General features: G+C 40.0%; 4 protein-coding genes across 12 annotated transcripts in view; 1 reads left to right on the top strand and 3 right to left on the bottom strand.

Moving 5' to 3' along the window:
- Nucleotides 1-29,867: 29,867 nt before the first annotated feature.
- Nucleotides 29,868-45,518, bottom strand: LY96 (lymphocyte antigen 96). Of its 6 annotated transcripts, XM_017812440.1 has the most exons (7): nt 45,409-45,518; nt 34,883-34,967; nt 34,484-34,616; nt 33,364-33,453; nt 32,296-32,424; nt 31,449-31,501; nt 29,868-30,435 (listed from the first exon to the last, which is right to left on the bottom strand). In XM_017812440.1, the coding sequence occupies exons 3-7, from the start codon at nt 34,575-34,577 to the stop codon at nt 30,334-30,336; spliced, it is 468 nt and encodes a 155-aa protein (XP_017667929.1). In that variant the 5' UTR covers nt 34,578-34,616; nt 34,883-34,967; nt 45,409-45,518; the 3' UTR covers nt 29,868-30,333. The 6 variants fall into 6 exon arrangements, with proteins under 6 accessions (XP_017667929.1, XP_017667928.1, XP_017667931.1 ...); XM_017812439.1 differs by lacking the exon at nt 45,409-45,518 and having other exon boundaries at nt 34,883-35,623; XM_017812442.1 differs by lacking the exons at nt 34,484-34,616; nt 45,409-45,518 and having other exon boundaries at nt 33,364-33,410; nt 34,883-35,623.
- Nucleotides 41,931-45,847, bottom strand: TMEM70 (transmembrane protein 70). The gene is made up of 4 exons (XM_017812395.1): nt 45,722-45,847; nt 45,547-45,618; nt 44,404-44,515; nt 41,931-44,016 (listed from the first exon to the last, which is right to left on the bottom strand). The coding sequence occupies exons 1-4, from the start codon at nt 45,845-45,847 to the stop codon at nt 43,568-43,570; spliced, it is 759 nt and encodes a 252-aa protein (XP_017667884.1). The 3' UTR covers nt 41,931-43,567.
- On the top strand, nt 45,768-59,707 carry TCEB1 (transcription elongation factor B subunit 1). Of its 4 annotated transcripts, none has more exons than XM_017812444.1 (5): nt 46,590-46,680; nt 47,000-47,069; nt 53,995-54,056; nt 55,622-55,765; nt 59,481-59,707. In XM_017812444.1, the coding sequence occupies exons 3-5, from the start codon at nt 54,053-54,055 to the stop codon at nt 59,669-59,671; spliced, it is 339 nt and encodes a 112-aa protein (XP_017667933.1). In that variant the 5' UTR covers nt 46,590-46,680; nt 47,000-47,069; nt 53,995-54,052; the 3' UTR covers nt 59,672-59,707. The 4 variants fall into 4 exon arrangements, with proteins under 4 accessions (XP_017667935.1, XP_017667934.1, XP_017667933.1 ...); XM_017812443.1 differs by having other exon boundaries at nt 46,605-46,680; nt 46,883-47,069; XM_017812446.1 differs by lacking the exons at nt 46,590-46,680; nt 47,000-47,069 and adding an exon at nt 45,768-45,871.
- Nucleotides 59,708-68,799: 9,092 nt separating this feature from the next.
- The window catches only part of LOC108496040 (myb-related transcription factor, partner of profilin-like), a 2,605-nt gene continuing 172 nt past the window's right edge, over nt 68,800-71,232 (bottom strand). Inside the window, exons 1-2 of the mRNA XM_017812394.1 lie at nt 71,002-71,232; nt 68,800-70,615 (exon numbers count right to left, since the gene is read on the bottom strand). The exon at nt 71,002-71,232 is cut by the window's right edge and continues 172 nt beyond it. Coding sequence (XP_017667883.1) covers nt 70,446-70,615; nt 71,002-71,232 — 401 coding nt within the window. The 3' untranslated portion in view covers nt 68,800-70,445. The remainder of the gene's footprint in view (nt 70,616-71,001) is intronic.

The raw sequence follows: 71,232 nt of genomic DNA, 5'->3' as shown, positions 1-71,232 counted from the left end.
TGGATGTTAAGAGGTTGCTCAAGCCAAACAAGTGGTCTCATGTTTCCTTCACTTCTACACAGTGATTCTCTTTGACTTGACCAAGCTCTCCTGCTTTGGTTGTGTTATATGAACCTAGGATTTTTTGGAGTGACATCATAAAATCTATCACCACATATTCCTGTATAAAATACACTCCTGTCAAAAGTGTCTATATATGATAGTTAACCACAACTAAAGGCATTTTTCCTTTTCCTGTTTGCTAAACATAATAGTAGAAAGGATCTGTTCAGTCCCAGGATATAACAGGCAACCACATCACATAATCCCTTTCATCAGCTGAGGGAACACCCTGCTAGCATTCATATTTCAGTCCTTAAACTGTTTGGATAACTATTACAGAATCCCATTTCTCCAGCATATAGGGGTGTGGGGAAAATGCTGAAAAAAAAGTTCCGCAAGAAAGAGTGCAGACACTGGTTATAGTTCACCAGAAACAAACTGTCTGCACACCTTGGGAGAAGGAACATTGAGGGAGCTGGGTGTACTGCCCTGAGACAGACATGGAAAAAAGGACGGAGTGGCACAGAGGTGTTGCAGTCATGCCCTGTTTGAACAATGCAGCCAACAGGAACTAAGCCAAAGGAACAACCCAAATGGTGACTGAAAGTTGACCTTCGTTTCATTAACTCAAAAATGCATATTTCTTCTCATGCCCCGGCATATACTAATGAAGTAAAACCCATACATGCTTTACATGTATGACTAAAGTCACTCAAACTCCACCTAAACATAAAATAACATCAACTGTAATTTTACATTTTCCCCTCCCTCAAAGAAAACAATATAAATATAGCTTAAGTGGGGGGGGAGGTCAGAGGAGATTACACCTTCGTATCCTGGGATGGTCAGCTGTGGCTGTACCCATCTCCTCCCCCATAAGAACATCCATTGGTAATACTCAAACATTTAGCTATACCAAATGCTTCCTTGGGAAATTCAGAAAGCAGGCTTGGTGATCATACTTTTAGCACTATATAGTCATCTCTCAATTTAGTGTATTTGTTGGTGGATTATTACTCATATTTCGTATATTCACATGTGTTTCTGCAGACAGTGTATTTATGACCTGTATTTCTGTTGCTTAATAGATTACACTATTTTGCACCTGGCCATGAGAGTTATTGAACATGACCAGACTTCTAATCCAGGTGTGAGAGTTCATTTGGCATGACCAGACTCACACTGTATTGCACGATTTGTGAATCAGTAATCATGGTAGTTCTTAGTGAATGCAACAGGACTTATAGCACCATTTGGCTCTGCATTTCTGTTGCCTAGTGCTCAGAATCTAAGCCCAGCCACCCCCGGCCCCTCTGATATCTGAGGACCAGCTGGAATGCAAGGAGGTTTATTTTCTGCCAAATCTCCTTCCTCTTAATGCAACAGAAAAATTTGCCTTACTCTTAACATGACAAGAATTCATCTAGTTTCAAGCCTACAGTCTCAGAATACTGTTTTTTAAAATTTATTATTTATAAAAGAAAGATGAAGGGAGCTATCTTTAAATCTTTGAACAATGCCAAAACAACATAACATAAAAACGTATCCAAATATGTGCCAAACACAACATAAAAACATAGCCCTTGTACCAGTAGCTGGTACAAGGCATCCCCTAGACCCAGGCCTGCATTAACAAACAAGCCTGAATATATGTCTGGTACTGTGGGAACTGTTTGTGTGTAGGAAGACAGACCTGTCATTGAGGAACTTTACTGAACTGTGTCACTTTGTAGCAAAGGTGTTTGTCATTCATGAATTAAGGATGATAAAAGAATGCTAGGAAATTTTGGTCCTATATAAAGACTATGGGGAAGTCGGTCACTTACGTGACACATTTTCATTGCTGTGAAGTTCCCCAGTTAGTTCCTTTATAACAGCAAATGTGAAGGTACCAAAGGGCTGAAAAAGTCCAATACACATCAGATGTTTCATACATGAATTGTTGGAGATCCGCAGTGTTTCAGTACTAAGCACCATTTGCTGTGGAGGACATGGACAGACAGAAAAGTTCGTCAGTCTATGGTTGGTGCAATGTTTTTCATTGGGTACTCAGCATAAGTGAGGTGAATGCCACTGCCCTTTGAGTCCCAGGGAGGAAGAAAATCCAGATAACCTGGAAACAGAGGATGTGCTAATGTTCTGGCTCCCTCAAATACCTCAGAGGCATGGGGTGTTCGGCCTGGGTGTCTGGGTACTCAGAGTACCCATCAGCCTACCTCACTACCAGAGCGTGAGTGACATGGAGATACAGAAAACATACACATAAATACTTGAATTTAGTTTTGGCATCAGACTTTAGCAACATAAAATCAAGACTGACAAAGGGAGAGTAAGGGGACGGGAAAAGATAAAATACATTCCCTATCTCATAAGCATCACTGTCTTTCATTAATTATTGCAAATATATTTGAAGACACGTGTGAGTGACCAAGACAGGTGAACAGTGGCCAGACAGGGAGTAAATACAGTGGCAACTAGTGATCCCGCTGGAGGAGAAAGAGGAAGGAAGGAAGAAAAGCAGCAGAATGTTGCCTCTGACCCACGGACTGGGGTAACAGGTCTGGTTTTCTTAATAAATCCTGTATTGAAAGATGTAGGTTTAAATGAGAGGAAGTGTAATTATAAGTTTCCCTTTGATGGTGATTCAGGTCTGAGCCACTCCCAGCACCTTCAAAAGTCCACAGAGAAAGAAGATTTTCAAGTGTGAAGCTGCATTCTGCCTGTTACAATACCATGATTAGAAAATCACGATGGAGCCAACCAGTAAGTCACTCTTACTGGATAGAATATGAACTTCACCAGAGAGGTGGAACAGAGGAGCAGAGGTGTCATCTGAGAGATGACCAAAACAGCTATAAAATGTAGTTCTCCTTGTAACAGCAAGAGTGTCTCTTACTTCCAACGACTGAATCAGCATGTGCAGCCCAGATGGTGCAATGTGGAGGGCTGCAATGCCTGAGAACAAATGAGAAAGGGAAGGAGATATTTATCAGGAAGGAGGAAACCACAGCCTAGGAGATCCAAGGCTTATTCTTGGTAAAAGAGCCGTTCAACTCTCTGGCTAATGAGAACAGTCTTTTCCACTTCCTGGGAAGATGCAGTTATTCTGGATTCTTAACAGAGCAAATAAAACAACATAGCCACAAAATATTGCAAAGAGAAATGTCTCTTCTGCATCAGGGCTTACTGATTTTTTTGCATTCTGACTAACTCAATAAATTCCTCAGGACAAAAGAAAGATGGAATCAATCAAAGCAAAGCAAACTCTTTCTTTCCCAATATAGAGATCTCTCTGGTGATGTAATAGCTCATCTGCACATGGTATTACTGCTAACAGCAAAATTAGTGAGCAGATATGATGAATGAGAGACAAGCTGCAACAGCAGGATTCTTACTAAGAGCAAGAACGTTCATTCTGTTTTATCCTGGTGCTGAGGAATGCGGGTGATCCCTAGCAGAACAAAAATGTCAGAGAAGGAATAGAAGAAAAGTGTTATTAAAGGCTTTTTGGGTCCTGCACATTTTTTCAAGTTTGCCTGGGGTGAAAAGCATATTTTTCAAAGCTTCATCACACACACAGAAGTGTGCCTGCTTTGCACTCTGTCTACATGGCACTGTCTTAGCCTCCAATGCTCTCACAGCAGGCTGTGGTAAACCAGAGCCTCAGCCACTCGGGCATTTGAAATAATACTCAGGTTATCATAAAGCACATTTCCCTGTAGAGCTTTACAATCACTTAAAGGTCTTAGGAAAAAATTAAATAATAGCATAAATCAGCTGGCCTATTCCTGGGTCAGCACATAATCCTTGCTCCACCTTTCACCTGAACATCCCGTGCCCTTTCTAGGCGTTCCTTAATTAACCCTTACTTTATCTTACAACTATCAAATGTAAATTAATAGTCATGTAGGGTCATCTTTCCAAGGTTATGCTGGATGGCCTTCACCTGCTCCTGCCTGTCAGAATTAAATGTGGACAGTGCTGAGTTGCTCCATAATCTGCGTCATTTGAAGATACAGCTTTTCACCTATACACCAAAGTGCAATCTTAATTTGGGCTTTGTGATGTGAGCAACAAAGTCCCAGGAAGAAAATACCCTCTTTACAAAACTTTTTTTTACTTTAGGGAGGAAAAAATAATAAATACCTATTTTGAGATTTTATAGCCTTGCTTAACTCTCTTTTTTTTTCTGCATGGTGGGTTTATTTTAAAACAGCTTTCATTAATAAGGAAAAGAATTCCCTTAGCTGACCTTAAACATATGCAGCCTCACAGATGGGAAGAAAGGGTGCTTTAGGCTACATAAGCAAGTGATGTATAGAGTATAAGCCGAGGAGAATTCTGCTCCCATTCTCAGGCAGCACAGTGGTAGCAGACAGTGAGTTACCAGCACGCAGCATCACAACTCTTGTGAAAGAGGTTTTATTCCCCTTGACTCACTGAAAATGGCAAACACAGCCATTCACATGTAAAACATTTTCAAATGAGTTCATATTAAGTTGATCATTCCATTAGAATAGATGTGCCTTGTGTTTGCTTGGAAAAACTCTGAGGGATAAATTTTCTATTTGGAAATATTGAAATTTGAGGCAGCTGCAGGTTTTTATTAACTGGCTTCTTAGCTAAGCACTGTGAAACATATTGAGTGTTATTACACAGTGGTAGATGGAGTAAACTGTATTTACACAGTCACCCTGCCACTAATCACGGTTGACAACTGAGGAAAATAAATACTTTAGAGTGAATAATTTTAGCAAATATGACATTTCCCAGTACAAAATTTTACCCTTTGGTCCTGCAAAAAAAGTATAATAATTGAACTGAAATTGAATATATATCTTCTCTTTCACTCTATTCAAGTTTTTAAACTTTTTTTTAACTCTAAAATATAAAAGAAGAAACAAGTAAAAGAAAAGAAAAAAAAAAAAAGCAATGGAACAAGCCTTAAAAGAAATCCTGTAATTTCAAAGAGCTTACAATTGTATTTTGCTTTCCACTTCTAGAACAACTTCTCTGTTAAAAAAAATGTACACAATGCCTTGTAAACTCTGTCTTGCAGTGTCCATATGCAGTGTCCATAAGACATCTCCCTACATATAAAAGCTTCATAAGCTGCAACACTAACACAGAGTTCTTAAGACTTCAAGACTCATCCAGTAAATCTTTGCCAATGGGCTACATAAATGAATCTTTCCCAAAGTCTTTGATCTAGTAATTAATAATGCCATCTGTCTTACAATACTAGAATGGTTTGGGTTGGGAGGCACTTTAAAGGTCATCTAGTTCCAACCCCTCTGCCATAAGCAGGGACAATTTCCGCTAGACCAGGTTGCTCAAAGCCCCGTCTAACCTGGCTTTATCTTGTACAAGTTCTCTTTAATATCAATAATTATCTGAATAATAATTATTCATCCTAAACTGTTAAATTATCTATGTACCTGTTAGTTACTTATAATATCCAAAATTAAAAGTATTTTCATTACTTCTCGCAGGCGACATTCTTCATGAAGGTAAAGTTGCTTAAACTTTTTCTATCAGAATAAAAAAATAATAAGAATATATTGACAAGACTACTTGTAAGAAGTACGTCAAGTCACGCCAATCAAACCTCAAAACAATCCAAAATAGAGCAATTTCTACACCACAATAGCTTCCCTTTTCCTTCCACACATGACCACATAGTGTGCATGTACTCTTTCAGCCACACTGATAACATTACATCTGACCTCAGGAAAACTGAGCAGTATTGGAACAGGTATTTGTCTGTACTGTTCCTTAATAGCCCCTGTTTGGAAGCGAAGTCTGTGTCTTTAACAGGTAGATTAATATGCTTGTTAGGCAGAAATGGGGCATTCAGTGAAGCCTTTGAGCCAAAAGACATCTGAGTGTATGGCCTTCTTACTTTTCCATTGATGTCTTAAGCCTGCTTGTTTGGCTGAATTCATCTACTGACATAGTATTCATGTAATTAATTACTAGTAAATACTTTTTAAATCAAACAAAATTGTTGAAAAGGTCAGTACACACACACACTCTCACACTCAGGTGCATACACAAAAATAAAGAATAAGACATGTTTGTGCTTCGGGTTACACCAGCACCATGTGCAACAGGATCTGGAGAAGATAAACTTCCTCAATCAGGGTACAACAAGAGTTATTTTAAGAAAGACAGGATGTCTGGAGGGGTCAGGCCTTGGACATTGTGAAGAGACCCTTTCTGCTTCTTTTCTTAGTGAAGAGGAGACGAGTTGGCTAGATTAAAAAAAAACTATGTCCTGTTGCAACCTTGAAGATGGCTAATGGCTAATAGCTCATGCCTCAGTTTTCAGTGGGATGCTACTGACAACACTTGTGGGGCTAGGTGTGCTGTGTATTTCCACCATTGCCCTTTACTGGGCAGAATCACACCCAGTATGATCCATGTCCTGGACATTATACTGTTAGGAGCTAACAGAAGTTACTAGATGGTTTAAGTAGATATAGCCTCATCAGCTCATTGGAGATGTGTTCCTTTACATCACTTGTTGATGTAACTGAGCACTACAATCAAGTTATTGGCCCATTAATGTCATTCCTGTCCCTGTTCTCACCATGAAATTCCAGTAGATCACAGTATTGAGAGGAGCACTCTTCTTAGACCTCTCTGAGACTTCCCATCTGGGTGGTATTTCATTGACAAAACCATCCATGAACCATCAGGGCAGCCACTGCAATAGAACCATAATGAGATAATGTTTGGCATTTCATTGCTAAATCTTTATTCTATGCATCTTTCAATCATTCCAGCTCTTTGCCCACATCTGTCAAACACTGCTATTGAGGGGGAAGGAGCAGGAATTGGGGCCCTACTACTCTGACTAGAAGATCCAAATCCTCATTTCTCTGTTAGGAACTTCTTTCTGTTCTACATATACATTTGTTGCAATGACAACATTGCTTTTTAGTTTAAGTAGTTCCTTCCCTCCTTGGCCTTTGTACCCTTGAGGCGTTCCTAGAGAGCATTTCATTTTGCTGGGCAAAGTAACATATTCTTAGTATGTTCTAATGCATCACCTATGTCATGGTAATACTGTTTTCTGCAAGTATTATAATGTGAGTTCATAGTACTTGATTATATGTGACCATGACAACACCTAGTCCGCAGGAGACATCTCACCAGTGCCTAGAAGAGGGGTGTATATAGTGGAATGCACCCCTGTGAAGCTAATCCCTATGTAAATCTCTGATGGGAGTTAAATATTTCATGTATTTCGGTGTCCTAAGTGATCTTTTTTTCTCTATTATTACTATAGATTTTTCTGACTTTTTTTTCTCTGTAATTTTCAACAGATGAACTTCTGTCCTATTGCAAGAAACTGCTGTTATTCTTCTCTAAATACATGAACTTGTACTTTGTAGTGCTAAATCTAATCCTACTTCTATTATTTATTTATCATGGTCATCCTTCTTTTTTTCTTGTAGGAATCTCTCTGTCCTAAAACCACATTGTCAGCAAATTCCATTAGCAAACAAGTACTCTCTGTGACAAGGTCATTAACGAACACATAAAACAGGACTGGAGCCAGAGCTACAATCAAGACCTCTTACCAGTCTGACAGGGACCCTTCCAGCACAACCCACAGTTATCTCCCTGTAGCTGGTCCTTCAGCCCTTTTCTCCAGCTCAAACAAATTCTCCTGTGGTCCTGTACCAAAGGTGTCAGTGCAGGCAATAGGGGCTGCTTACTGCCCTATCTAGCCAAAGTTATCAAAGGCAGATAGGTGGCTAAGTTGCTCCATCTCTCTCACACTGAATTTCAACCTTCTAGAATTTGCTTTCCTCCCTTTATTTAAAGAATTCCTTAAAAATGTCTTTTAAATCCTTTCATACCCTGAAGTCCATACTTCAGTATGCATACTCATAGTAAGAGTAGCATACTCACAGTAATCTAGGAGAGATTTAGGAAAGACAAAGTGAGGAGTTCCTGCTGGAGCAGGGTTGCAGCCCCTTTGCAGCCCATATTCAAAGAGATCTCTTACCAAAAGTGAAACCTTTAGCTGTTTTCCAGTGACTTGATAGAAAAACTGCCTGGACAGACTTATCAAACCAGCCTCATGGCTGCAACTACCATCTCAAGTGCACTGTGACTGGAAAAGACACTTCTTTCTGCCTGCCCTGCAGAAGAGCTACCACGACACAAGTCCTCTCGAAGCTCTTTCTCAAGACCATTGCTGTTGTAATGGAATTCCAAGTCTCCTCCATGCTTAAGTCTTCGAGTTCCTTTCCCAAGCTGACATCAAGGTTTGTTAGTTCAGCAAAAATTGTTTCTCTGTCATGTCCTTGTTGCTCACTGAAAATAAACACAGAAATGGCATTCCCTTTTGTTAGATCAAAGTCATATTGGTGAATAACGTTGATATTTCATAAAAACGAAGCCGTGTCATTGCTGGTAATGTGTACTCTGGTTCATAGGTTGGAAGTTAAAGCTTTTAATCATAATTCCCAAAAGCCTCTATCTGCTGTCATTTTACACAGCTCCTAATATACACTACAGTCAGAGTAGCAGCTCTGAGGTTACCCAGACTTTTTCTGTGTGCCTCAACTGCTCCCAGGACTATAACAACTACTTCTCACATCCCTTCTCTAGTCTTTCATCTCCCCTCACTTAGATTGGTATGTTAGTCCCAAAATTAAAGTGCTGAGCCTTATCAAATTGTGGTTAATGCATGTGTGACGACTGCCATAGTATATCAAGCTGCAAGCACTGCCTAAAGAGCTGAATGCCTCCTCTGGTGTATCATCAAGGAAAACACTGGAGTTGTTGCTATTGTCACCATCACTACTCCCAACAGCAGTAACCCAAAGTAAGTTTAAGAGCAGCCATGCTTGGGGTGCTACATAAATGCAAACTCAAGGATTCTAAAGGGAAGAAACATGAAATATGTACAGAAAGATGGAGAATGCAAGGTGCTGTAAACTGCCTGCATTAACACCCTCTTACATTAGTAATAATGGAACCTCTTTAAAGGCTAAGCTGGTTTTCATCATTCATGTAATTTGCTTCCTTTTTATGTTTCACTCAACTTGAATAGTGACAGTTTCATTTGTACTTCAATCAGTTCTGTTGTCAGGCAGCAAACCTATGCTGCAGTTCTTGTGTTGTAAATACTTAGAGGGAACAATCTGAAATAAACTACTTAAACAAAATTTGAAGGAAAATCTTGAAATCTTCTTATCTTGAGGATTTTACAGGCTAAATATCTAAACTTTGTCTCAAAAACCGACATGATACAACTTCCCATACAATTTTGCTTTTGCAGAAAATACAAGCATATGACTAAATTACTCTTAATTTTTATTCATATTGCACCATAAACACAACTTTGAAAGGTTATTTGTCTGGAGAACAGCTAAATTTGATTTTCTTCTCAAAACTGGAAGACTTAATGCACAGAGAGCAGCACAAGCTGTTAACCTCCACATTTTCTGCTGTGTTGCAGCTCCACAATGAAAACAGCCAGGAAATAAGCCCCATTGTTTCCCAAAGCTTAGTGTAATTACAAGTTGACTTCAGCGATTTGATTTTTCTGCCTCTCCAAGCATTAACACCCCCAAAACCATCTTTGAAGAGAACAAGTATTCTTATCAAATTGCAAATCATCTTATTCATGATCCAAAATATAATATGGAGATGAAATATCTCTGGACCCTAGAACTAATGACTTGAAATAGCTCAGGATTCAGAATTTTAGGTGTAATAATCCATAATTTCTGCTCTTAAAAGGACAAAGAGGAAAGCAGAAGGCTAATACACAGCTCTGCTCTCTGTCCATTGTGACAGCAGAGCTAGTAGATTGTTTTGGAAAAGGGCGAAATATTCTGATTTCTAAAAAAAGCCACTCAGACTATTTCTTCTAGTGCAATAGAAGAACTGCAGGAGAGCTTTGCCTCAGCTAAATATCTCATGTTATTTCCCCTGAATAAAGTTATCCCCTGAATAAAGACAAGGAAGTACTCAGAGCTCCTGTACTCTTTGCTCAGGAAAACTCTACAGCTGCAGGGGAGCTGATTCAGAATATCTGAACAAGTAATGTTACCAAAAGCCCATCTGCCAGGGAAGGGCACTCAGAACAGTTGCCTCTCAGTGACCTCTTCGTACACACCCTGCTCTGAGATTGTGGAAATGGTAATACAAGAACCTGTTACACTGGCATTGTGCTCCCTGGGAATTACTCATGGAGCAGAAACCGGTCCAAAGCATATAATTCAGATACAAAATTTAAGTCTCTCACAGTTCAGAGAAATTTAAATTAATGAATCTGAACTTCTCCATCTCTGTAGAATTACAGAAATAATTGCTGTCTAATATCACCAAGGAAGTTAAAAAAGGTATGAGTGGTGGATCAAAATATATGTAGCTTAAATTTAATGCAAATCTTCTTTTTGCCTTGCCGTATAATCAGACTGTACAAATGGTAACGGAGCACATTCATCCCTGAATCTGTCCTCACCTTCAGCCAAGTTTCAGTACAATGTCTTCCTAAAGCTGCAGCTTTGGAGAGAAGACATCTGAAGCAGCTTTATACGGCCCAAGAATTAAGTTTCTAACCCAGGTTCCTGTGATTATCGAATCCAGTCTCCATACTGTAGAGTAGTCAGTTTGTGCTGTAGTTTGAGGATTTTTTTATTGACAATTCAAGAATTCCTGCCTGAGTGAATATTTCTGCTTTCAAATACAAAAAATGTACCAGAATATTACAACAATATTCAAGATGAGGGAGCACAAAAGGGAACACAAACTAGAAAACAGAAATGCTTTTAAAAAATACAAAAAAGTCTCCATGAAGATTACTTGAGCTACTCCCTTTAATCTTCATTTAAATTTGAGTTTAAAAAATGGCAATAAAATTTTTGCAGTAATAAAACAGACTTTGTCCTTGCAATAAAACCAGGAGGATTTTTTCCAAAGTTAGCTGTGATCTATCCTAAAAAGAGATTTTCACCATCAACTCCAGAATGACATTTGACTCCTGAGGAAGCATAATCAGAGCAGCTTTGCTAGTCATAGGTGCAGGATGCCACACATCAGATGTTTATTCTGTTAATCTGCAGTGTGAAACTAGAAAGAGAAGGAGGAAGAGAGAGGAGCTGTGACACAGTATTGTCAGCTCTTGTCTCTACAATCCATTCCCTCTTACCTTTTCTCAGAGCCTTAGGCCGTGTCTACATGCAGAAGTCACATTAGCTTTACTGAAACTGATATACTTAAGCCAACAACTTGCATGTCTGCAATCATGTTCCAAATTAATTACTGACTCGACCTGAAGTGATGTAAGTCACTCTTAAAACCCACAGACAACTCTTCCTATTTTAATTGGTGCAAGATTACATCATTATTTAAACAGCAAAAATATTTCAAGACCTCAATCCTGCTGTCTCTGAGAGACAGGACAGGTAAGTTTTGCTCTGGGTGGACTCTCTGCTCGGGTTGGGCAGTGCAAATCCAAAGGCAAAAAGCATAGGTGGGAGGGTTAGGAGAAGTTGGATGTACTTAGCCAGTGGACCTGGTACAGCAGACATTTATTTATAGCAGAGTAGTAGTACGCATGCATTCCCTGAAACAGAAATCCAGCTTGCATGAAGCAGGCATGTTTCCAAAGGTCTTTGGAAGGAAAGCAGGACAAGAATGACAGACATGCTACAGTTGGAGTTTAGCTGCTGTTCAGCTATTTGGCCTTTTCCATAACATATTTCCTAGGTTCATACTGATTTTTTTTTTAATAACTAGCTCAACAATAACTTGTTTGAGCTTGGAGAAGGAGGGGGCCTGGGGAAACAGGGGTTTTCCTGGTGACTGAAGGTTCATGCAGACGAACACAACCATTTTCCCTGGATGATGAAAATAACTGTATGGTGTGAACTGACACAGAGGTACTAGTGTGGAAGCTGTTTTCCTTAATTAAGCATGTAGCAAAGTAGATAAAATTTAGATTGGCGTAGGTGCCCTCAGACAGGCTGGCTCTGGGATTGCTGGCAGCAGCTGCCATCCCTGGGCTGGGATCAGCCTGCATAATACCAGTGGCAGGAGGCCACAGACCCTGCTGCATCCATGGCTGCTTTACTGTTTGTCTCTCTTCTTCTCAGGTCTCTTATATTCAGACATTTTTATACTCAGTGGTACTGACTATGCCAGAGATCAGACTAGTAGAAACAGTGTGAATGCCTCGCAAAACTGCAGCAGATCACTCCATCCACTCCAGGTGAGTGCTAGCCAAGGAGAGATGGGAAGGGTACAAATTCCCAATGATTAGCTGTGTCATTTGGATGCCCAGGGAACTGGCTGCTAGTCCCACAGACAAAAGTTCATGTCCTAATTTGCCACCTGCCTTTCATCCTTCATATGGACCAGTTACGCACTTGAGGCGACAGACGCTGTTTCCCTGCATCCCCAGCTCTCCCACACTGTCCCACAAACAAAGCTCTCAGAAAGATATGTGGGATCTTGCCAAAAGCCTTTAAGCAGAGAACTGTGTGGGTCAGCCCTGGAGATTTATACAGATCAGCAGGTGCCTAAAGCGAGCACAGTGCCGGCTGCAATCAATGGTGGGGAGGGTAGCATGCATCTCCCTGCCACTGTGTCCTGACGACCACAGACAAGAGCTAACCAGTAACTGATCTAAAATCTGTGCAACATTTCCTTCCCTCACCTTTTAGGAGGCAGACAGTGGTTTCATACAACATCATCTCATTAAATAATTTTCCGGTTAATGCTTAGGCACCCTTTAGATGCAAAATAATGAATGTAAAAGATCAATGGTGAATTATTGATCCTGTCAAAACTCTTTATAGCTAATTATAGCACTGAATGCTAACTGAAGTGGCTATTGGATACCTAACAGTCAAAATAAGGTCACTAGCATGTTTACAAAAAAATCCCTAACAGCTTTAAATCTTGCACTGTTACAGTATTTCACCAAAGGCAATTCACAGCATCTGGATTGCTTGGGGAAATACAATGCTTACATACAAGGTCCTGCACCTGGATCGGGGCAATCCCAAGCACAAGCCTGGGTGGGGAATGGATTGAGAGCAGCCCAGAGAAGAAGGACTTGGGGGTGTTGGTTGATAAGTTCAGCATGACCCAGCAATGTGCAAGTGCACTTGTGGCACCCAGAAAGCCAACTGTGTTCTGGGCTGCATCAAAAAAATCACGGCCAGCAGGTTGAGGGAGGTGATTCTGCCCCTCTACTCTGCCCTCATAAGATCACACCTGGAGTACTGCATCCAGCTCTGGGGTTGTCAACATAACAAGGATGTGGATCTGTTGGAGCAAGTCCAGAGGAGGGCCACAAAGATGATCAGAGGGGTGGAGCACCCCTGCTGCGAAGAGAGGCTACGGTGAAAAGGAGGAATTTGAATAGAAAACTAAGAATCTGTCAGAGACAATGTAAAGAGAAAAGCTGAGGAGGCAGGATTTGGATGCCTTGGGGCTGTTCAGACAACCTGAGCTAACCTTTTTAAAATCATGCATACTTTCATGCTGAGATTCATTTCCCCTAACTTTATAGTAGACATCTAAAGACAGCTCTACTGTCAGGAAAAAGAAGGAGGCGCTCTTCAGGCACAAATCACCTTCTATTACATTAATATCCACAACCCTTCAGAAGTAGCGGTTTCACATAGCTGCTTATTTCTCTCCATTGATTATTGTAGGTTGGGTTGACAGGCAGTTCAGATGAAGATATTGCAGATGTCTGCAGTTTGACAAGAGGAATCTCATTCTGCTGGTTGCTGAATCACACACCATGTACCCATGAAAGAGTCTTTCAAATACAGGACAATCCAGAAAGCTCTGTTTCAGAGGTGATTTTTGCTTCTCTCCACTGCATTGGTCAGCAGTTTGAAAGAGGACAAGAAAGTACTTCTTCTGAAAAATCAGACCCTTGATATGAAAAGAGAACATTCTGGCAGGACACAGAGTGCCTAATATTCATGAACAACTTTTTTTTTCCTTTTCATTTAAATAGAGATTTCCTTGTAACTTGCTCAGATGGCATACTCAGTGCCTCAAGCAAGCCTGTGCAGCTGCCTCTACAGCTTGCAAAGGACTTGGCTACATTACAAGTGTCATATTTTCTCACAGATAAATTGTTCTTGAATAACATTGCCTAAGTAACAGGGTTTCCATCCGTATCAGCTTTGCATACCTCCTTCCCCTTTTTCAACCTCCTTTTATCGTACGGACACATTAACTGTGACCAGTTAAACTGCAAAGAAGCTCTATTTATGCTTTAGTTCCCCTGAGTCCCTCTTGCCATCTCCAAGGCATACAGGATCATATTTCATCCTACTGTCTTTTTTTAGCACCTCCTTTAAAAATTCACGGCCACAGTGCAATGGACAAAGTTTAGTTAGCGTCCACAGCAGTTGTTCTACAGTAGGCTAGTGACTGAAAGGAACTGTCCTCACCCAGTGTTCCCACTTCCAGGACTCGTTCTTGCAAGTCTCGGGGCTTGTGAGGACTCACTGAAAGCAAGGGGGTGGGTTTTGTGCATGTGTGAGTTAGAGACGTGTGGATTTGCAAATTCTAGGAAAGGAACTGACTTCAATGTACCAACAGAAATGTATCTATTTTTGTTTATCTAAATAATATCTCTTATTTCACATTAAATATTTAATCCACATCCTCTTCTTTGTAGTTTTGAGAAGGGACAATATATAGCCATTTATATCCTGAAGGAATTCTATTCTCCCAATTAAAATCTCTTTCTCTGTCCAAATGATTCCCCTGATGACACAAATTACACATGGTATGAATGGCAGGACATCAGACTGTAACCTCCCAAAGACCGTAGGGACAGCATAGAGCACACACGCAAGGTTGTTATTACATTTACAGACAGTGAACCCAACTTCCTGTCCCTAAAACTGGCTAAACAAAAGATTTCAAACTTGCATTATGAAAACAAGGCTTAAAATCCACCACATCCTTATCTGCAGGTTGGCAGCCCCTCTCTGTCTCTATAGCTGTTCCTCACCCCACATGCCCTCAGGCTGAGCTACCCTGCTCAGAGCTGTGCCAGCAAAAGCTGCAGCTACTATTAAACCAGAAACATGACAATCTCCCTTATTGGCTTTCAAAGCCAAGCCCTGAAAACCCTGAGGAATCTAGACACAGTGTTTGATCTCTTTTTTAAGATTAATTTTGAATAAAAGGCTGCTGGTCTGCTGCTGGATGGGAGTAGAAGGGTTTGTTGTCCTACCCACCATTACAAGAAAAATGAACCCAAACTTTGCCAGGAGAACCAACAGGGATAGCAACACAAGCACAGGCTTACAATATTTGCAGCCCCATGTCATCCAGCTGAAGACAGCAAGATGACACAGTGGATAAAATGCCAACATATTCTGCAGATTTGTCTGTGTTACTGCTCCTAACATTGATCCCACTGATGCAGGATAAAGTGAGGGCAACAGCCAGGGGAAATTTTAGCCACTGTTCGGTAACATGGCTGCAGCCCAAGCCACCATCCAGAATGTAATTCCACTCCTCTGAAGACTCAGCAGAGCTCATTGCAGCAGATAAACAAGCCGCTCTGTTACCCTGAGGCGTGACAAATACCACTGTGAAGCTGCCTGGATGGAGAAGAAGGGATTGAGTGCAAGATCCAAGCTCACATTCCTACCTGAGAAGGCTGAAGAAAAAAAACTATTTCAGCTTTCTACTAGGTGCTCCCTTACCACGAGCAGAGCAGTATCCCGTTTCTGACCCCAGGGCCCCAACACAGGACTTGAAACTGAATGCACTGTCATCACCCATGTTTTTCTTCTTGCCTAGGCAGAAAATGTTGAGGGTGCAAGTGGGGTACTTTGGGGTCACTCCACTGCAGTGCCATGGAAATTTTAGACAAATCACTTTGGGTATGTCTGTATTAAGAGGGTAGAGACACACAAACCCTTACCACTTTCTCTGGGGCCCCTCTAGGCCTGGAAAGAAAAGCAATGGAGAAGCAAACCAAGTACTCTCTGCCCTGCTGAAGTCCAGAAGGAGATACCCTTTTGACGTAACAGATCTGCACAGTTCTGCATCAGTACTTTTGTATTTTTCTAGCCCTAGACTGTCATATTCCTGTAAGACCATTCAAATTTGCCTATTTGGGGGAAAAAAATAATCCAAATCAACCAACAAACAAACAAAACCAAAAGCAACAACAAACCCAAGCAAGCAAAACAAATAAACCCTTTGAGGTGCTTTGGTAGGAATGACGTGGAAGACATGAAAAAATACTCAATAACTTTCCTAGGATTTCTGTGTGTAAAACAGCCCAGGTGCAGTTATTCTTACAGGGGCTCTGGACAGACCAAGGAAATTGAATCTTCTCCTGAGCCCTGGGAAGGTGCCTCAAAATGATCCTGTCTCTCCTGAGGATAATGAATTGCACTTTTGTACTTCCTACTTGCTCACTGATGACCATTATGTAAACTATTTGTGACACTAGCAACAGGACAAAACACAAAACCTCAAAGAACTGTCACTTAAAGCTGTGAAAAAACACAGCCACAGCTCTGAACACCCTCAGGTCACCACAGCCCAGAGGGAAGGTTGTGCAGGGATGGCTTGCAGCAACACAAATCAGATGTCAGAACAGATCTTCCCCACACCTTGCTGGGACCACAAGGAGTACTTCCCTATTTCTTTTTTTGCAAGCAGCTGAGAACTGCTGTATCCATGGATCACTTTTCTGTGTTCAGGCTGCTAATTGAAACTTAAAGACCTTCATTAGCCACTTCCCATGGACCTGCATGGTGGATTCATGCAATAGAAATGCAAGGACATTGGCTAATGAAACCTGACAAGTCTCCCTGAGCCATTCCAGGATTTCTGACCTCAGTGGCTTGCTCTGTCAGAGATAACCGTCCCATGGCAGAGTCAGCAAAAGAGATGTGCTTCAGCTTCTGCAGGGCTATCAGGTCTCGAATAGACAGACCTTTAAGAGCACCCCACAGCAAGTTTTGTTTCTATACCTTTGCCACCTCCCTGCGGAATTGCTTTCCCTTCATTATCTACTTGTTTGCTATTAAAATTGTCATTTTCTTACTGGACTATGTATTGCTGTTTGTTTTATATGCTGTTTACTCGTGCAAAAAACCCATATATAGTAGCCAGCCTTTCACTATATAGTCTGGTTTTGCTACCAGGCTCTCTGCCAAACAATTACTGAATTTCTAAAGGAACATGCAATAAAATGTAACAGGGAAATGCAGGTGAATTCCACATTCACATGCCCTCACCAGTGATGCTATTAAGATCAAGATAAGGGTGTCAGACATGAAAGAAGTGTAGGCTCAACATGCCTTCGAATTAAACCTCCAGTCTGGAGTAATAAGGTTACTAATCCCTTTTGCAGTTTTGGCTCCCTGAATTCCCCTTCACATCACACTTTAACCCGTTGCTGCGGCAGTCCTGATGGAAACACAGTTGCAACACTAGAACGCAAATGCCTGTACATCCCGACATAGCAAAGTGAACTGCCCTTTTTCTCAGTGTCACTTGGCCTCACACACGGAAGACAAGAGACACAGCAAGATGTAATGTTTCGGTAATTGCTGGTTTTATCAGCCGCATCAGGTGAAGGGAAACATTTGTCACTTCTTTGAGAAATCCCCAGCAATCAAAGCCGCTGACTGACAGTGTTTGATGGACTGCGGTGGAGTCATTGCTAGTCAGTGACTCCTACTAATGCCCAAACACTGGATGTAAGATTGCTGGGAAGCAGCTTTTGCAGAATACTTTCAGACAGTCTGCCTTCCTACCAAACACCGAATTATTGTGGAATTTCCTTTTAAGAAAAGAAAGGAAGTTTTCCACTGAAACTCACTGAATGGCTTTAGAATTAGCATATTAGCCTTTTTCTTTGAAAACCCAGCCCCTTCCATCTTCCCTTTTGCTCATATAAAGCAAGAAAATTCTGGCAAGGCAGCCAGGACTCATGCTGTGACTCGTAATTGTAGGACTGAGAATCTATTTTCATTGACTGGACAACAGACAGAAATGGTGACTCTGCAGCTGACTCCCGGGACAGCATGTAAGATATGTGTGGCATGCTGTAAGCTTTGTAGTCTCCTTTGCAGACAAAAATTCCCTAGATAAGGACAACGGTAGGAAAGGGAAGGAGGAATGGACTGAAAAATCTTACAGCAGCAGAAGTCCTCATAAAAAGCTAAAAGCTTTGAATTAGAGTCTTTTACGGATAGGAATAATTTTCATAAGCTAAAACAAGAGAAAGAGTAAATGTTTAAACCCTCTTAAGCACAGATGCAAACAACCTTATTTCACCTCCAGTCTTTCTGGATCAAGGCATGTCTCAAGGCAGATCTCCTAACACCTACAGAAATAGTGACAGACAAACTTTAATACTTTTCTGGCTTAGGTAATGGCAAAGATTTTTCTCATCCTCAAAGGCCAGAACTGAGCTCTCTTGCTATAAAAATAAATAGAATTGTTCACTAAGAAATGTCTAAATCCCCAGTGATTTACAGGTATCGAATACTATGCATGGCGTATTGATCTCACATCTAAACTGAATAGTCTTTAGTAATCAGAGAGAGTCATCACTTGAAGGAAAGAAAAGGTTGATTTTCTCTTCCTCTGACAGTTTTTTGCTTGCACCCCACACCAAAATGTCACGGACTGTTTAGGTATCTCATTTACGTGATGATATACTCAACAATTAAACTTTATATCAGGACTTCATAAAGGTTAAAAAAAAAATCAAATGGGACTCAATGCTCTTTGTTCAGACTAGTGTAACACATGAATTCTCTAATTCATCACTTCATTAATTCATAAATTCTCCAGCTCACAAACTCTCTAGCTCACACACCTATGGACAAAGCAGCTGCTGGCCAGTGAGGAGTGTGCTCACCCTTCTGCCTCCCTTGCATTGCAGGCATCCCTGTGCCACTCTGGCTGCTGACAGAGCCACTCAGGAGGCTTTTTGGGTAAGCTGGAGTATTTTTACCATCCACCTTGGAAGGTTAGTCTATACATTTTCATGGGTTAGTAGATTCTGAAGAAACCAACAGTCAGTTCCTCTGCTGGAGATGGGAGCTGCAGGGAGACAGCAGGCTGCAGAGTCACCCTTATCTCTTCCTCTCCCTGTCCCCTGCCTGCACATTGCTCTCCTTGTGCCCCCATGGCTGCTCCAGCACACATCAGGATGTGGCACCAGCTGTGTGCTGGGCAAAACCAGAGCTGAGTGAACAGTCACTCTTGCCCCTTGCCATAGACCAAACTCTGAGCAAAGCTGCTGCCTAGGCAAGGCATGGTACTGTTAGTCCTCTTGCCTCACCAGACATGAGGGCAGCAGGAAGATTTGAGCACTCACTTAAGCCCAAATCAGATAACAACTGGTGACACATGCTTTAACACAGCAAGATCTGTAATAAACATAGGCATAAAAAGATATTATTATGTTAATAATAAAATAATAAAAATAAAATAATAAAATAATAAAAACAAAATAGTCCAACAATCGTAGAATGTAACATAATATGCAATACGGTATTTGCAGATGGCGCATATCTCATAAAAACCCCATACCAATGATGTTCAGCAGTTTGTTCTATTTCTGTTGCAATTCTGACAATCTAGCCAGTATCGTGTTTGATAGCAGTGGTCATCTGTTTTTGACAAATAATAGCCATTTCATATTTGGTGATTTAAGCTTACAGTTCCTCAATCTGAGAGTACACTGTGTCCCATGTTGGCCCTAAGGGACCCATTCAGTCCAAATTGTAGGCCAGTATCCCACCAGCACTGGTATGAAGTTCACTCTGTTAAGCTGTCCATGGGGTTTTAGTGACATTAGGCGTTTTAGGAGGCATTTTTAGTTTTTACTTCTTATTACCTTAGTCCAATTTGATTGGCAGTAAATTAAATTAATTTACCCCAAATTATCTGTTTTGCCCTTGACTGTAATTGCTGAGTGATCTCTTCCTCAAAGGCTTATCTCAACGCATAAGCCTTTCATTATAATTTTTATCTCCTGTCCAGCTGAGGAGGGGAGTGATAGAGTTGTTTTGGTGGGCATCTGGTGTCCAGCCGGGGTCAACCCACCACAGCTGCATAGCAAAGAATTTGTTTCATTCTGCCACAGGATTAAAGCAACTTCTGATGCTGTATGTGTAGGGCAAGCATTACTCAAATTGCTCACTATTTCAACCCCAATCACAATGAATTTCCACCCTTCAGAGGCACGTGCCATGGATTTGATATAGTATAGTTGCTGAGTACCCAAAAGAACTTTTCCTTCCCTAAGATCTGTTTGCAGTTTAACATGGACAATATAGTCCTTTATTTTACTAAAAGATCTACAGGTGACCACTATCTGTACTACTCCAGGACAAATAAAGTCCTTATAGTACCCATGATCCTTCCTGCAGAAGTAGCTTAGTGTCTCCTGAGTGAGCAGCAAAGCTACTCTAGCAGGTAACAGCTGGGCAGGGAAATCTGGATTTGAGTTCACCCTAAGGCTGTACATTTCACTACATTCTCCTTATTTCCTTAAGCTTTTATCAGTCATCAAATAGTCTATTCAAGTGAAAACCCTTCTTTCATCTGTGTATAAACCTAAACAAGTCTTTTTATCCATAAGTCATGACAGAATATTATTGTGTGGAACCTCATTCTTCAGGGCAGGGTTAAATTCACATTTCACTGAGTAGCCAGAAAAAGGCAGAACATTTCAGTAAGATATAAAATCAGGAGTCTCATCACTGCCTGCTATTAAATAGACAGGGCAATGTTCTGTAAATGAAGTGCTAACCTGGTAAGTCAAATAAGCCACTGTCTCTCTTCGTTATATTTTGCTAGCATCAACACCTTCATCATTAAACACTTAAATTTTTGTCACTAACACTGCTGTACAGTATTTCCAGTGAAAGGCTGCTTTACATTTTGCAGGCTACAGGTTTCCTATTTGTTGAACTGTCTCCAAATTTGAAACCACATGCAACCCACAAGCCTAGAATTCTTCATTTCTTGGCACACAGGTTAGAATAAATATTGCATTCAGTTTTAACACTGACCTATGGAGAAGTAAAACTTGTTAAAAGAAAGCTTTTCGGAGATTACTTTAGAGAAGACACATGTACAAAAGCTGGGAAGGACTACAGGTTACTGAAGTCTCTACATTTAAATAAACGTCCAGTCCAGCTGGGTTATGTGTTAGTCTGTTGTTACGAGGAGGCTCAATCACACATGCTTTTATCTAACTAGTCAGGGTCAGAGCTGTGCCTGGTGTAGTGTGGTCAGGATAGTCTCCCAGCTTTCTGGTCTGCCAAATGTGCTTGAAATTGGTGTCTCCTCAGTTCAGCCACCCAGGAAATGAAATTGGGATCTCCAGACTCTGCAGCTCTCTCTACAATGTATCCCGGTTTCCAGTGAAACCCCTCTCAGAACAACATTATTCAAGACTCAGCAGGAGAATTAATGGACAATTCAGCTCTAGCAAGAGCATCACCTTTCAGTTCTCCTGTCACATCCTAAAGCAGAGTCACACTTGGCAGCCCAGTTCCCCCAGTTGCACAGGCTGCCTTCACCAGCGAATCTGAAGGACCACTCACAGTCACAACTGACAGCAGTGGCAGCAGAAAGTTATCATCCCAAGACTAAAGTTATCACCTTTAGAAAATTACTGGTTCGAGTTTTATGGATCTTCTTTTTTTCAGGGTCTTTGAATAAACATTTAGCTATTCTTGGAACTTCAATAAAAAATATGGGAATGTTTTCTTCTCATCATGTGGGGCATACAGACACCCTATAACTCTAACAGGAATGTCTTTGTGGTCCCATACTGGCTCATTAGCAATTACACAGCCTATTAGCAAGCAGGGGAGTGTCACATTTCAAAGCTAGGAATTGAGAATTCCTAATGCCGTGGAACAGCTATTTGAATAATTTCTGCAGAAACGTAAATTTAGATTAATTTTCAAGACTTAAAAAACCTTGTCCAAACTGCATCATGTCACATGGCCTCACTGTAACTGTTGCAAAGACTTCTTGGCTCTGAATAAAGTCAATGTGTTTGTATCAACTTTCACGATGTGGAATTTGTCCAATAGTTGTAAAACAATAGAAAAAAGTGTGCTTTCTTCAGTTTCAAACAGGCCATGACCAATAAAACCAGAGACAGGACCAGTTCTGAGAACCTCTGGCATGTGCGTTCAAATAAACTATCTCATTTTATCACTGGATTTTTCAGTACTCTGAATGTTGTAATCCTCTAAGCTGTGGCTGCTTAACACATCTTAGCACGAGGTACATCTTGCAAAGAGAAATAACTTGTGTATATTTTTCCCAGGTCAGCAGTGTTTGGGTGGTTTTTTGGTTTTTTGTTAGTTTGTTTGGCTGTTTGGGGTTTCTGATTTTTTATTAGTTTGTGAGGGTTTTTTGTTTCTGCTCTTTATGAAGTTCAGAAAATATTCAAGTGGCCTTTTATCTTTATGGATGAGATGTATATCTGTACAAAAAGTAAATGGCAAGACCTAAAGAGGGTCTTTAGCACAAAAATGGTTTCCATACCAATAAACTCAATGTATTCATGTAAAGGTAGGTGCAGCCCTGACCCAAATGAGGAGATTGAAGGGAAAAACTGCATCAAGGTGACTGCATCAGGCTGACTAGGAGCTTGATCTGCATCAGCTAGTGCTAAAACAAAGCTCCAGCCCCTTTGCTATGTCTGCTGCTAAAGCTTTTATGTACACATGTATATACTCATACACTCACATATATTATTTCTTTAATCAGCTAATATCTTTATTTCTATTTTTCATTATGAATGAACATTTTTAGCATCTGTGATGAAAAGAACTATCATTTTGTGGCCATATGTATTATATACAAAAGCTGTACGCAGAATAAATTTAGCCTAGTAGTCAAATAAAATACAAAGAAGATATTCATATGGAATAGCTGGAACTTGTCTTGAAAAGAAAAATTGAAATAATGCATAAGGGCATGTGGCTGATATGAACATGGTAACTGGGGATAGCAGTAGAAGCAAGAAAAAATGTTTTAAGTTAATACTAAGCCCATAAAAATAATGGCAAAGCTGCATCTAAAAATAATATTCATGGACATGTCATTGCAGGGTATATTTACAGTAGTATTCTCGGTATTAACCTCAGCAACAACAAAAAACCCCCACAACACACACACACACATACACACAAAAGTGCTTCCTGTTAAATTACATTAAAGAAGACATATTTCCTGATTTCACCAGAACAACAGCTTTCATCTGAATACCAACACAGAAGTCACTTTGCTCTATAAAATACCTTTATTGCAGCAGCCACCATACAACTTAATGAACTTGTTCACTTTTGGAGACAGGCTTTGAATAATTTTCTGTTCTCTTGCTTTCTCGCAGCATAAGCACACTAGGCTGGTACATAACTGTTAGACACAGTTTTTAATTTGGATCACTATTGGTTTCTTTAGTATTTAAAGCAGCCCTGCTTGAGATAAAAACAGTTGCTCCAAGGCAACAAATTCTGTTCACTTTGCTTTCTCTGGATAATAATATTTCCCAGCCTTACTTTCACAGGCAGAGGTGCTTGCAGTTGTTGCTAGATCCTGATGACTCTCTGTTTCCATACCTACAGAAGAGATAGCCTCTTCTTCCTCCTTCAGTGTGAACAGGGACTAGGGGAGAAGGAGGGAGGTGTTATCGAGCCCAAACCCAAGCTGGTGACTGCAGGAGCAGCCCAGGGGCACCTCCAGTGTGCCAGTGGGACATGCAGCATAGGAGGTCTCTGACCTTGGTGACAGGACAAATCACTGCAGCCAAGTCAGTCCTCTCCCCAAAAGGCTTGGCACCAAGCTGAGGGGGTGCTCAAGCAATAAGGGGCAGGTTTTGTCACAATTAGCATACAAACCAAGCACCCTCCTGTGGACAAGGGATCCTTGCCCACACTCTGCTACGTGCTTCCTCCGTGGCTCAGCATCAACCTAATATTAGTGATTGACTCATGCATATTCCAACATTTTTTTATAAATATTTCAAATAGCTTGGATTTTATTGTATATTTTTGGTACTGTTTACACCACTTATACTTTCTTCCTTGTTTACTTCCACATTTTCAAAACTGAAATCATATTTATCATTTTATCCCACATTTTCTCCCCAGATGTGATTTTTAGGTGAAGAAGTGGACTATCACAATGATTAGTGGTACCCATCAAAGAAGAAACAGTAAAACAGGGAGCAGCCGTGTTTCCACTCCCATGATGGCAGTGACAATGACTGTAGACTTTTCAGAGTGTTTCCCCTCCACTGAAGCCAGAAAAAGACATTTCCTCCTGTGTTGCTCCTATTCCAGACATCCAGGCTCAGCATCTTGAACAAATAAAAGATTTGCTGTAGAACCAACACTAGCCTGGAAGGAAATACCTTTTCTTTATTTTATCACAGACTCACCTACACGTAACATGATGAGTTAAAATCACTTAGCATCTATACTGTTCTCATCTACATTCATATAAAATAGCGTGCATTACGACTGTGATAAGATTGGGATATATAAAATTATATACTGCTGAGCATGTCCAGCTCTCAGCTTCAATGAGATGCAGAGATGCTCAACACCCCTAGTAGAGTTTATCGGAAGTTGGCACAGCAGGTCCAGGATGCCATTAAATTATGCTTTAATTTTTGGTCAACCCTGAAGTGGTCAGGCAGTTGGATGAGATCACTGAGGTTCCTTTCAGCTGAACTATTCTATTCTTATTGTCCTCCATTCTAAATGTTGGTTACCCTATCCATATATTCCTAAAGTTGCATAGGGAGGAGGCATATCAGTCTGTTTATTTGTTCTGTTTGCTATAGCATTTACCTTTTATAAAACCAGAAGTACCAAAAGAAAATTATCATTTACAAAGTTACAACATGTGGTTTGATCTGCTCCTCCCAACAACTTGCTTCCTGTTGTACTGTTTGCAAAGTTGTAATGTTGCCCTTTACATATCAATTCCAGAAAAGGCATTTAAGTCATTTAGAACTGGCCTGTGCATCTCTATCCAAAAGGACAATTCAGATAGTAAAGTAGATACTAATATGAGTACAACTACCAGAGCTTGACTCCTGGCTTATCAGCAAAATCACAGTGATTTTGTGACACAATGGTCTTTGCTTGTAAAATGCCTATTTGTCAAAAACAGAAAAGCAGAAAAATATTTCTTATTTGCTGAAGTGTCTCAAATTTAAATGAATTCAAGCCTACTATTTTTAAGTTATTTAGTCAAAACAAATACACAACACTCTGCAGCTATCAAAATTATTTATTTCCCACAACCACTTTTTTTGTCCTTATTACTCATCTGACAATACTGTTTCTTCATTTTAATATTTTGGATTTTTCTAGATAAGCTATTACTTTAGATTTTCTTTAGGATACCCTTTCCTCCTTTATTAGAATATTAAAATCATCAAAACTTTTACAGGTTGGAGAATCTGTATAACTAGCAGTCAGAGTCACTGGAAGGTAGCTTACGGAATCAGAAAGGAATACTGCTGCTGACGGTTTATTTGCTGGCAGTCATCTGTGAAACTTTCATTAATGATGTTCCTTATTCTATCTACGTTATGTCTGTGCTTTTAAGCATCTTTACTACTTTAAAGATATAAGGAAAATTCCACTCCATGCAATATGCACCGACATAGAGCAGATTGCTTCAATGTGATATATGATTAGAAAAGATAACTGAACAGTCTGTTCAGCTGATTTTCAGATGTGAAATAAAGCCACATCATTCTAAAATAGGGTCAAATTAATTCAAAGTCAAAGTGAACAACATATGCACTGTGTTTTGTTCTATTATTTTTCCCTTTATGCATCTCATAAATGAAGGGTAGAATTTTAATTCTATTGCTTTCAAAGGACTAATGCTAAAATTTTGCTTTTCTGTATTTATCTTTACTTATTGTAGGGCTTGTGTGATTGTTGGTTTTTATCTTAATTTGCATTACTGAAATTGTTAAACTACATTGCTATATTAAAAATACAAAAATTATGGGTAATACAGTGAAAAATCTAAATGAAATTGGCTGAACAGAATGTATATAAGAACTAAACCAGCTTCATAATCAGTATGGAGGTACTTCTTCAGGAGAGATGCCAAACCTCTCAGAGAACAAAACACACAGTGGATGTGCTTAGTTAGCAGAAGTCAAAAGTTAAGAAAAAAATGTCATCTACTCTGTAGTACTCAAAGGTTTTGTGCAGCACAGGAAAATGGGGGGACAGGAACCTTAATACATAGAATTGAGTGACCGTTCCCTACTGTGAGCAAAGAGTCAAACTTGCTATTAAAAGTTTTGCTTCCTTAGTTATGGCCATAAGAACTTATGTTAGCAAGAAATTTAAATTTAAAAACACAACACTTGTAGCTAAGGTAGCTGTTTAGGCTAAAGCCCAAAGAAAAAAAATTGTGGGTTTGTTGTTTTGTTTTTTTTTCCAGACAGAAAGTTTGGGAAGCTGTATAAACTACCTGGCCAAATACATGTATGCACGTATATATATATGTATATATATTAAATATATATATTTTATATACATATATAAAAGTTCTCTCTTTGCCAGTAGTTAAATACATCTTGAAGAAAAGAGGTTATGAACATACACGTCTACAGCAACCATGCACCAAGGAATCTACAAGGATGCCTGGGATCCACAAGACAAGTACATGTGCACACTGACTATTATCCGGGATTTCCAAAGTCCAGTAATTTCTATTGCCAGCAATAAGACTTTCCAAATTTCCTTTTTCCTCTCCTCTCTCCCCTAAGCTCTGCAGGCAGGAATCCCCCTCCCTTCCCTCCCTCCATCTCTATCTCTTTCATTAGAAATGTCACTACCCCATCTGCTGCCCCTGAACTCACTTGTGCTGGCAAGGACACGCAGGCAGAATGAAGCAGCTGAAGTCATTCAGCATAATATGTTACATAGACCCTTCCAAGGCAATTGCTAGCATTTTTGCCCAAGAACAAAATCATGCAAAAGGGATTAATGCTGCTATGTTTCTCTTTTGATGCCTGTAATGCAGATCAGGACACATGTCCTGCATCATCAAGTCCAACTTCTTCTTGCTGCAGGCACCGCATAGTTTATTTGTATGAGTATGTGTGCTTTTTGCTAGCCAAGCTGACTGGTGACTGAAGGATTGCTTATGCCTTCCAGTACATCCCGGAACACAAGATATGCTGTAGCAATACCTGAATTACATGGAATTTTCTTTCTGTGTCAATCTCAAATGATGTTACAATTTCAACCATCAAATGTACACATTATTGTGGTCAGCAGGACTTCTCTGATCTGAAATTATGTATGCTTTACTGCTTTTATCAAATGAAACTGTAATAACAGCTCAAAAAGTGTGCATTCTTATTGGAAACCACGTTGTACAGGAACTGCTTCTTCTGATAATTACATATTTGGCGACAGAGGGTGAGGGGGTGAAGAAAAGCTATTTTCCCATCTGCAGCAAATCCTGACAGCTGCTTAAAAACAACAGTAATGAGGAAGACAAAAAAGAGATATTTGTGAAAGCTTTAGATATTATTTTCAGACAAGTATGTCAAATATAAGGCCTTCTTTGATTTGCTTCAGTTTGCACGGGAGGGTCTTTGCACTGCTCCCTGGAACTCCTGGCAAAACACAGAAATCTCAAGCCACGTAGGTCTCACTGAATATTTCAAGAAAGAAATACTCACTTAATGTTTCACTTCACAGCATTCACATCATTCCAAGTCTGGACAGAGGCAGAAAAAGAAGAAGAAAAAAATTAATCAAAGTTTACTAGCCAATAAAGTGAAAAAAAGGGAAACATTCAGATTAGTCTTTACAGGGTCTGAGTAATTCACCTCATCCTAAATAGAGTCCTCTCTGCTGTAGAGCCCTGAATATGGGCTCAGGAAAGTTTGGAGAGGAACATAAAGTGATAACTCTTGTCAACTCTGGACAACAGCAGAAGGGAGGAAGGAAAGCCTTCTCACAGCTCTGTCTTGGGAACCTGACATGCAGAGAAAAGTTCTGCCTTCAGCTCTGCCCTTCACCCTTACAATATCACGGCGATTTTAGGGTAAGCTGTTTGGGTGATCTCACATCTTCCAAAATCTGCCTCCTCTTATTCACGGAGGAATGTGGTGCAGCAGCCACCAGCGCTGCAATAAGTGGATACTTTGATTGTACACAGGAAAAACCTTGGGACTTTTGAAAGGTCTTTGCTTTATAAAGTGTGGCTCCTGTGCTTTGCCTTGCAATCCTATCTGCTGACATGTGCAATCATAATCCTTCAGCTGAAGATCTACACTATAAAAGTCTGCTATGAAAGATACTGAATGCTTAATGTTTATCTGTAAATGTCTCTATTTAGAGACACAAGTTCTATTTATACTCTTACATATACTGTAAATTTTCTGTAATATCCATAAGAGTATGTGATGTGTTTGATCTTCAGGAGCTGTTAGTCTCTCCCACCTGTGGTACTTTGCTGCTTAATAAACAAAACATTTCTTCTTATATCCTGAATAATTCAAGCCAGCAAATATTTCAGATTACTTTGTCATTAAAAATGGTTTTGAGACTTCAGCCAGTAGTCGCTGAATGATGTGAGATGTGTACAAAGGGAGATCATAAGGTAAGATTGTTTCCTAACCAGTAATACTATTTCAAAAAGAAGAAAAGTAGGTATTGCTTATCATGTTCTCTGGCTGCTTTTTGACTGATATTTCAGATTAAGAAAAAATTTATCACAACTCTAGTAAATTAGCTCAAATGTAAGCAGAAGCTGCTACGGCATTCCATCATGGCCTACTCCTGCAACGGTCTGTGGACTGAAGGCAAGCACAGATGCTTTGCCATCACCACTTGGATGTAATCACAGCTTCTTGTCTCCAGTCAAGATGAAATTCTACTTCTATTTTTATAGACTCTTGATGATTTTGCTTTATTTAGCCAAACTAGCTATACTAAAACCAAGTTTTAAATGGAGTATCTGCATACTTGGATGTGGGGTTTTTTTGTTGAGTTTTCTCATACCGAATTTGAAAAACATCTTTCCTTATGTGTAAAATGAGATTAAAAGCTTCACTTCTGCTAATTTTTATGCTTGATATTTAGTGGACTGAACGAGTATTCGTTTGTTCTAGTTTTTAATTTTTTTCAGGCACTTGGAAGCAATCTGCTACACACAGCACAAACTAGCAGCCAGCACGAAGTGCAACTTCAACAATGTCCTATCAGTTGGGGAAAACTCTCTGAACCCGCTAAGCAACCACTGGCTGGGGGCTGAGGATGAAGAGGACAGCATTATTCCTGAGAATCAAATCTCATACTCCACCAAAGTCTTACCCAAGGTCTAGGGTGTGGAGGTGCAGCAGAGAGGGCAGGTGGATACTCACTGTTGGGCTTCCCAAGGGGCAAAAGCCACAGCAAAAGCTTTAGACATGCTTTTGAGGAATAAATGAGGAACAGATCAACCTGTTGGGTGACACCATCCTCCTGCATCTGAAGGAAACAGCTCATATAGCCTCTGCCCCTTGGACTCTGAGCAAGAGCTAAAAGCATTCTACGAGGTTGCAGTTCAGGGCTCTGGATGGCTAAACTCAGCTGTAGTGTATCAGTGCAACTGGAAACGTTCCACTTTGGATGTTATTCACATCAGCTAGAACCACATAACAAATTGTTACTCCTCTGTTTTAGCTTGGTATAAAAAGAGCAGAACATTAGGAAACATCCAAAGGTAATCAGAAAACAGGAGAATAAAAAACATTTCTCAAATTGATTGTACAAAAAAGTTTTATTGTTAAAAGGAAAAAACCCAACAACTTATGGCAGGGTTCCAAAATTCAATTGCTGTATTTTAAATTGAGTACTGATGAACTTCTGATTCTTGCACTTCAAAACTTCCAAACTTCGTGATTAGTTTAGCTCAGTCTGAAGAACTTGACTTTATCATAACTCAAGGCACAGCACCAAAATGCAGTCCTCAGCCTGCCATCCAGTCAGGGTTATTCTGTGGATTAATCAGAATGCCTGGTACCCGGAGATTTTGTGCAGGTTGGCTGAGCATCTGATTACAGTAGTTCTATAAACGAGTAAGATTATATATCATATAGCTTTCCAGACAGCACAAGATGTATTCTACCTCAGGAAATTTAGTTTGCTTATTACTTTGCAGCTTGGATTCCAGTTGCTTGCAGAAGTTACCTCAGTGTTCTTGAATTATTTGAAAAGTTTGTCGCACTCAGTAAACATCTTGTTTTACTATCATGGTGAAATTCAAGCATATGACCATATTATTCTCAGAATCATCAGAGAATCCTTGTATAATAATATTATAATTGCCCTAAATCAAGCAAGAAAAAAACAAGAAAATTAGTGCACAGTGTTGCCCACTCTTGTCTAAGTAGCTTCTTGGAATGGTTCTAATGATTTCTGTTAGGATTGAAAAAGACATTCCCATCATGGACTGTTCTCATGAGTACAGTCAGATACATGAGTATATATAAAGAAAATAGTTCTCAACTTTCTTCTTATGACCAGAGTACAGAGGAACAGCAGTCTCTGGTCTAGTAGAGTCCTATGGGGAAGTGTCAGGTCTGCCATAAGCACTTCATCTATTGGAGGACTGCTCATGGCAGGGGATGTTCCTCTCCACTACCAGCTCTGGGGTTACAAGAGGTGTTGGGCTGGATGGAGTCCAACACTGTTAGAGGCCCATGGGCTTTGGGATAAGGGGAGGCTGGAGATTTTGTATTAGTAGGAGCTCCTTAGTGACATTTGTAGGGATTAATAGGGACGATAAGGGTTTCGAAAGGCTCAGGCAGCTGATGGGGCAGGTGTTGTAAGAGACTGGGTCAACCTGATGACTGATGCTGCTCTTGGTTTAACACTGGAGTACTGCTTTTACTTTTGGATATTGTTATCCCTTTTCAAATCTTCAAAAATGGTTTCAGGGAGCAACAGACCAGCATGTGAAGAGAATGTAAAATAAAGAACAAAATGGGCAGAAAAAATATGAATGGATTTACTCAAACAGGTAAAAGGAAACACAATTTACCAATTAAAATGGAATTATTAAGGTGACATTAACTGATTTCTAAGGTGACATTAACTGATTTCTTTGGTCTTTTCTTCTATAAAATAAGGGAGGAATAATAGAGAAATAATAACCAGAGGACATCCAGCATTTCAAGGATGCTACCATTTTAGACTCATCACTTCAAACATGAGAAAGTGTTCTGACATTTCCTCTTCTGTTTTCTACAGTTTGGGTGAATGTGTCTTTTCAGAAAATATACACCTGTAAGTATGTAATTTTACTATTATTATTTCTTTATATAAAATGTCAGAAAGTACCTTTAGAAATTGTATTCTTAAACCTTTAATGTCAAATTCTTCTACAAGTGTTTCTGTAAAACAGAGATAATTATAACACAAATGGTTACTTAACCATAAAGTCATCAATCAGACTGCCTAAATAACTTCAAAGCAATATGGTATATCTCTCAGCAGCAGTTGCCAATGTCATTTACTCTTCCACTGACAAAGCACTCACCTGGTTTTCTCTCAGAGCTCTGACTATTTGTCAAAATAACGTTAGAAAATAGAAATTAACCACAGTGCTCCTCCACCATCTCCTCCAAACACATCTTACTGTGTTAACTCCGAAGAGAACTGATACAGATTTTTAAAGAAAGAAAAACATAGACTGCGTATTTTCGCCTCCTCACAGGTCCTTTTTGGCCTTAAGTCTGACATCCTGCCTGAATTCTCTGGATTTGAGCCTGTGTCACATTTATGCTGGGTAGCCCCTACCAGAGGATTGACTCTTCTCTATTAAAAAAGGCATTATACCTCGGTGGAGAGAATTTCTTAAAAAACCCTAAATAACCTGTGTTCTGGATATTAGTAGTGCCGGTAGTCCCTCTCAAGTTTTCTGTACAGTTCAGTCAAATGTTGTCTTTTCATGTCATTTTATAAATGTTAATAATAAGTGTCATATTGAGATGAAGGATATTAGTAATTATCATTTATGGAGATGGAAACTGCAGTACAAGGATGTTAAAACATAGACTTTGGACATTCTCTCTTTTAATGGGGTTTTGGCACTGGAGAACTGGCTGCTCTGAAGTCTGCTGCCTGCCAAGCAAGGCCTAGATTGTGGAGAGAAAAATCTGTTTGCATGGGTTGATGGCACACCGACCTCCTTTCAGCGTTTCACACGATGAGTATTCATTGTCAGTTCCACTGCACAGGAGATGCTTCCAGTGAAACGCTCTGTCACCGTCGTGCCAGACATGGAAGACAATCTTCAAAAAGGTGATGTCACTTCCTAATCAAAACATTGCAAGTAAGGACATGATATCTAGCAGGGAGAAAAAACACATATGCAGACATGCCACTTAGATAAAAAATAGTTTTCTCTGAAATACAATATTTTTTAAAGATTCTCCCCAAAACTGGCAAAAATATGTATCTTGAAAACTGTTACATTCAGGGAAAAAAAAAAAAAGAGATAATTTTCTAAAAAAAAAAAAAAATCTAAAAAATATTTGAGTGACTAATTTCAAAATCTGTTTTAATTTCTTCAGCAAAGATAACAGCACAGCTAACTTAAACACATGCTCAGATGAAGGCTTTACTTTTAGGCACATGTTGCATGTCCTGAATGCTGATAGCCATCATAAAGGTATCTTTCTAAGGAAGAAAACCTAGTCCACCTCCAGAGTTTATATTCAGAAGGTGAAGTTTTTGATACAATCATTTCATAAACATTTCATTAACTCAGCTTTGCCAGCTTAAAGCTGGGTTTAAAGATTACAGTTGGGTTCAAACACAAATCTAGTACCATTTCCAGCCTCTGGAAGACACATATTCTTCACAGAAGTTCTGCCATACTTGGATCTCCTAATGATATTCTCTCTCCTTGAAAAGACTTGGGACTTCTTCAGGCCAGAAGAGCTTGTGTGCGGCAAACCTTGTCTGCTTCTCCCAGACAAATGCACATACACCTAAACCACCTCAGATTTGCACATACAGTGCCAGACTCCGTGCAGGGCTCTAGTAACTGCTCCAACAAGTAAAACTCAAATACACTTATTTTCACAGATCATAATTTCTGTCCATCATTATCCAAGTTTATCCATTCCATTTTCAGTCACAGAAACTGATTTCCTAAATCATCTGGCATTTTGGATGAAGTGCCAGCTTTCCACTTGTACTTGATTTTCTGCATTTCCAAATTATAATTGTCTAGTTAAGAGAGACTCACTTGGAATCCAGTTAAGAGTAGCCTTCCAGATGTTTGTTTTCATGATGCTGCAAGGTGTCAAATTAAACACAAAAGCATGAGCCGTAGAATCTATAGGAAAACAATATTTCAAACTGATATTGTGAATAGGTTTCTCCATGGAAATAATAAAAATATATGTATTTACCCACTCACAACAAACACACATTTTAAAATGCATTTAATATAAGCTATATACAATATATACGTCTTAGATAATATTAAAAATATTAGACAATATATAAAATTGTCTAATATTTGTAGTAAATACTAAACATGTATTTTAAATTTTATTATTAATTATTTATATGCTTAGAGGGCAAAACCAAAATAGTACCTCTTTAAGTAACAAGAAAACTCAATTTTTTTGGTTGATGATATTTTGCACACAAAACCCAGGCAAAAATGCCTTTATTTGTCTTTTGATAATACACAAAATCTTCAGTAGCATTAAACTAGCATGGTCCTCTGCTGAAAATATCCCAACTTATGCTAACCATGGAACCTATATAAACCTGCTGACAACAGCTAAAAATGTTTTTAATGTAACAGCATATTTTCTAGGATAAGGTAAATGAATCTTTGAGTATATTTGCTCTATGAGTGACCACCTAGCATTTTTAGAATATGCAAAATATCAGCCCATGACACAGACATGGCAAGAAGGTACGCACTATGCTGTCCCAAAACCTGATACTCCAGAAAAGCAGAATATCACATTCCCTCCTCTTTTACATATACTTCAACCTTTTAATTGTAATATATTTGTTAACTCAATTTGCATAATTTATACAATAGAGTAATTGCAAAATTAAGTTTAAATTCACTGTCTTCTAATATTTCCTGAACCAAAATATGCCTGCTTTACTTGAGGATAAAATTCTCTGTCTTAGCTGCTAGAACCAGCATTGTGGTAATATTTATGCCTATGAAGTATAATTCCTGTTATATGGTAATTAACAACAGAAATAGACTTCAGCTGAACTTTTTTGTATTTTTCTGTATTCATCAAAGAAAGAAATTTGAAAGAAAATTTGCATTTCCTCAGTCTACAGTAATTATCATGCAAACTTAGAAAAAGAATTAGCTATATTTTACTTACCACAAAAAGTATACGACATTTCAAGATCTGATGACGTACAAAGAAATTCACCAACTCCAGAGGTGAATAAAGTGAAAAAAAAGAGTCCAAACATAATCACTTTTTTTTGCTCAGTATCTAACAGAATAAAACTCTGTTTTGAGGAAAGAGGAACAAAATTCAGCACAGTCATCCTCAGTCACATGTTTTCAGGGAAAGTTCAGATATTTTTTCAAATTCTCTGCAATCTTAATTAATCCTACTGCAGCAACCTCAGTTATCATCACAATAAATTTTGTGAAGAAAAAGAATTTCTGCTTTTGTTGCTATATTTTCCCCAGACAACGCAGCTCAAGCCATGGGTGAAAAGTGAAAGAGAAAATTGTGCGAAAAGGGGAACGGAAATAAAAACACGATTACCAGAAGTATGTAAAGGGCAAGTATAGTTGAGTCATCAAGTGTAACATTTTTAAAGGCATAAATTCAAACGCAGAGTTTCCTGTACCTATTAAAGAAAAGAAAAATTGATGAAAACCAAGACCACTCTTTTATCAATATGTAGTCAGTAACTCTCACAAGCTTTCATAGTAATTTCTCACAAAGCTCACCGTGCTTTAAGAACACACTAGAAATTTGTAATTACATGATATATTTCCAAATGGAGCTGAACACAACCATCTGACATGTTATTGAGTAGAACCACTGATGTCCTGCATGATGACAGCTACCACCTTCAAAGCTGTATCTATCAGAGTTATTTTTCTTAGGGAGAGAAAACTTAAAAATTCATGAAATTACAACTGATAATTCCCACAGTTGCCTACCAGAGTCTCTCTGTGACCTTCTCCCAGACTTCCCCACAGTCTCTGTTGGAGAAGCAGCACTGTATGGTTTGCCCAAGAGCACAGAGCCATGCAAAGGCTGGGTCGAGGTGGACCCTGAATATTAGTCAATTACTAACAAAAGCAGTCAAATTTGGATTGGGATGTTTCAAATAAGAACACAGAATCTACCTGTCACAACTGAAGATAGGTTACAACCTGATTTTATCCTGGGATGCTGATATGGTTTGAAGCTGGCTCCCTGCCAAGTCTCCAAACCTTACCACCAGAAGTTCCCCCCCCCCAACCTCAGGGAGAAGAGGGAGAAAAAAACTAAGAAAACCCCGAAACGAGAGAGAGACAACCAAAGTGAGATATATAAATATATTTACACTTATATACAATTTCACAAGGGAAAGGGAAGGGGGAAAGGAAAGGGAACAAAACTAAAATAAAATATATAGATATCCCAAGACCCAATATCTAACAACTAAAAAGTTAGCAAAGAAAAATAGCTCACTACTCCCCTGGGACAACTGAGAGTCGCTCCGGAACGATCGCCGGCAACCTCCGTCTCCCAAGGTCGACAAGGCCTTACCAGGCCTCGCTCCCCAACACGGCAGACTCAACAGCAGGGAACCTGCACCTCCAAGCCGCCGGAAGGAAAAGAGCGAAGGCCTCTCCTCCTCTCTTCTTATAATCTGGCTTACGTAAAAATCGTAGGGAATACTGGGTAAATCTGGACCCTTCCTTGGTTATAAACTGGTCACCAAGGAAGGCCTAGCCCAAACCACCACAGATGCTGAAAACGTTCAGGTTGCAGATTTTGATACTCAAGTTTGAGACACCGAAACAAAAACTCTTAAAGCACTTTAGATACATCCCCTTATTTCTGTCTGTTAGTGCATTACACAAAGAATAACATATTTTGCCTGTATCTGTTATATCAATTATGTTGACCAAACTGGGTCAGCACTTACTGCACAAACCTGGCAACACTGCTAGTCCCAGCTACAGAAACAGATCAAATAAAGGCTAATACCTCATCAAGAGAGCACAATCACCATCTAACTGACAGGAAACAATTAAATTTTCTTTCTCACTATAATAAAATATAGAAACCTACTGAATTTATGGGAGAATTACTTACAGAAATTAAATTATTTCTCACAAGCTACCTTTTTGATTTGTATGTATATCTGCAGGTTCCTCTTAGATCAGGAATTGTCTAGGGTTTTTTTTAAAAAAAGAAGCAGTATATAAAATACACAGGTATTTGAGTTTGTGTTAAGCAGGAAACTCATTAAAAATTACAACAAATATAACTTAATCAATTGTTCTGACTCTTCCCACTTCCCATCACAGTGTCTAAAAGCTTTTATTCTCACAAATTCTATGTATACCAGAGTAATATTTTACATATTAAAAAGGTAAAATAGTAAAAAATTAGGAAATTGGTTTTCAGAAGTCTGAGCATGTAACACAAAAGATAATTTCAGAATAATGACACGCACAAAACTATGACTGATTGCGCCCAGAAGATGGGCAGATTTCCCAGACTAGTTAAGGAAGGTGAGAATTCAATTACAAGTGCCTGAAAGCACCAACTAATGAGTTCATACATGTAATAATTCACAAAATAAAAAATTGAAAAATTTATGTGGCCAGAGAATTCTCCTCAGTATTTCCAAATCTTTCTATAGACCACAAGAAGAATCCCAGTAGCCTGACAGAGTTCAAAATTTAAAGAAACTTCTAGCATTCGGCTTTTAAGTAGAAATTCAAAATTATACAACTTTTCTGACAGATCTCCAGAGTACATACTTCACACGCAGATTTTTGTTGTTGTTTAACAGGATACTATAAAACATATTAACCCTTTGTGATCATAGCAATAACACAGTTTTGTTTCAAGATGGTCAAATCTTGCTTAAAAATAGTAAAATATGCAGTGAAGTTGAAATAAATCATGAAGGCTGTAATAGTTGGAAAAAAGAAATGGAGTAGTGAGACAGCCACAAAGGAGTGATTAAGCAGCCACCAAAGAAGAGATGCCTTGTGCACGTACAGTCAAAAAAATATTCCTTTCAATCACAAAGCCATGGTCACCGGTATGGAGTGAGTTTAAGCAGTAAGAAGCCAAGCCAGGCTCTCTGCTGAGTCTTCCGTCAGTCCAATAGATTTAGCACAAGTCACAGGCCACTTCTGGAGAAGTCATGAGATGGCACTGACCGTACTCTATCGATAGATACGATTACGCAGCTGAACGTGCGTCCCTCTGTGGCCAGACTTGTGCTGGCATTGCTGCACAGACTGGAAAGAGCACTGCAAATTTACAAGATTTTAGATAAAAGCTCTCTTAATATAAACGAAGACAACCTCTCTGTTGAACTCAGTGACTTTCTAGACGTGGTTCGAGCATAGGTGTTTTTTTCAGACACTTGCTGCAGTAAAGATATAGATGAGGAATTAGTCCCCCCTGGTGGTTCAGATAGACAGACACATGGGGAAACCTCTGTACCCTCTTCTGCTCCTTCTTTATTGCACTTTGATTGTACAAGTCAAGACTATTACAATGCTTAAAAAAATCAGCTAAGGAAGCTACATTTTAAAAGAATCTGGCTGTCCAAATGGGAAGACAAAAGCAATAATTGCTACTGGTATCAGTGCTAAATATCACTGATGATCAAGCCAAAAACCTTGACCATTGTGTCTGGTCAAATTGTCATTAAATCAAAATAACTTAAATAATTTTTAAATCTTTTCACCAAATTCAGTTTTAGATGCTTGTGGCTTTTGATGTCCCCTATTGATGCTATTCATAGAAGTGATCTCTTGTGATGCTCACTAAAGCTCCAAACTAGTGCACTGTGGTGTGAAGAGTCTGTTCTGTCCCTTTCAAGTCAGTATGAAGGTTACATGAGAAGGATATATTTTAATTTTACTAAAACCTCTTTCTATACTGTAATCTTTTTCTTACATACACTGATCCAAAAAGAAGGTGAAAAGGAGAGAAAGGGAAGTGGAAAGAGCTACACAATAATGTTACTTCACTAAAATTTTGTGACAATTTATTTCAGTTATTTTGAAATCCTTTACAAGAATATTCAGTAGGGACCAACTCTGATATCCAATCAACAGTACATAAAATAAATCCAAGTCTAGAGAATTTAGGACTTTATAACAATGACTTTTAATTTCTCTACATCTGAGATGCTGAAAGTAGAAGTTTATTCCAAGCCTTCTCACTGATTTTTGGTTAAAATCCTTAAACTAATTCACAATAGTTTTATCTTCTTTCTTGATACATATAAAAAGTACTTAACTTACTTGTTATTGTTTTTCAAAATAATCTCTATATATTTGTATTGTTGACTGCAGATGAGTAGTTTGACCAGATAAACTCTTATAAGTCACTGAAATCTGCCTCAGGAAAGATTTATAATATATATGATCATAATATCCCATCACAGAAAAATAAATAACAGTGCACCAGTATAGCAGAGGAAAGTACTCCATCTCCAAGTGTTAGTCAGACAGACTTAAAGATTATGGTCTAGTTCTTGGCTTGTCACAAAATGTCACTTTAACGGAAAACTCTTATAAGATGTTAACCACATTTATTCAATAAAGAAATAGGCAATAATAACTTAGTTTTCCTTGCAGGACTATTTGTGAAAGTTTTTGAAGAAGATCTTTTTGCATCTGGAAGCAGACATGTTTATTCTGATTCTGGCTTTAGGTTGATGCTGAAGGCACTCCAACATAAGGCATAAGGCCTTATTCACAGAACAAAACCACACTCAGCTATCAACATGAAGAATAGAAAACTGTAGACTCTCTTCTCAGATCCTCTCAACCCATCTTTGACAATGTCTATAGTCGAAGGAGAAAGTCATGCTCAAGGATAAAAGAAAGGGGTAGAGGTTTTATCTCCTCTACATGCAGCTGATGAAGTGCTTGAGAGAGCCAGGAGAGTCCACTCCAAGAGCAGTGCACTAGCACTGCTCACAGTGGTGAGTTGGTAGCACTTGAATAAGAAATCAAGTAGTTGCTGAAAGATAGAAAAAGTGCTGTGCATTATTCTGAATATATTTTTTAAGTGTTGTATGCACTTTGGCTTAGTGGTTTGATTTGAATATATCACATTAAACCACTGGAGACTATTAAAGTGGAGCAAATACATACCAGGTGGTATCCTGTGGAAACAATTATGTTGGAAATAACTCACTGCCTCTTGCCAGTAGGCTTATGGTTTGTGTTTTCCAAGCCAAGTTTAGGATTAAAGCTTATAGTTATACTCTAAAATATTTATTAAACTATTAAAGTTGTCAAAAATAAGAGAAAGCAGAGGGTGAAGGGAAAGAAAGGGATGTGTCCTACCTGAGGCTGACAGTAAGCACACCACAGCAACACTGTCCACCCTGGAATTCCAGAAATGGAGACAGCTGGACATATTTTGCGGCTGTTTGCTCTTGTTCTCTGTTATTCCCTGCTTAAAATAGCCGCTTGCTGAGGTCTGTATAGCTCTGGGATAATCTTATTATAGTGGATCCAACTCCTAGCTAGCACACTTGTCCCAGTTCTCAGGCGGGCTGCAGCAAGCTGTGCTGTACATGGGGGCATGAAGAAATCCATGGTATGAAGCATGAAGAAATTTGTGGTATGACCACAGAACTTCAGAGCAACCAAATTACAGCAGCTTACCAAGTTTCCATCTATTAAGTTATACTGAGCAATTGTAATAATTCACGTCTGCTCTTAATTTTAACAGCACAAAGAGATTTTCACGAAGTTTCCATCACCTAAATTAGGCCCTCACGGTGCCATGTGAAAATCTACTGATTTTTTTCCTCATCTTTGCCAATGTGATGACTGTGGTTGTAATAAAGTGAGCTCCAGTCAAATTAGTTACCTTTTAATTTTTCAGAGTGTGATTAGGAGTGTGAAGTACCTCAGAGCTTTAAAGATTTCTCTTTGAAGGATCAAAAAGGGATAATTTTCTCATCAAAATCTTTTACATTTGCAAGAAAAGGATGAGGGTTGTGGGATAATTCAATTTAAAAAATAACTTTAAAGAATGACAAGAAGCTTTGTACTTCATAATTAAGAACAGATAGGGACTAATGAATAATAATGTGGACAAAGCCAAAAACTTAAGAAAAAGGGAGAGGGCTAGCAGCAAGAAAATAGCATGTAGTCAAAGACTGAAAAGAAAAATTTGCATATATCGTGACTGTTTTCCCAGGGAAAAAAAAAAATCAGTCATGATTCCACTTTTGTGGAAGATTTTAAGGCTGGAAGGCAATAGGAAACGTGTCTAGGAAAGAGGCTTGAGTTATTTCACATGTTCTTGCTCTTTACACCAGATTAAGTGAAACTGGTACCAGGGCAAGATGCAAGACTCAGCTGCTATAGACAAGTAATTGGTTGGTCCTGGAAAGGCTGCAGGAGCTCGCAGCCTTCCTCATAGGTGTTGTCTTGCAAATAAGACAGTTTGTAAATCAGGTATTTCAGAAAACTGGGCTTCCATCAGTATTGCCTTCAATATCTCCACGATGACCACATTCTCTAAATCTTATAAACTGTTTCTTCCATATTGTACACAAGTTACCTACACCCAAAGAAATATCAGTGACTTCCAGGGATGAAAATGCTAGTAGATAGTAATACTTCCACAACAAAGGGCAAAAAGCTGGTGAACAGTCTGGAGCACTGGGGGAGGCTGAGGGAGCTGGGATTGTTAAGTCTGGAGAAAAGGAGGCTCAGGGGGGACTTTATAGCCCTCTACAACTGCCTGAGATGAGGTTGCAGGCAGGTGAAGATTGGTCCCTTCTCCCAAGTCGTGTCAGGACAAGGGGAAACAACCTGAAGGTGCACCAGGGCAGGTTTAGATTAGGCAATATGAAAACTTTCTGCACTGAAAGGGTTGTCAAGCATTGGACAAGGCTGAGTCACCATCCCTGGAGGTATTAAGCCATGTAGTTGTGGGACTTAGGGACATGGTTTAGTGGTGGAATTGGCTGCGCTGGGTTAATAGTTGGAGTTGATGATTTTAAAGGTCTTTTCCAACATAAATGATTCTATGATTCTGAGTACACACCCTAAGTGTAGCAGCAAACAAGGTAGAAGCAGATAGAATATTGTGTATCTTCAGTAAGCTTGGTCTTCTCTTTCCTTAACATAAAAGTACTATTCTATTATTTTCAAGGTGCACTTAGGAAGTATAAAGTATTTTTCTGAGACTGTATAATTTATCTTCTGGCAGAATTCTTGACTTTTTAATATTATTTTAATCATCTGTGTGTCAGAAAGCCACCTACTAGCTTAACTTGCATTTCACTGCCAGAACACAAGCAGAAGAAATAATATTTATCTTCCATATTTTTTTGAGAAACTTAGCCAGTGGAATGGAGAAATCTTACTACTGCTGCTTAAATCTGAATTGGACAAATCTAAAATTTAGCAATTAAAACTTTCTTCAGTCAGAAGATATTACCTAAGGGGCACATAAATACAATTTTGGGGCCTTTCTTTTACCTTCTTCTGCAAACACTGTTTCCTGTTCTCCCTGTATTTGGCACTAAAAGATGAAGTTGACTTCATCTTTCAATGCAAGCACCAAAAAGAAGCGAGTGAATGCATCAGACATGGAAAGGGTACTTTTAATTAGATGCAAAGCATCATTTCCATAAGTAGTACAATCAGGTGATCAGAATTGCTTATTACTGACCTCACAGGTTCCATGTAATTTATGAAAATCTGATTTTTATATTATTGCTACTCGTGAAGTGATACTGGCTTAATGGGGCTCAATCAGGCTTTTACAACTATAGCTGTGTCAACACAAAGAACTGCCTCAAAAATATTGGGATGGGATGATTTGCTTTTTTTATCACTCAGCGAGTACATTGAGGGCAATTTCAACAGTCAGAAAAACAACATTCAAAACCAGTGGTTTAATGTCATCCTACAACGTGAAATTGAAATAATAGCATTGGAAGACATTTAGACTTTTAAATATATATTTTCAGCTAGAACTTAGGGAACATCTTGAATGGCAACTATAATATCTTTCTCTTTGTTTGCAGTACCAGGATACCTTAATTAGTAGCAAACATCAGATTTACTTATTACAAAAGGCACTGCTAACACAAAAGGATTAATTTGAATTGTTAGGGTTTTTTTTATTCAGTAATTTTTAAGTCTCAAAATATTTAGGCCCTTCATTATTTGAAAACAAGTATCTGTCAGTTTATGTGCCTTGGGCTAAAATATTTAAATCCAGCTCCTGCATCTCAGGCATGCAGAACCAGTCTAGTCACACAAAAAGATCTGATCCTCTGTTCAGTTGAACTAGAGGTGGCTTTCTTTGCAGTACTGAAAATCAAAAGGTATGTTTTTTTAAAGGCACAAGATCTAAACAGTATTCTACAGGATACTCTATTTTGCTTCCCCACCTTACATAAATGCTGACAGAATCCAATTTAACCACTAGCTGCCAGAATTTTCTTTGAGTCAGTTCAAACACAGCACCTGTTCTTGATGGGATACTCCCAGAGCAAACCTGATGCCAAGGTGCTTTCCCCAGCCCAACCAAAGAGAGGCTTCTTGCTCTCCACCTCTGGGGACAGGGCTGCTCAGAGTGGGACTTCACCTTAAGAAACCATTTAGTAGCTGTGAGTACCCAGAGATTACTGTGATGCAGCCATTCTCCCTATCTTCTCTCCTCCAGGAGGAGGCTGTAGCAGGAACTAGGAAGAATACCTGTCTGCTTTCCAAAGACTCCTCCCACGGTCTCACGAAGGGAAGGAAAAGCCATCTCCACTCCCTTTACACCAGCAACAGCATTGACAAAAAAGCCTGATGATTTTGGATTAAGTACAATACTTAAGGCTTAGGAGATTAACTACATACTTCATAGGTAATGACTACTGATCATTTTTCTCTTACGAATGGTTTCCTTTGACAAGGAGCTGGTGAGACTGCCACACAGCCTATGCATTTTACAGTTCTCTGGAGAGCTAACAATAAAAATCAAGCCAAGAATAAATAAGTGCAAGACAGATCTAAGCACCTTTTTTTACTATATTTTATGTCATTAACTCTGAAGAAACCGTCACATTGTTCATAATATTAAAAAAAAGGGTCTTTTTAATACATTCCAAAATGCATTTGGAAAACTCCAGCTACCTGACTTAAGAAAGCGTAATAGAATTTTACATTCTTTTACATACACAGCACTGCATTAAGAACAATGACACTGACATTCATTATCTTCAAATTATTTCCTTTCATCAGCTTCCTTTAACTCCTCTAACTTAAAAAGCGGGGATTTGTCATAGCCCATGAGATGGTTATAGTCCTGAGGATTTGGAAAAAGTGTCGGATTAACAAGCATTGATTTTGTTTTAGCATAAAATGTTGTAAACATCTTGGTGATGTCTGGAATCTTTACATCTTTCTGATGGAAAACAGTTGCTTTTTCTGCCAAGATGGCATTGTAGGTTATGGCTGTATAGGTGTCCTTTTCATCTTTGTAATAGAGTCGGATCACATAACCTTTTGTAAGGACATGCAAAGTTACTGGAGTTACAAATGTAAAAAACCCGATCATCCCATAAAAGGCAGCTTGCATAAGCAGACTTTCCACTCCAATACCACTTTTGAGCATGATGTAGGGCATCATGAACAGGTTGAATATGCTGGTGGAGTAAGAGAAAAACCTCACACCTACATAAAAACAGAACAAAAAGAAAACAAAGGTTAACACTTAAGAGGACAATCTTCTCTACAATTACATATGGTCTGCTATCATATAACAATGGCATTACTTGAACAGATGAAGTTACTGAAAACCCCCTTCCCTTTTTTTTAAGCTCACAGAGAAACTCTTGAAAGCTCAGCCCTGTCTCACTGTCATCATTCTGATTTGTTTATATGTTCACGTTTCACAGAGTATTCATGATGGGTTTATCAAACCTGGTTGCTGGCTCTATTTCTGATGCAGTCACTACCACCTGTTACGCACAACTATGAAGTTCTTACTTCACAGGCAGTTACCAAACGTGGTCCAAACAAACAAAATAAAGGCAATACATAGCACTTCAAGTCACATACCTAACACTGTCTTTGCCAAATTTCCTTTATAAACTAATCTTCCGTGTTCTGGGTGTTCATGAGGGGAGGATGTGCTGAGGCTGCGAACAGCCACTCCTTGAAAAGACGTAACCTGGAAGATGAAAGCAGTACATGGCCAAGCAACATCAGTACTACACTTTATATCCACCTATCTATATACACACATATATATGTCTGTATACGTGTGTATATACACACACACACAAGGTTTCTCCTTGCCCTGAACCCATTCCCAGCATCTTAGACTAGGGATTAAAGTTAGGTTACACCACAAAGCATCCCACAAACCCCAAGTGTTTCAATAATCTTCCATGTAAATATTCCAAGTTAGCTCTAAATGTATGCAACCCCAATGCCAAAAACTCAGCCTGCAATCAACTTACACAAGGCTTTGCAGGAAGATATTCACGGCGCCCACACTCACTAGGTCTCTGATCACGGAATCACGGAATGGGTTGGGTTGGAAGGAACTCTAAAGATCATCTAGCTCCAAGCCCCCTGCCATGGGCACGGGACACCTTCTACTAGACCAGGTTGCTCAGACTTCTATTCAACCCAGTCTTGAACACCTCCAGGGATGAGGCATCCACTTCTCTGGGTAACCTGTTCCAGTTACCCAGAACCTCACAGAAAAGGTCACCATCCTCACATAAAAGAATTTCTTCCTAATATCTAATCTAAACCTCTCGTCTTTCAGTTTGAACTCATGCTCCCTTGTCCTGTCACTATATGTCCTTGTAAAAAGTCCCTCTCCATCTTTCCTGTAGGCTCCCTTCAGGTACTGGAAGGCCGCAATTAGGGCACCCCTAAGCCTGCTCTTTTTCATCCTGTACAAACACAATTCTCCCAGTCTTTCCTAACAGGAGAGGTGCTCCATCCCTCTGATCATTTTGGTGGCCCTCCTGAGGACTGGCTCCAGCAGGTCCATGTCCTTCCTCTGTTGGGGATCCCAGAGCTAGACGCAGCACTCCAAGTGGGTCTCACCAGAGCACAACAGAGAGGGTGATCTCAGGTACGTCCCGAGTGCCACTTCGCTTCCCTCCTCAGATCCGCACTTTCCGTAAGGACAAAGCCGCAAACCCCAGGCCCCGCTCCTCCCCTCGTCCCCACATTACACACAACCTGCTGGGGTCCGGCGGCGGGCAGTGTGGCCCGGCGGCGGCAGGCGGCCGGGAGCCCGCGGTGCGCGGCGCCCTGGAGCCATGTGGAGGCCCGGCGGCAAGCGGCGGGGGCAGCGGCGGCGGGGGCGGCCCTCCGCAGCAGCAGCAGCAGCAACATGGCGGGGCCGCGGCCGCACCGGCACAGCGCGTAGCGGTGCCGCACCGGCAGCCCCGACGCGCCGCCGCCCCGATGCGCTTTGGTTCCGGCCGCAGGAAGGGCCCGCCCGGCTCCGCGGCGACACCGGCAGGCCCCGCATCAGCATCGCCGGAATCCCAGGATCACTCAGGTTGGAAAAGACCTCTGAGATCGAATCGAACCTATAACCAAACACCTCCCTGTCTACTAGACCATGGCACTAAGTGCCACATCCAGTCTCTTCTTAAACACTTCCAGGGACCTCCCTGGACAGCCCCTTCCAACGTCTAATCACCCTTTCTCTGGAGAAATTTTTCCTAATATCCAATCTAATCCTCCCGTGGTGCAACTTGAGGCTGTTTCTTATTGTCCTATTGCTTGTGACCGGGGAGAAGGGACCAATTCCCACTTGGCTACAGCATCCTTTCAGGTAGTTGTAGAGAGAGACAAGGCCACCCCCAAGCCTCCTTTTCTCCAGGCTAAACTACCTCAGCCGCTCCTCATAAGACTTGTGCTCCAGACCCTTCACCAGCTTCGTTGCCCTTCTCTGGACTCGCTCCAGCAACACAATGTCTTTTGTGAAATGAGGGGCCCAGAACAGGACACAGCACTCGAAGTGTGGCCTCACCCATGCCGAGTACAGTGGACTATCACTGCCCTGGGCCTGGTGGACACACTATTCGTGATACAGGCCAGGATGTCACTGGCATTCCCGGCCGCCTGGGCACACGCCGGCTCACGTTCAGCCGCTGTCGAACAGCACTCCCAAGCCCTGCGATAGCGGGCCGACCCCTGCCCCCTCCTAGAACTACGCGCCCCAGCATGCACCGCTCTCCTCGCGCGGCATGCCGGGAGCGCGGTGGGGGCGTGGCCGGAAGCGGCGCGTGCCCGGGCGGAAGCGCTCGGAGGCAGCTGGGCCTACAGCGCGGCCCTGCGAGCGCGGAGGGAGCGGCGCCAGCGGTGAGGGCCGAGACACCCCGCGGGCCGGGGCAGCCCCTCGGGGAGCCGCCGCAGAGGGCAGCGGGCCTCGCCCCGCTCCAGGCGGGAGGGGGCGGGCGGAGGGGCCGGAGCGGCCCCCGGAGCCGTCGCGGCGTGCGGGGCGCGGTGCCAGGCCGGGGTTCCCCCTCCAGGGTGGTGGCGAAAAGCGCATTTCTCCCCCCAGAGCCTTTTCCTTGGGATCCTGGCGCCGCCGGGAAAGGGGCTCCCAGGAGCTGTGCTGTGTTTGAGCATCGCTCCCAAACTCCTGCCGTAAGTGACGTTCGCCCTTTTCCTGCGCCAGGCCCCAGAGAGACGGGAAAAGCTAAGGCCGAAAGAATTTAGGCTGCGCCTCCAGGGTTTGTTGTGCCAAGGTGAGAAGTGCTGGTTAAAGTACTTTGGCTCTTTGGTAAGCAAAGCAAGGAAAAGGGTGATACGCCTGCAATAAAAAAAGCTTTTGCGTGCTGTGTGTTCCTCAAAGGGAGCTTCTGCTTTAAAAAAAAGGGAACCTGAGCATTAGTAAGTTATTGCTCGCTTCATATATATATTTGTGAAAGGGCGATGGTGATGCTGGCAGTTTGCCTTGACAGCCAATTTAATCTCACATCAGGTAACTTTTATTAAATATTTATTAAGTATGTTTGGTACTGTAGATTTAAGTTAAACTTTGCACTGTGGGGAGACCTAGATAGTTATATGCCACTTGTTTACTTGGCTTTGATGAAATTTGGAAGCAAACCAGAAAAACACAGATAAACAGGCAGGCAAGAGACCTTTAAGATAAGAACCCCTTTGGGCACTTATTTCTGAATAATTCCTTACGCACTTCCAGTTTACTCCTTTTGCTATAATAAGGGCCAAAAAAATTTGAGGGGGATAAACGTTTATTAACTGAAGAGTTACTTATAAGGAGAATAAGTTTTTATTAGTTTTTCTGTAGTGTATTGCCTACCATCTTTGCACACGTAGCACATACCTTATGCTTTGGGATCAGCCTTTTAGTGTGTTTAAGTTATAGAATTTTTGCTACCATGTCCATCGAGAGCTTTAAGAGAATCTTTAGAAACTTTTAGCACTTCAGCACTTAGTTTTTTTTCTTGTTACATCAGAGAAAAGCCATTTGAGATTTAATTTTTTTTGAGCCAGGGTTGGTGATGAAAAGATTTAGATAGTTTCATGTAGTCTTAATATGAAGACTAACAGTGGTGCAGTGAGGTAAATGAGTATCTTTTGAAAGGATACTCAGCTTCAGGTGTTTTACTGTGTTTTGTAATTTTCAGAGTATATTACAAGAAACCCTTAAGTTTTGTCATAAAAGTCTGGGTTTTGTCAGATTACAATAAAGGAATTTTGATGTACTTGACAAGTTCACTTTGCACCTAGAAAGGTTTGGGATTTAATTATCTTCACTGTGGGGTAGTTTGCATGACAGTAGTTTTTGATTAATGCCTGTAAAAAGATGGCAGTAATCCATGCCCTATAAAGTTTTGCAGCAGGCCAGCAGCCTTTGTCAAGAGCTTACAGTACAAGGCTTTTATTGCATGTTTGGAAGAAAACAGTTAATGCTCCCCTGCCCGTTTGTTTTTTTTTTCTTGAAACTTTCTTGGGAATTACTGAGAAGGAAAGTTTCCTTAGACAGGAAAAGAAATCTTAAGCGGGATCTTTGATACTCCATACATGGTATCCTATCACATCAGCAATCTCAATTAACATTCACCTTTAGTTTACCTTCCTGCTGCATTCCAGTGACCCCAAAAATTTCAATTTTAGTGCCTGTGAGTATGGAATAGTGAATCAGCTGATTTGGAAGTCATGCTATGCCAGTTACCCATCGTGTTTTTTCAAAATATGCTTTGTTCCCTACTTACATTAATTATTTTTCGATGCAGAGTGAGTAGTGAATGCTAAACTGAAGAGCGGTGTTTTTAAACAGATTATTGTACAGGATAGGATTGATTTTAGCACTGAACAATAGGAGGCTTCTGTTGCAACACATAGCAGCCTTTGATAACTGATGAATTCTTACTGATGCACAAATGACACCCAAAAAATTGTCAACAGTTGGCTTCTAAACTAACGTAGGAATTGTGAAGGAATTTGTGTTATTTGCCACACATTTTCCGGAAAGTGATAGTTTAGAGTACAGAAATGTCACCAGCTAAGCAATACAAAAGCCATGTGCATGTGCTGTAGCTGATGAGTTGGAGGCCATTTGAGTTTCCTTGAACCAGAATGTGATTTTTTTTTAAAGAGTTTTCCTGTGGGATCAAAGAATCTGGGTGCTTGAAATGTTTGCATAGATTTAATTTTCTTGTACTGACCAGAACAGAGGAGTGGGGTTCTGGAAGCCGTACAGTGGTTGTGTGTGTTCAGCTACATTAGTGTTCAGCTACATATGTCCTTCCGGTCTGTTCCACTCTCATCAACATACAGGATGTACGAGGAAATGATATTCTGGAATTTCTGGGAAAGCCTGGGAGATGAGCTCGCAACTTTGGGAGTGAGGGGGGACGGTCGTGGACGTGCTTCGATTTTGTTCGTGCATTTGATGGTCAAGGGAAGCAGGGAAGAGATTGAACTAAACTCACTACACCATGGTATTTCTTAGAGCTGTAAGAAGAAGATGTTAAAGTATGCAAACAAGAACACTTACCTTGCTGTGTTTTGTGATACTTTGTTATAGTCTACCTCATACCTGTAAATATTCTGGCAACTTGTGGCACTTTTTGGTTCTCTGGTATACAATGAGAATGTTGTTTTCTGCAGCAAGAACTTCCTTTTTAGACTGGCTGGAAGTTCTGTGTGCCAAATAAGCTGATTTTAGTTGTATTCTCCCTCATAGATAAAAAAGTGACATATTCCTTTTATGTAAACTTTCCCTTAACAAACACAGTTTTTGCTAATATTTTAATTTTTTTTTTTTTTAAGGAGGCAAAGCAGAACAGCAGTACCTAATATATATGCTTTTTGGAGATTAAAGTCAGGGAGCTGATCTACCTAATTGGTATGTCACATAAGCTTCTTGAAGGTTCTTTGCAGGAGTCTGGAATAGTCAAGTCAAAAATATATAATAAATACAAGTTCTCAAAACTTGGATTGTTCTCTGCCCAACTGCTTCATTGGTGAAGTCAGACAGGGGCAGCTATAAAATTTGGAAATGTAATTAAAATATAGGTAGTTACCAGGCATCTTCAGAAATCTCAGAGTCTCTTTCTTCATATTGGCTTGGCGAATGCTGTTGCTTGTGCTGCTTTAGTTATACAGAAGGAAAATGTAGTGATATGCTTTGCAATAAACATTACATTGGAAAATACTCTGTAAGAAAATAATTTCTTGGAAAACAACTTTTATGACCCGCCCCAGAAAAGGGCGGGGGGGGTAACCCAGGTTCTTATTAATAAATCCCTTGGGGTGGATTAGAGTGAAACAACACTGAATAATTGGTGTTTGAAAACATATATGTAGGGTTTGTTTTAGAACAATTTTGTTTCAAAGGTAAACAGGTATATTGGCATTTTGGGTGTTGTCATCTATATTTTTCATCTATAGCAATATGGCATAAAGATAACCTTTAGGGAAAATGCATAAGGGAGAGAATGGAAAGACAGGATAAGGGTAAGGGAAAGAAAAGCTGAGAGTGGAAAGATGTCTATAGTCACCGCCCACAGGGTCCAGCGATGAAACTTGGTAGTTGCAGCTTCCATGTCTGTCAGTTGAAGTGGTGACCTTGATCTGTTGGGGGTGAAGGAGGGAAGCCCCCACACTCAAAGAAGTTATGAGTTGTTATATCCATGGACAGTGTCACAGGCCATGCCACGAGCCTCCAACGTCTCCTGGGCCTGCGCAGAGTTCCCGTGAGGGGCCTGGTAGAAGGGTTTTTCCCACCTTTCAGAATTGGGGAGGGGGTGGGCTTTAATGGGCCATGCCATGAACCTCCAACATCTTGGACAGGCCAGCACAGAGTTCGTGTGGAGGGCATGGTAAACGCGGCTCTTCTCACCTTTTCAGGGCTTGACACCTTCAGCAGCACTGGAGGGGGAGATGGACCCAGCTGCCCATCATAGGTATAATGCAAAAGCCTGCAAAAGTCTCCTGGCAGTCCTAGAATGCATAAATCATTAACTGTTTCAGTCTCTGACAACAACATACAAGGTTTATTGACTCTCCTGTTTCTAACCTGTTATTTAAACCTTAAGGCCATGCTGTTGTCAAGTAAAAAAGATTGTGCAGAAAATTTCCCTCCATACTCTTTTTACTATGGGCACAATTGAGAATTTGTGAGTGACAGTGATTCCTACATCCTTTATATTGTTTATATTCATTTGTTGGACTTAAACTGAGATACAATGTTGGCATAGTTCTCCCTATTTGATGCTTATCTTTTTAATGAATTTTTATATGTATCTTCATTCCAGTTTTATTTTGCTGCGCTGAGTAAGGAAGACTAATTTTTCTTTTATAAAACAAGCTCTTTGGTCATATCAGTAGCTCCTTCCTGTAGTTCTTGTAATTCGAACTTCTTTTTCTTGAAACCAGGAATTCAGAATTGTGTGTGGTATTCCAGACGAGTTGTTGCTCTTGTGCAACAGTGCTCATATCTATCTCTGTTGCAAAGAAATCCTCAATGTGCATTTTCCTCTTTGTTCCCCACCTTTTCTTTTGGTCCCTTAGAGCTGCATCAGTTTCTAGTTGACCACAGAATGTCTATACTCCCAAATAACAAGCCCTGACTACCTGAAAGAAGATTGTATTGGTCCCTACATACAGGAATCTTGCACTTCATAACATTTAATTTCATGAGTTTCTAATATGCCATTTTTCAAGACTGGTCACTTGTGTGTGTTATGCTTTGTTCCCCTTTTGTTGCAATGATTTTCACTTCCATCTCATCCAAATCTACCTATTGTTTTCTGGCAGCACTGTTTAAAATAAAGGTTCAAGATATTTTTTGAAGGAACTAGTAGTTCTTTTCTAGCCCAGTTGTTCCATGTTTGCCATACCATACTGTATTCTCGTAGTCTTGTAGCAAATTTCTTTCTCATTTTAAGATTACCTCTCGTCATATTTATTTAACCCCATTTGATGTAAGAGTCCATATTGCATCTTTTTTTCAAGGAAAATGATTGATTAATTTATAGGTATTGGAATAGTTCAGTGTGTCCTAAATCTTACTAAGGCGTACTATATTTTTATCCTGTTTTCCTTTTTAGAACAACTGAATTCAGACCACCAAGCCTGATAGGTTTTTTTTCCTTCTTTGTTAACTGCTGTATTTTTTTCCCCTCTATAATCATAGCACTTTTCATTTGATTTATTAAAATGCTCATCGCATCTTTTTGGGACAGCTCTAATGGTTTTTTTTGTGTAGACATTTCTTTTCAGTTCTCCACTTTCAATGCATTAGCCTCCTCAAGTTACGCTTTTACCTTGCAAGGTCTTAATATATCTGCATTCCCACTAACTAACTTGTCTTTATTCCTTTATTTAGTAACAGTACTTGTATTGTAAACCAAGGAACATTTTATCCTCACCAGCACTTCCAAAAAATAGTACTGCTTCCATGGGGTTTTTTTTAATTATTATTATTTATAAATCATAAGTGGTTTCGCTACTCTTTTGGAATATAGCGAAGGGTTTTGTGGCTAGAAAAAGTGATAGCAGAAGTGATCCTCTTCTGCAAAGTAAAAGTAATAATGTAAGGTATCTCTCCAGTTCCTCAGCAACAGATACTCTCCAATAAGATGCTTGATTTCCCACTTAGAAAAACTGTTGGAATAGGGTGAAAGATCCCATCAGTTTTGGGCCCTAACTGTTCCAGCACCCAAATGTAATTTCCTTACATGAGTTCCTGGAATTACTGAAAATGGTGAAGGCATTTAACACTCCAAAGACAGCAGCAATGTAAGAGAAGGATGAATTTTGCTCATTTCTCCACAGACAATTAAAAACTATTGGTTATGCGTGTGTAGTTTGGTTAGGTGTACATAACAAAGTGCCTTTTTGTGAAAGATGGAGGCAACATTCAGGCTCTTTCATATTTGTAGCTATAAAAAAAGGGAAATGGAAAAAATCAGTATCAAAGTGCTGTGGAGAAGTGAAGTTATCAGCAATAGCAAAGCGATACTTCTTCCAAAGCTTGCAGCTTCCTCAGCTTGCTTACATTATCTGGTTGAACTATTACCAGAAACATAGGAGGGAGGGAATGTGGGGAGTGGTCTCTATTCTGGTCTCTTTTGCTGCCCTCAACCCTGAATATCAGCTGGGAAACCACCCAGGTTCCCTGGTGCTGTTTTCCTGAATCTGTGGGCACACAACAGTAGTTAATTGATTTTTACTGGGTTAATGTTTAGAGAGCAGCTGTTGACATGAAAGAAATTTTAGGACAGCAGGTGGGTGGGTAGAATTTCTCTTCCAAAGTTTTCTTTTCCACAGCAGAGATGCAGTTCAGGGTAAAGAAATATAAGTTGTGTCTGAACATGTTAGGTTTGTTTTGCACATAAGTGCTTCCATTTCTCTGACTCTTTAGATTCACTTTCATGGAGAAATACATATGCAGCAAGCTGGATGTCAGTGTACAAGCTATGGAAGCTCCTGGTTAACTTACCATGTGAATACCTACATTAAATGTCTGAAGTAGATTATCTAGGTGACATGGGTGGTGGTATCAGGAACTGTCAATCTCCTGGGAAGGACAGGTTGGAGGCCAGGTATTTAGTGCATACTGATTAGACTGATCCCTGAGCCTTGTCTTCTCCAGCCTAAACAACCCCAGTTCTCTCAGCCTTTCCTTGTGTGACAGGTGCTTCAATCCCTCAGTCATCTTTGTGGCCCTTTGCAGGACTCAGTTCAGTCTGGCACATGCTGGACCCAGCGCTCCAGATGTGTCCTACTAGTGCTGAGTGGAGGGGCAAGATCACCTGCCTCAACCTTCTGGCAGTGCTCTTAACAGAGCTCAGGGTGCTGTTGGCCACCTTTGCAGCAAGGACACACTGCTGGCTCATGTTCAGTTTGTCCACTAGCACTCCCAGGTCTGTTTCTGCAGAGCTGTTTTCCAGCAGGTCAGCCTCCGGACAGTACTGGTGCCTGGGGTAATTTTTCCCAGGGTGCAGGTGTTTGCATTTTCCATTGGTGAACTTCATAGGTTTCCGTTTTCAAAATGGACTGCTCATCAACATTGCATGCTGTGTATTATCGTATTCTTTTCTGAAGGGTGTTTATGATAACATAAAGACTAATAAATGAAGGTGACTTTAAAAATGCTACTGCTGACTCAAAATATTGCCTCTTGTGTTTTTTCAGACGCTCCTGTTGCAAAATCTGCAGTTGAAAAGGAATATTTTTTTTTTATAGGAAGAGAATGGGTAAGTTCATAGTCTTAGAGTGTTTTCTGCTTTCCTGTGATTTGAAGCATTTTCTCTCTCACATTAGTAGAAGAGTTGGATTGTAAGACTTTAAATGTTGATCTTGTCATTGTTTTTCTTGCAGCCTCAAAAGTAAGTGGAACTTCCTACAAATGTTTTGTAGGAGAATTTTCTCAAGTGACTGTTCATTTATGGAAACACTTGTTCAGAGTGCATCCATCTAACAAAACATTTCACTTGCTTAACATGCATAGTCCTAAAAATGTACATGCTAAAATAGGAATGCCTTTAGGCTTTTATCGCACTAAACTTTTAGACAGTGGACAAGAAAATTTCACTGTGTACTGTTTTAAGTAATTCTTTGCTTGTTTGTTAGCTAAGGTCAGCCTGTTGAATTCTGGCTCAAGAGATCATAATAAGAACTGATTTCTGGTAAATTACATTGTGTGTGATATGACTACGTCTGAAACTGTTGTATCTGCCTCTATAAATGACTGGTTAATGAAATGTGATTGGACAGATTCTGGTTTTATCTGTACTTTTTGAGTGTATTTTAGCATGTTTGGCACTGACAGTACGTTACTAAAATTGGCAATAACTAAATGGTAATAAAATTTTAATTTCAAATTCACAAAACAACTTGATTGGGGGAATGTTTTGCTTGCTATACTGGCAACAGTAATTCAGCTTTTAAAGATAGCGCTGTTGGGATAGAATAAATGAAGGAACAAAAAGGGAAGAGGGTAAAGGCTTCTGGATAAGAAAAGTAAAGAGTGGGTATTTAGTGGAACAGAAAAAGCACAGTCAAAACTGCTGTGGGGAGAATTTCCAAATTTCCTTGGGTTTAGTGCTTTGGCAGTTTCCCTGTTTTGCACCACAACATGGGTGTGCACTAATGCTGTGTGGTTCTGGGTCTCGTTGGGCAGTGAGGGAAGATGAATCTTCATTTCTTCAGTGCAGGAATACTGACTGCTTTTATTCTTACCTGTGCTTCGGAAAGCACTTTTTTCCTTGCAGTCTGTGTTTTTAAATATCAGCTATGTCTTTTAGGTAACTTTTAGCAAGTTTTAGTATGATAAACATGGCAATAGCCTTACAGTGGGAATCAGTAGCACGTTCAGTTCACTTCAGAATGTCTAAAGGAAAACTTCATCCCTACATGGATTTTAGAAATCATGACAGAATTTGGTGATGGAGGAATGAAAGAGGAGAGATGTTGAAATTCCAACTTATGCAAAAATTCTTACCTTAAAACAGATTGCTGATTGTTTCAGAGGAGATTAACTCGGTTAGAGCATGGTGATAATAAAGCCAAGGTTGTGGGTTCAGTCCCCTCATTCACTTAAGAGTTGGACTTAGTGGTCTCTGTGGGTCCCTTCCAACTCAGAATGTTCTGTGATTCTGTACAAAGTCCTCAAATATGGAAAATGCTTCTGTCTTATTTCTGGTTGCATTTGGATTCTTCATTTTGCAAACGTAGTCATAGAAAAGACTGCAACTTGCATTATTAGTGTTGTGAATCAGTATATTGTGTTCTCAAACCGTTGTCTTTTTTTCCATTATAGATGGAGAAGAGAAAACATATGGTGGGTGTGAAGGCCCAGATGCTATGTATGTGAAGTTAATATCCTCCGATGGCCATGAGTTCATCGTAAAAAGAGAGCATGCATTAACATCAGGAACAATAAAAGCTATGTTGAGTGGACCGGGTAGGTACAAAAGATTTAGTACCTTCACATTCTTTGCTTTCACTTTTGGACAGTTTGATATTTTATCATGCAGTGAGTGAAAGTTGGAATAAGTGATAACTTTTCCAGATCCTGCCTAGTTCCTGTTTCCAGCAGAACAGTCCACCTCTGTGGGGTATTGTGCTACCAGACTTAAAATTGAACTCTTCTTTTGGGAAGTTAGTGATCGTATAGTATCATTGCTACTAGTTTCTCATGGTATGAGAACTTGAGGGTACTGCATGAAATGTGTAGCTGTCAAGTTCAAAACGAACAAGCTAGTAGTTTTTTATTGCCACCTCCAGTGGAACTTGTATTCTATATGGAGTTAATTTTCTGCATAACAGGTCATGTGGTTCTGTGCTTTAATTTGTGACCAAAATAGTGCTGATAACACACCTCTGTTTTAGCTGTTGCTGAAAGGTGTTTTGCATGCACTCCAGACCTTCTCTGTTCCTCACTCTACCCCCACCCAATGACTTTCCAGACAGGAGGGTGTGCAAGAGGTTGAGAGGGAACACAACCAAACAGATGACCCAAACTAGTGAAAGAGATATTACATGCCATATAATATCAAGCTCCAAAGTTAAAAAGAGAGTGGAGGGAATTAGGGAGATGTAGTGGGTTGACCCTGGCCAGATACCAGGTACCCACTGAAGCCGCTCTCTTGTTCTCCCTCTGCAACTGGACAGAGGAGAGAGGAAAAAAAACAGCTAAGAATTCATGAGGAGAGATAAGAGCTTGGAGAGGTCAGTGATTGAGTCTTGTTTTGCCCGTGAAGGTAATCAAAGTGTGGATAGTACTTAATATTTATTACTAACAGGATAAGAGCCAAAGAGTGAGAAATAAAACAGTCTTAAAAACACCTTCCCCCCACTCCTCCTTCCTTCCTTGTTCTCCCTCCTCCCCCCAGTGGTGCAGGGGGACGGGGAATGGGGGTTGTGGTCAGTTGTTGTTTCTGCCACTTCTCAGAGAGAGGAGTCCTTCCCCTGCTCCCGTGGGGTCCCTCCCATGGGAGACAGTCCTTGATGGACCTCTCCAGCATGAGTCCATCCCTCGGGCAGCAGTTCTTCCCAAACTGCTGTCCCATGGGTCATTCCTCCATGGAGTGCAGTCCTTCATGAATGAGCTGTACTGACGTGGGTCCCCCACAGGGGCCACAAGTCCTATCCCGGAAAAACCTGTTCCAGTGTGGGCTTCCATCTCCATGGGCCGCAGGTCTCTGGCAGGACCCTGCTCCATCCTGGGCCTCCTATGGGGTCACAACCTCCTTCATGCATCCACCTGCTCCATGGGCTGCAGGTGGGTCTCTGCACCGGGATGGTCCTCCATGGACTGCAGGGGCACAGCTGCTCCACCATGGTCTGCACCACTGGCTGCAGGGGCCTCAGCTTTGGTGCCTGGAGCACCTCCTCCCCCTCCTTCTGCAGTGACCTTGGTGTCTACGCTGTTATTCCCATGTTCTCACTCCACTCTTCCCTGGCTGGAATTTCTTCTGCGCAACAATCTTCTTTTCTGAAATATGTTATCACAGAGGCATTACTATTACTCCTAATTGGTTTGGCCTTGGCCAGCGGCAGGAAGTCCATCCTGGAGCCGGCTGGCATTGGCTCCACGGAACAGGGGAAGCTTCTGGCAGCTTCTAACAGAAGCCGCCCCTGTAGCCCCCCTGCTACCAAAACCCAGCCACAGAAACCCACTGCAGAAGGTTAGCCACCTTTTGCTTGGGAACTGGCTGGGCATCAGTCTACCCATGGGAGGTGATGATTACCTTTGCATAACTTGTTTTGTTTTCTTTTTCTTCTCTCAACCCACCAGTTTTCTTGCTTTTACTCTTCCTTTCCTCTTCCTTTGTCCACAGCTGGGGCAAGTGATCAAGTGGCTGTGTGGTGCTCAGCTGCCTAGTTGGATTTAGGCCACATGTTCACAGCATCCCATGGCAAGGAATTCCTGAGCCTAATGATGAAAGTTAGCTTTCCTTTGAGACAAGGGTAGATAAACTTACAGAAGGGAAGGACCTTGTGTGTTATTGAATATATGAGACTATGTCTGGGTTAAGAAGTGTCTAAACTAATTTTTGAAGACCAAAAGGTTTGGAGGAGAGAACAGGGAGAAGTTGACACAAGCTTTCCCTCTTCTTCACCCTCATCTTGTGTCTTTACCTTTAGCCACTGGAGTGGCAGTGGGCTGTGTGGAGCTCAGATATGAATATGGTCATTCTTCTGTTCTCTTTTAGGTTCTGGTGAGGAGCATTATTGGAGAGATCTATTTGTGTAATACATTTTAAAATTACTTAGTAATACTTGGACAAACTGAGCAATTAAAATTCTCAGCTTAATGTTCTGCTGTTATTTTAGTGGTTGCATTTGAAAATATGTAAAATGTCTTTTGTGTCTGATCCACTCCATGTTGTCCTCCCAGACAGGCAAGAGGAAGAGTAGTTACAAGACCTGCTCTGAATTTGTTCAACGAAGGAATAAAAGGCAAAGTAACCTGCTTAGAGGGCTAGAAACTGACTCCGTAAAGGACTCAGCATTCAAGGATATTTTGTATAAAAACTAGCAAGATAAATGCATTCACAAGGGAAAGTGCCGTTGCTGTCTAGTTCAGTAGGTCATAATTTCACTGATGTTTAAGTGTTCTGTTCCAGTGCTGTGACAATTGCCAATATGCTAACATTTCTTCTGTTGCTTCCGACTGTTCCTGTACTAGAATTCAAGCCAGATTGCCTTCAGTGCATCAGATACTTCTACACAAATCTGTGTAGACATTAGTAAATAGTTCTGTTTTGTAGTTAGAAGGGGAGGCCTACAGAAATAATGGGAACCAAACACTGCTAGTCTTCCATAAATATGGAGTTCATGTTAGTATTTTTTGTGCTGTCTTTCAGCTTATTGAAAGTCCAGAGATATGAGGAAAAGAGAAACAAAGATAACAGTAGAAAGGCTGTGGGATGAACCATAGGATGACTTTGTATCATCCAGGTTTCATAGTTATAGGCACTATAGAAAGCTAATTTCAAATGTACTTGTGTTTTGAGATTTGAGCTTTGCATAAATTCTTTAATATCTAATAGCGATGAACTCGTACTGTATGTAACCTTCAGTACAACTAGAGTTTCTCTGTCCCTGCTGCCTGCCTGTTTTCACAACTTACCAAGTTAATGCATCTTTGAGGTTTCAACCCTTTTGTCAAATCTGCCCGAAACTGAGAAATTCAAAGCTAGTGAGTCACAGAAGGGACTACTGCTAGGTGTGCATGTGCAGACACAGTGCATCTATAAAGCTTTTTTTTTTCCCCTTCGTTAAGACAGTTAGAAATTTGATGTCTTTTTATTGTTGTCGTTGTTACTGTGAACTTCAGAACCTTTAGGACTGAGCACACTACAGTTTTAGAGCACATATCAGCTATATTAGAAGTAAACCTAAATTTCTGGTGTAGTTGTTCAGAATATTGTTAATAGGCTACAGCCAAAATAAACACTTTGTAATGCTGGGTATCTTAATATTCTTGAGAGCTCTGAATATGGCACCTCCTGCTTTAAAACGAAGAATCTAATACCCTGGAATATGGGACTTATGCAGGTCTATTTAGAATGTGTTGTATTAGTGTAATAGTGTGTTTCATTTTGCAGTGAATTGAGATTCTGACTTTTGCTTTGGTGTTCTTTTGTGTTGTTTTTTTTTTCTTTCTACAGGACAGTTTGCAGAAAATGAAACAAATGAGGTCAATTTTAGAGAGATCCCATCCCATGTCCTATCCAAAGTATGCATGTATTTCACCTACAAGGTCCGCTATACTAACAGCTCTACGGAGATTCCTGAATTCCCAATTGCACCTGAAATTGCACTGGAACTTCTGATGGCTGCAAACTTCTTAGATTGTTAAATAAAATAAATTATAATAAAAAAATGTAAAACTTTTTTCAGTATTTAATACATGTAGTTCAGTTAGTAACTTTTTTCAGATAGCATGTTGCGTGTGTGCTGTTGAGAACTATAAAGTTCACTGCAGAGGCAGTTGCCTTCAGTTCTTTTGCATATAGCAATCATTCAGTTGGAGTTTGTTTTGCTGCTTACACAAATAAGGACCTTTTCACAAATAAACAAATATGCCAATTAGTAGATGGCTATGCCTTATCCTTTAGGTGTGGTAGAACTTTCTTTTAATACAATGAGCATAGCAAATACTGGAGTTTAGTCTCATTCTCTAAAAGGTAATTATAATTACATACGAATAGCTGTTTAGGGTTTCTAACTTTCTCTTGTTTTTAAAGTTTCTAAACATCTGAACTTAATCTCCTTTTTAAGATGACTGTCCTTTAGAATAGTTACACTAACTAGATTAGAAGTGCCCTCCCTAGGTTTGTATACTGGCAGTGATATTCCAGTTAGGGTGAAAGTGGAGTATGTAGGAGAATGTTTAAGAAGGCTTTTAATTTAAGTCATAGTATAGACATATGTAAAGGTGTACTTGATACATTTTTCTTTTATAACATAAATTTACCCTGTTAGTAATTTCAAATATTCCAGTCACTTGTCTGTGCAGTAAGACTGTGATCCTACTGACAGTGACTTTTAAGGGGAAAACTAACTGTTACAATCTGTGTATATTTTCTTCTGTATAACATATAAGGTTATTCTTAATATACTGTCACTTGACCCGATAAGGATTTTATATGACCTCAGTTATGGTTTATTTCCATTGTTCTGTTTGCTTGTGTAAAGTCTGTATTTAATCTTTAGAGTAGTAGTCATTTACATTTTGTAACATAGCAGCTGAAAATATATCAGTTATCCTACCTTTTACCTCTTCCTTGACCTCTCCCTTGTACCCACAGAAAAAGACCCTAAAGTGTTGGAGGTCTTTTATATTTGAAGGAAAGGGCATTAAGCAGATGTTTAAGGAGCTGTTTTATAAATTTCATAGGTCTTTCCAATGTTTTTACAAATGTTTTAGGGGAAAAGGATTGGCAAGCCACTGATGTAATACTAGAGTGGAACACGTCATCTCTTGGTAGTTCCTGCTGGCAGTTGCTTGTATTATGAGTTCTTTGTTCAAAGCAAGTTTCCATAAAGAGGAAAAACCAAACAACTTGAGACAAGAAGTTGCGTTTTGGTCAGCTGCAGCCTGAAGAATGCTTCTGCCAAAACCATGTGTAAATGAGAATAAATCTAATGCATCCTGAGAAATGATGCAAGAACAATGTAGTTAGCATTTCCATCAGCCGCCTGTGCTTCAGCTTTGTTTTGATCAAGAAGTGGTTGTGGTCTATCATGGAAAAATCCCACCAACTGATGGTGGGACCTCTTTCTTGATGTATTAACTCATGGCTAATTTAGAAGGCTGAAACTCTCCTCTAAACCTGTTTGTCAACATAAATACAAGTTTGAAGAGATTTTTCTGGTTGAAAACTAGTCATTTACAGAGACTATGCTGTCTGCCCATGGAGGAGTTCAGTTCTGACAAACGAAATTTTATTCTGGGCTTAAATAATGCTTGATAGACAAGCTGACATTTATCTATGTGTTGATAGATTAGCTGACATTTATTCACATCACATACTTTGGCACAATTTAATGTGTTTAATGTGGGGGTGTCTGTGACCAGATTGGTTTTGCACGATAAAGCTGAAGTGCATTGCAGGGCAATTGTCTGGAATCCTATGTGTAAGCACTGTGGTCAGTGCTGTTAGTAACTCATTTTCAAGAGCACTAGAAAGATAAACCAGAGATACCCTGCTATGCTGCTTTTGTTAGAGCTGCTAGGAATACCCTAAAAGGTCAAGGAATACCGACATGGATATTTTAGTCACAACTACATATCAATCTGAATGAGTCTTAAGTTCACTGGCCATTTTTAATAGTTTTGAGATTAATGACTTGAGGCTTAAAATTATATAGTTTGAAATTAAAGCAAAAAGTATGTCATTTTTTTAAAAATGGTGTTTTTTCTTTCTTTTTTTTTTCTTTTCTTTCTTCCCCTTTTTAAGCATTCCAAAACAATTTCCTGTTAAAATACATTGCATTTCATGATTCTGTACTTCGGCAGCAAGGTAAAACAGCTGGTTTAGCTCTGAATAATAATTTTGTTGGTTTTCTTTCAGCGTAATGTATCATACAGTAGCTTCGAACACTCAGGAAACGCAGTAGTGGCCCAGAGCGCACTATTTGCAAAACCACCGGCTGTTGAAACTAAACCAGATTTCTAAGTGGGAGGGGGGCAGAGGGAATTAGTGCAATTTCCGTGATAGTTACGTGGGTATGCTATTATCAGACAATTGGAAACTTACCACGCTTAACCCCTGAGTTCTAAATAAATTTCAAAGTGGAAAATTTTTAAACCTGTGTTTCTTTTGATTTGTGACTTCTCAGAGGAAGTGTTCAGGTGCAGAATCATAATTTTCATGGCTACAGTATATGGCAATGTAATTAGTATTTAGGTAATAGGTTGTGAAACTGCATGTATAAAATTAAAGGTGGTGGGTTTTTTTCATAGTTCTAAAGAGTTTCATACATTTGAAGTGTTTAGGTATCTTTGTGCTGCTCTGAGTTACAAGTATCCACAGTTCTCAGAAACAACTAAGTACTAAAAAGGCATGGTATTCCTGAACAGGCTTGAAGAAGATACTTTCAAGGATACTTCAAGGATATCTTGCTGAGGATATATTGAACACTTCAAGCGTCCCATAATACTCCTTTTACTTAGTAAGCTAGTCCTGTATCTGATGGTTCAAGATTTAAACTTAACCGCTGATTGAGTGATAGAAACTTCCAGATTCTTTACTAACTGTTTTGGTTTGTAATCATTTGAATGTTAACAAGCTGCTGAAGAAGTCTCTGATGGTCTCCAGCATAGTCTGTGCATCCAGAATGATCAGAACTCCACAAGACATGAAATTCCTTTTTGGTTTTGAAGTTGAAAAAAGGATTCATCATCTGGATTCACTGTGCCATTATATTCAACAGCTGTGCTGGACGTGATATCTGAAAGGCATTTCTTAATTAACAGTAATAAGTTTGGAAAACTGGTTGCTTCTGCCTGTGTTTTATCATTGTACATTGTATTTCACACGCCTAAACTGCAGCAATGGCTGTTTTTTTTCACCCTTTCTTGTTTTTACTCTTCCCGTTGAAAGGGTGTTCCCAACATTTCCCTAAATCTGTTGGTTTATGTGATAGATAAAGTGGACAAGGAAATTAGCAGGGTGGGAAAGTTAACTTTTCAATCCGTGTTTTGTGTCCCTCTTTTTATTTTGTCAGGTCTCAAATGTTGCAGTATAATTTAAGGGAGTAACAGTTACTGCAGAGTCAACAAAAACATAATGTTAGTGTGTAGGAACTAATGAGAAGTAGCACTTTTCCTAGCTAAAAACTAAGGGTGGAGGCTGTGATATAAACTTGATTTCAACAACTGAGTAAGAAAAAACAGTAGGAACTCGTTAAAAGATCACGTGGATTTGGAAGACAAACTAGGATGCTGGTTTTTAAAGACAGAGTAAAGTTTTGCAATTAGCAAAAAAAGGTACTAGGTAGTTTTTTCCCATGGAAAAAGTTCAACTTTGAAGGATTTTGACAAATTATCAGCTGGATTGGAGTTGTTTTTTTCTTTAATGTATTTTGTTAGATGGCAATTTTATGTGAAGATACCAATCCTGTGAACTCAATGTGTGGCACAGCGATTGGAAGAGCTGGAAAAGAGCACATAGTAGATTTTGTGATTATTACCAGCCACCTGTAAAGCTTGAGTGTCATCACTAAGGGAGCACAGAGAAAGGAATGGTGAGTTTATCAATTTGAGTTTTAAGACCTGTTATGTGTCAAGAAATCAAGCTTTGTGTATGTTACATCCAAAATGCAGTTTGTGTAATCTTCTATGGGAGAAAGGTCACTGAGATTAAAAAAAAAAAAAAAAGAAAAAAGATATATCTTCCTGTCATTGCCATGTTACTGTTTTGTGTTTACAGAACACAGGATTTTCCTCCCACACTACATGGGAGGAGATCACAGATACAAGGTCATGATTTTTCTCTGACAAATGGAGTACTTCAGCGTCTCATTGAACTTACGTACTTGGGCAGTTTTCAAGATGTTCATCATGTAACGTTTTATAGCTTCACTTGTTGAGGAGAGAATTGGAAAATTAAGTTAAAATTACCCCTGAAATATGTATTGCCTTTTAGTTCAGTGAAAGTAACAACTTGAGAGCTTTTAGATAAATTAAAATCTACAGTACTGTGCTAAAGTTACTATTTTCCAGAATAGTTTTGTGAGATCAGTTTTTTTGGAATACAAGCATGGATTAATACTACTCCTTATTTATTTGTTTTTAATTTCTTTGTTCAAACAGAAGTTACTTTGAAGTTAAAAACAAATGCTGTTAATTCCATTAATGCTAATTCAAATTTAAAACTTTTCAGGTGAGGATTAATAACTAGGGCTTTTGTTCCCATAAAAAAAATACTGTTGGTATCCTATTTACACTAATAGAAAATGTTTATCTCCAAAATCACCACTATACTAAACTGTAAGTAATACATATTTCTTGTCTTATGTTGCTACATATTCTTGTTACTCTGTCTAGTAAAAGAATGACATTCCTGCTATGCAGATTAATTCACTCTTATGTAAAAAGTTTTCAGCTTTGGTTAGTATCACCAAGCCTGAAAAATATCTAGAATTTAAATGCATTTGGCACAAAGGATTTATTTTCTTTTTTTTTATACAGGGGAAAACTTCCTGCATTACCATGCTAAGTTGACATATAATCTTTTCCAGAAATGACACTCCATTTGAGTCAGAATTATTTGTAGTTTGCTACAAATGAAACATGAAAGTGATATATCAATATTTAACATTTAAACTGCTTTCATAGTTGTCATAGAGTACTTAAATAATGAAAAATATTTGACTTGTAATAAACAACTATGACTTCAGGAGAAAACCGTCTGAAAATACGTAGTTGAAATAGTCAAGTAACTGCTCATCCATTCTGCTTTCATATCATAGCTCTGTTTCATCGTAATCATATCCCATATGATTTCTAGTCTTTCCCGAGGGACATTAAATAAACAAACGAACAGGCTGGACCAGTGTCATCTTGGTGTACAGGTCTGCAAAATGAAATTTTGCAAGCTCAGTAAGCAGTGCAGGGTCCGGTGAGGGTAGTGTGCAGCCTGATGTGCACAGCTGGAGGAATTGCTTTTCAGCCCTTGGGAACTGTGATAGTTTATCGCACATCTATACAGGTTACCAGAGATGCCTCTTCTCCTGCAGTTTTGCTTCTAGACTAGCAAGACCAAACAGCTACTTAATTTCGAAAATTCTGTATCAGTATCTTCACTGCTTATGAATTCAGAGTTGCTTGTTTGCATTCCTAATAAGAACATGAACTATGTATTTGTGTGAGATCACCTGAGAAGCCTCCAGTTCACATTCTTTAAAGGTAAAATAAAATTACTAAATGATAATGATATTTGATTCTTACTGAGCAGCTTCTTAACACTTGGATTTGGCAGACACAGTAATCAACCTGCTCACATGGGCTGTGGATGCTTTTGATGTGGAAGAACTTTTAATAATTACATAACCTTGCACTTTTTACTGCATTCATCTACTTAATTGAGTATAGGTCCTACACAATCCTCATTAATTTTTTATAGCTTTTGTCTTCATAGGTATTTATCTTTACAGCATTTAAAAGAGTTAGAGGACTACTGATGCCAAAAAACATGGCTTGACAATTAGTACAAATTGTTAATTACAGCATACAGTGCCAAGCAATAGGACAAGAGGCAATGGGCAGAAACTGATGCACAGGAAGTTCCACCTGAGCATGAGGAAGAACTTCTTTACTATGTGAGTGACTGTGCACTGGAGCAGATTGCCCAGAGAGGTTGTGGAGTCTCCCTCAGTGGAGGTATTCAAGAACCATCTGGATGCAATCCTGTGCAATGTGCTCTGGGATGAGTCAGCAGTGCCCTGGCAGCCAGGAGGGCCAACCATGTCCTGGGGTGCATCAGACAAAGCATCACCAGTTGGTTGGGGGAGGGGATTGTCCTGCTCTGCTCTGCACTGGGGCAGCCTCACCTTGAATATTGTGGCAGTTTTGGGCACTGCAATATGAGAAAGATATTAAGCTGTTAGAGTGTGTCCAGGGGAGGGCAACAAAGATGGTGAAGGACCTTGAGGGGAAGCTGTCTGAGGAGCAGCTGAGGTCACTTGGTCTGTTCAGCCTGAAGAAGAGGAGACTGAGGGGAGACCTCATTGAGATCTACAACTTCCTTGTGAGGGGAAGAGGAGGGGCAAGCAGTGATCTCTGTGGTGACCAGTGACAGGACCTGAGGGAATGGCCTGAAGTCGTGTCAGGGGAGGTTTAGGTTGGATATTAGAGAAAGGTTCTTTACCCAGAGGGTGGTTGGGCACCAGAACAGGGTCGTCAGGGAAGTGGTCATAGCACCAAGTCTGACAGAGTTCAAGAAGCATTAGGATGATACTCTCAGGCACATGGTATGACTCTTGAGGATGGTCCTGTGCAGAGCTGACAGTTGGACTTGATGATCTCTGTGGGTCCCTTCCAACTCAGCATATTCTGTAATTCTGTGACCCTACTTGAGCAGGGAGGTTCGACCAGATGACCCACTGTGGTCCCTTCCAACCTGACTCATCCCGTGACTCTGCATATTACTAAAACACATAATTCCACTCCTTTCCCTAGCCCCATGTCCTCCTCCTTCCCCTGCAGTAATTACAACTGTGTCCACATAATATAACAAATTCTTTTTCTGATGTGATGGAAAATTGTTTTGGTAGTTTAGTCTCCCTGTGGATAAATTGAAAGCCACAGATTACCCAGTGGCTGCAAAATTGTCAAATGCTATACAAGAGAAGAAATGGAAGCATGTGACATCTAAGAACAGTCTTCTGCAGGCACTGAACTTGTAGCAGATCAGAAATAAGGTGAAACTTTTCTTTTTCTTAGACTTTTTTCATCCACTTAGAAGTCCTGGGACTGAAATGATAATGTGCTTGTTACTGTTAAGAACTAGGATGAAAATGGGATATGCCATTGATGAAAAACCTGTATTATCATTAAGGAATAAAACAAAATAAAATCTCAACATCTCAAAGACATCTTGCAAATTTAGGGTATTTTCAATTTTAGCTATGTGTGCAATATATTTCTTTTATATTATTGATATAATTTTGTCTTGGTTTGATTCTGCATCTTTGGTTGATGGTTTTTGCTGGTGCGTCAGGCTTGTTTATCAGATCTTATTTCCACAGATTTTAAACTCAGTGCCTTCCTTAAACTGGCAGGCAGGAGTGGAAGAAGCAGTTGGTGCAATTCCTGTGAGGGGCAGGGAGTCCTCCATGCTCATGAGCTGCGGCCTCCTGGCTCTGCAGATTATGGTTGCTATGCCACTTGAGTAATAAGAGGAGGTTAACGAGAATGTACAGTTGATTTCTGTGTAAAAAGGAGACAAGATGGAAAGCTAAAGAAGTACAGTGGATGCACACAAAAGACATCAAGCTCCGATGTTATTATAGAGGCAGAAATTATAAAGAAGCAGGCAGTGACAATTCAGTGTGTAGAAAAATGATACAGAAAAAAAAGTGAGAGCAGAGGGAAAAAAGAAGTTTGGTAATGTTTGAAAACATTATGGATAACATAGGGAGTAAAATATAAAATTATAGGCACCCTAATCAAGAAACATATTTGACCTTTATGAAGCTGACTTGATATATCAGAAAATTATCTAACAATGTTTTAGCATGTTTGAACATCTGTGTTTGAACTTTAGCTGCATTTTTCCTGTAAGCCTAAGGTTATGCAAATTCTGAAGAAAAGTGGATTTTTAGATCAAGAATATTTACAGAAACAGTTTCAGTAGGAGGTACAATTTTCATTATTTGCTCCATACATTTTCAATAAATGAGTCATAATCATGTATTTGATCAGATCAGTGCAAGATAGCTTCTAAAATAATGAAGATAGCAGACTGAATTCCTCTTACCCCTGAAGTTTTGAATATTTGGCACCCAGGACTCCAATTCTTGAAGTCTCTGGCGAAACTTAGGTCGACTGGTGCAGGATCAGACTGCATTAACTAAATACTAAAGCTTTCTTTTTTAAAGACCAAATTACTTGTGCTGCCCATCTCTACAGCTGCAACAGATTCGGAAGGGTTAACTGCAAAAGTGTTTTCATCTACATTTTGCATAAGTAAAGGTCAATACTGAAATGAACACCAAATTACAATATAACCAACTCTTTGTGAAATTTACCCTCTTTGGGATTTTGGGCCTTTCCTTAGTGGGATTACTGGATAATTTAAGGAAGAAAATACTGATATTCATATAATTTTTTTTCTGGGAGCCTGATAATAGTGTTTGTTTTCTTACTGTGCTATGGGACTGATTGTCTACTCCCTATAGCATTATGTACTGTACAAAAACACTTACTAAAACAACTCCCTGCCAGCCAGGCTACCAAGACATAGGGAAAGGGAGAAAAACCGATAGAGCACAGGGATCATTCTCCAGCTGCCCCTATTCCCATGATGACATGGAGCTAAAAATGTTGCACATATATATTAGGCATTGCATGACACTTTAAAAAACAAAGATGTGACGACAGTGATAACAGACACTTTTGGTAGTCCTGTAGGAATAAACTATACTCAAAGTGAATTCAGGGATGAGGGATTCTGGTCACAAGTTTCAGCTGCAGAGTAATGCTTTAGTTTCTTACATACCCAGTTAAGCTTGAGCAGGTAGTACTGAATTCATGCTCTGTTTATATATGAAGGGAAAACTGCTCTTGCTTTTCATGCCTGCTATCCTCAGGAATGGGATTTGCAGTGTGGATGAAATTATGCCAGTAAACAATACTATAGTCCAAAATGTGGTAGGTGCTTTGTTTTTAACATTGAAAATCTCCGTGTGATACATAAAAAAGACTTCTTGGACATAAGGGCAGTTAAAAGCTATAATTTATTTTTTGCAAAGGTAGCTTTTCATCCAGAGATAATTTTTCTTTATTACAGAGTAGAAGTCATATTTGTACTGAATACAGTGTGCTGATCTTTCCATGCGAAACCAAGCTTGCACTCTATGAACTGTGCTGGCATTCATAAGCTTATGCTGCTTTCTATCTTCTGACCTTCAACTGGGTTTTTTGGAACAGGCTTAAGAAACTGAATATAATGGTTTGAAATCAGTTTTATCTCGCTGTGTTTTTACATCAGCACAGATAGTCAATATGTCCATGTTTACAGCCGAACACATGTCCATTGCTTAAACTTGATGTTCTTGCAATCTTTGTGGCATATGGCATTAAGAGAAGTATTTTAGGATAAACATATGCTTGGATCATGCAAAACAACAACTAGTAAAACAGAAACAGCAATGTTCCACTTCATGCTGTGACGGCCTAAGTTAGTTCTGAAGAACTGCAAGAAAAAGAAACCTTTACCTGGTGTTATGTGTCTACTTAATACAATAAACCCTCTGCAACACAAATGATCTTGCAAAATCACACAGTAATAAATACTGACTTCCAGGGAAAACACAGTAAAGCAATGTTAGGTTGCATGGCATCAGGAGCCCAGAGTTTGTGAATGAGAATTGAATTTAGAAGGCAAAAGGTATAGGTTGCAGCTTACACGACAATACTTTTCCCATCCTTACTTTTGGTAGGCTAATCTTTCCTACTCAAAAATCAACACGATTCTGTTAACAGCAAATTCCTGCAAAGCCAAGAAGTTTGTTCCCTTCTGCACCTGCCTCACAGTGTAAGGACACTCCTGCTGCCTTCTGTTCTTCCCTTTAAGCAAACCCCCAAAGTTTGTATGCTTGCTTTAACAACATTGTTGATGCTGGATAAACTTGGAAGCTGATATTGTGTTGTGCTGGGTTTTTTTGTTTTGTTTTCCTCCAGTTAGCTGTTTTCAAAGTTGAGGATGCATAAAAACATACCAGAAGGTAAAACTTGTACACAGAGGTAGTACTTGCATGACACTATATATTTTGGTTAAAGAAGATAGGCAGGCTTTTAGATGCAGAACCCTTCTCAAGGTCTAAAATTAAAGAAGCAGATTTCAAAGGTAAATACAAACTGTTAACAATTGTTCAGTAATTTAACTGTTTGCATATCAGGCCATCTCTGAAGGAAAAATCATGTGCTACCAATGGAGCAGAGGTGACACAAGTATTTTTTAGCATCATCAGAAAGGAGGGGTGTAAAGGGACAGAGAAAGGGAGTCCGATGTTTTTGGATGTGCAGCAAGAGATGGAGATTATAATGACCTATAAAATCAGTTTCTCTGTTAAATCCTTGGTTTTACATAACCCCTGGGATTATGGATTTCATAGGTTTGTCTTTGGATAAACATTTTGTAGGTTTATCTTGAGGATCCGTTAAATCTGAAATACTACAGCAGGAATAACAGTTTTATGAAGTGTGTTTCCTCAAGTTGTTTAATTTGATTGCACACAATCATTCTAGTAAATGCTGCTTGTTTATTTTCACCTACACAGATACCGCAAAATCACCTGGTGCAAAGGACAGAGGTTATTCCAGTCCAGGAGAGAATATGTGGAATACAAAAATGCTCCCACTTAAAATATAGCCCTGCACGTACACCACCAGTGCAGGACAATCAGATTATGTAAAGAGCTGTGGCAGAGCAGCACAGAGGGGAGCCCACGGGAGTAACCCCCCACCGGGAGGGTCCTCCAGCACCGCCGTCCAGCCCTTCTCCCTCTGCCAGTGCCCCGAGCCCGCGCAGCAGCGCCTGCTGCGGATCCCCGGTCCGACCTGTAGTGGGATCTGTAGGGACAGGACATGGAGTAATGGGTACAAATTGAAAGAGGGGAAATTTAGGCTGGATATTAGGAAGAAATTCACTACTATGAGGGTGGTGAGACTCTGGAACAGGTTGTGCAGGGAGGTCGTGGATGCCCCAACCCTGGCAGTGTTCAAAGCCAGGCTGGATGGGGCTTTGAGCAACGTGATCGAGTGGAAGGTGTTCCTGCCGATGGCAGGGGGTTGGAACCAGATTATCTGTAGGGTCCCTTCCAACCCGAACCATTCCATGAATCTGTGATCCCCCACCGGGGCACACCAGGCGTGAGGGGAGCCCAGAGAAACCCGCAGAAGGGGCACAGCCCGCATTAACTAAATCCCTTACAAACTTTGGGCTCAGCTCTAAATACCTCCACAAACAGAGGATGGGCGGGGGGTCAGCTCCATCCCGTCCCCGCGGGTGACGATGATGGACAGCCCTGGGCGCAGCTCCCGGCCTGGCCGCAGGGCGAGCCAGGGGATGGGCAGTACCGGGGGGAGCCTCCCGGTGTGCGCAATGGGACGGCGAGGCGCCTCCACCGCAGCCGGCAAGGGCGGCGGCGGGAGCGAGAGCGGGATCGCAACCGAGACCTCAGGGACAC

This window comes from Lepidothrix coronata, unplaced genomic scaffold (assembly GCF_001604755.1).
Source record: "Lepidothrix coronata isolate B3197 unplaced genomic scaffold, Lepidothrix_coronata-1.0 Scaffold36, whole genome shotgun sequence".
NCBI classification, from domain to species: domain Eukaryota; kingdom Metazoa; phylum Chordata; class Aves; order Passeriformes; family Pipridae; genus Lepidothrix; species Lepidothrix coronata.
The sequence above is the reverse complement of the archived record's forward strand: the minus strand, read 5'-3'. Positions and strand labels throughout refer to the sequence as shown.

Excerpts from the sequence above, each read along its gene's own strand:
- TCEB1 (XM_017812446.1), top strand. Across the intron at positions 55,766-59,480 it reads AGCTATGTTGAGTGGACCGG|GACAGTTTGCAGAAAATGAA; the intron begins GTAGGTACAAAA and ends TTCTTTCTACAG.
- LY96 (XM_017812436.1), bottom strand. The coding sequence starts at position 34,655 with ATGACTGTGCTGAATTTTGTTCCTCTTTCCTCAAAACAGAGTTTTATT. Across the intron at positions 32,425-33,363 it reads TACTCTTAACTGGATTCCAA|GAAGTGACATCACCTTTTTG; the intron begins GTGAGTCTCTCT and ends TGTTTTGATTAG. Across the intron at positions 30,436-31,448 it reads TAAGAATACAATTTCTAAAG|GGCAATTATAATATTATTAT; the intron begins GTACTTTCTGAC and ends TGCTTGATTTAG.
- TMEM70 (XM_017812395.1), bottom strand. The coding sequence starts at position 45,847 with ATGCTGATGCGGGGCCTGCCGGTGTCGCCGCGGAGCCGGGCGGGCCCT. Across the intron at positions 45,619-45,721 it reads CACCGCTACGCGCTGTGCCG|GGCGCCGCGCACCGCGGGCT; the intron begins GTGCGGCCGCGG and ends ACATGGCTCCAG. Across the intron at positions 44,516-45,546 it reads CCGCCGCCGGACCCCAGCAG|GTTACGTCTTTTCAAGGAGT; the intron begins GTTGTGTGTAAT and ends TTCATCTTCCAG.